At 42.0% G+C, this 68,971-nt stretch overlaps 1 protein-coding gene and 2 pseudogenes across 3 annotated transcripts; 2 read left to right on the top strand and 1 right to left on the bottom strand.

Annotated features, from left to right (window-relative positions):
- Window positions 1–11,872: 11,872 nt before the first annotated feature.
- Window positions 11,873–12,501, bottom strand: LOC308233576 (mitochondrial inner membrane protease subunit 1-like; annotated as a pseudogene). Its single transcript has one exon. The product of its transcript is annotated as a mitochondrial inner membrane protease subunit 1-like (transcript).
- Window positions 12,502–30,401: 17,900 nt separating this feature from the next.
- On the top strand, window positions 30,402–32,877 carry LOC308233575 (lymphoid-specific helicase-like; the record flags this gene model as incomplete). Its single annotated transcript, XM_080640584.1, is given in 5 exon segments — window positions 30,402–30,772; window positions 30,774–30,833; window positions 30,835–31,540; window positions 31,544–31,729; window positions 31,780–32,877. Coding segments are annotated over 5 exon segments (2,421 nt in total).
- Window positions 32,878–52,081: 19,204 nt separating this feature from the next.
- On the top strand, window positions 52,082–52,755 carry LOC308233574 (hypoxanthine-guanine phosphoribosyltransferase-like; annotated as a pseudogene). Its single transcript has one exon. The product of its transcript is annotated as a hypoxanthine-guanine phosphoribosyltransferase-like (transcript).
- The last annotated feature ends 16,216 nt before the right edge of the window (window positions 52,756–68,971 follow it).

Here is a 68,971-nt window from a genome sequence, read left to right as displayed (position 1 = left end):
CCAGAACCTGTGGATCCTGAAATAGCTGTAGCCTGCAGTTATGGAACTCCTTACAACTGAATGGAGATCTGGAGATCTGAGCAGCATGCTCCTGTGACTGGCACACCCTCCCTCTGAACTGTGTCCTAAATTCATTCAGTGCATGGCCTCTGGAGTCAAAGAGTGTAGGTTTGAATTCCAGCGACAACACTTGCTCATGTGTGACCTTAGAAAAAATGTAAAGCTCTCTTTGCCTCATACTCCTCATCTTTAAATTGGAGATGAAATCAGTAATAACCTTACAGAATTATTGGAAAGCACTTAGAAAAATGCTTGACACAGTAAATATCTTACCTAATAATAGAGAAACATGTAAATTGACCGTACCTCTGCTACGCCCACAGCCAATCAGAGTGAGTATGCAAATTAACCCAACAAAGATGGCGGTTAATTTGCATGCATACCTGGGTCCCGGGAACCTCCTCGGCACCCAGGTCACTCCCAGCAGGCCATCGGAGGGGTGGGGGGGTCCCTTCCCAAGCCTGTGATCAGAGGGGCGGGGGGGTCCCCCTTCCCAAGCCTAAAGCCTGGGGCGGAGGCTTTAGGCTTGGGCCGGGGCTGAGCCTGGGATCAGAGGGAAGGGGAAAAAAATCAATGAAAACATATCCTCAGGGGAGGATAAAAAGAAAAATAAAGAAAGAAATGTCGCCGAAACCGGTTTGGCTCAGTGGTAGAGCGTCAGCCTGAGGACTGAAAGGTCCCAGGTTCGATTCCGGTCAAGGGCATGTACTTTGGTTGCGGGCATGTCCCCAGTAGGGGGTGTGCAGGAGGCAGCTGATCGATGTTTCTCTCTCATCGATGTTTCTAACTCTCTATCCCTCTCCCTTCCTCTCTGTAAAAAATCAATAAAATATATTAAGAAAAAAAAAAGAAAAAAAGAAAGAAATGTCATATCCTATGACAGACACATCTTGAAAATGCCTAAAGAAAGTTATCATTTTTTCATCATGAAGGGACTGGAGTCCGTGTTGATGAAAATACCTTGGCAGCTGCAGCAGCAGGGTGATGGGGCTGGCGCCTTCCCCTGATCAGCCCGGTCGCCTCCCGCAAAGGGAGGCCAGACTGTGGCTTAGGTCCACTCCCAACGGGGAGTGGGCCTAAGCCATCAGTAGGACATCCGCTGAGGGCTCCCAGTATGTGAGAGGGGGCAGGCTGGGCTGAGGGACCTCTCCCCAGTGTACGAATTTCGTGCCCCTAGTTGGATATAATTATATAAGTGTACAATGCTCAGACAATATATATTTGCTATTTTTTTATTTGTTCATTGAATGTCAACTATGTGCCAATTCCCACTGACCTATCATGTAGGGGCATTCAGATGACCTTCTCTGATGGAGCTCCATCAATCAGCTGTCTCTTGCACGCCCCCTACTGGGGACGTGCCCGCAACCAAGGCACATGCCCTTGAATGGAATCGAACCTGGAACCCTCCAGTCTGCATACCGACACTCTACCCACTGAGCCAAACCGGTTAGGGCTAAAAAACTTCTTAAGAGATTTGCTTTGGCCTTGGAGGCTAACTGCGTGCAGCAGTATTTCAGCTTTAAATGTCAAGCTTCCATTTGTTTGTGTGTTGAGGTGGTACAAAGCGCGCTCTTCCCAAACTACCACACCAGTGTGAGTAAATAGGACTACAGGCTATGCTTCTGGAACTAGTAAGACAAAGAACTTCCTTTATAAAAAAGTCCCCTAAATGCTGTCGGGGAGATCATTTTATTTATTTATCAAACACAGGCATAGTAATTATTGGTCCCTGGTATGACACTAATGCTTTAAAGTATCAATTAATTTAATCCTTAATACTATGATTAAGTGCTTGATTTAAGTACTATCAATACTTCCATTTTACAGCCTTGGCCATTGAAGCGCAGGGAAGTTAAATGACTTGTGCATGGAGAGAGGCTAATGAGAAGCAGAGTTTAACTCTGAACCCAGGTAGAGTTTGTGTTTCTGGGATTTATGCTCTTAATCACCAGACATCCTACCCCAGTGAGTGCTCATCTTAACATGCATTCTTTGCTCCTGTCACCTGATTGTGAGGACTCTTTGGAGCCTACATCTCTAAAAGGAAGGTCCTCATTTACTCTGGGGCTGAGCATCCCTCTATCTAGCTTTTGAGAAGAGCTCCTAATTTGTGCGTTTCTGAGTGTATGTTACTTTGGGACTTTCAATTAGGAACTTGACATTGGGGGCCACCTGAGCTGTTTCTTGGATCCCAGGGGTCAGTCCTCTGGCTAAACACACAGGACCAGTTCCCAAGACTTAAGCCACACTGAGGGCAATAAAAATAATGCCAGTTAAGAAGGTTGACCCATCTCTAGGGCTGATGGAAAATTTTGGATTTACAAACACCACTTTACCTTGGATTTATTATTACTTTAAAGTGTATGTTCAAAGCAACATTTTTTTTCTAGCTATGATTCCTGGTTTGATGTGTATATTTGTGTATGTGTTTTCTGTGCTTCATCTTTCAGTCATAGATGGAATACGCTGGCAAATGACAGAGAAGCATTAGATTTTCATATTAGGCTATCATGATTTTTAGCAGATTTTCAGAAAGCAAAACCTCCTTCTAAAAAGAAAGAGGACATGTAGAAATCCTTACAAAGAGAGAATGGAAGAACTGGGCAGCAGACCATCTGAATTTTAACCCTAGCTCTTCCATAAATTTATTGTAGGACATTGGGCAAGAAAATATTTAATTTATCTGGGCCTTAGTTTGTTCACCAGCGACTTCTATTATAATTTCAACCTCAGTAGTCCGTAGAATTTTGAGGAAAGGGTAATGGCATAGCATTCTGGAGGGGAAACAAAAACAGTATTTATTTCATTGATTCACTCCCCTCACCCCACTCAATGCAAAACTGTATTTGTGCTACGGTCTGTGGGGTTCTTTTGCCCTGGTCTCTCTATAAAGTCAGTGTGAGACAAATTACCCTGTAGTGCCTTTACAGTGGGATGTAAAGTAGAGGTAAATCACTGAATGAATTGATAAAAGCAAATGATTCTTATAATATTATTTCCAATGACATCCTTAATTCCGTTCTGGAGATAGGTTAGACAAGTGAAGTCGAGGAGGGTGGGCATTTATTATGTTGACTAAGCATGTTTATTTGATCATCTTTTTTTTTTTTTAAATAGATTTTTATTGATTTCAGAGTGGAAGGGAGAGGGAGAGAGAGACAGAAACAACAATGATGAAAATCATTGATTGGCTGCCTCCTGCACGACCCCTACTGGGGATTGAGCCTGCAACCCAAGCATGTGCCCTTGACCGGAATCAAATCTGGGACCCTTCAGTCTGCAGGCCAACACTCTTTCCACTGAGCCAAACCAGCTAGGGCTTGATCATCTTTTTAAATAGAGATCTGGTAGCCACAGTAAGAGTGGCTTATTTTATTCATTTTTCCGCATCTTCCTTTCTCCCACTGTTTTTTTTGTTTGTTTGTTGTTTTTTTTGCTCACTGTTACCAATAGAAGAGATCTATACTTAATCTAAGCTTTCTGTTGCTCATTTTAAAAAGAAAGTCAGGGCAATATGAAAAAGAATACTGTTGTAAATTTTATAAACACTATAGCAGAGGGCAATTAGATTTTACTTTCACAGTGTAATATTTAATTAAATAATTCTTGCAGCCAACTAATATTTCTTGGGCACCTACTATATGCCTAGGCATGGGCCAGGTGATGGGGAGAGACTGATGAATGAAAATACATCTTACATGGGGAGTCAGACCATAAGAAAACAATTCACAAGGATCTAAGCGGCGGTACATGTACAGACAGTTCTGAGAATGTGTGCCTTCACCTGGGCAAGAGGTCAGGGAAAGTTTTCCTGAGGAATTGACTTTGAGCTCAAAGATTAAACAATAGCACAGTCTGTTCTGCCACTAGGACCCATATTTCTGTAAGTCAAAGTGGCTCATGCATGATTGGTAAACCGGAGAACAGTATAAAGTGAAAGTCACACTCTTTGCTGGTGTAGATTTCCCCCAGCATGTTAACTGTAAACAACTAATGCAGTTGAAGGCAAAATCCACTCACAGGGCTGAACATAGCACAGTATGGGAGGATCCAGTACGGTTCATGCTACCCGTTCACCTTGTTACTCCTCCCAGTCTGAACATACGCTTTATCTTAGAAGTACTCATTGTGGGGTTCTTTTGCCCTGGTCTCTCTATAAAGTCAGAAACTCCAAGCCCTCTTCACCTCCTTTCATCATAAAAACTTCACCTTTTAGGGAAATTCCCATATTTACCAGGTATAATAGCATTTCTTTATTTATTTAGAATGTAATGTATTTTTAATGGGACTAGGATTTTCTATTGAGGTTATTATTGTTTGTTTTTTGTTGCTTGTATCAGGACATTGCATAGATTTTTAATTGTTTGAACCTCAAAAGGTCCCCACATGTTCCTTCCCAGTCAGTCCTCCATACCCCATTCCCAAGCAACCATTGATCTCCTTTGGATCACTGTAGATCAGATTTTTCTTCTCTACAGTTTATGTTAAGCAGTTCTTAAGCAGCAGCATCCACTGAAGGGCTTGTCTGGATGACTAGTCCTGCATAGACTTGCCACTAGGGAGACATGAACAGAAATGGATCCAGACTCACAGCACAGTCAGTAGCATGAGCGTTGTGTTTGCATTGATTCCCCGTGGCCCCCAAGACCTGTGGGGTGATGTGGAGGAGGGCCCAGGAGCTTATGCACACAGGGTATCTGTGTCTCGGCTGAGGAACACTGAGCCCAAGAATCCCCTAGTGCAGTGGTCGGCAAACTGCGGCTCGCGAGCCACATGCGGCTCTTTGGCCCCTTGAGTGTGGCTCTCCCACAAAATACCACGTGTGGGCGTGCACGTCCAGTGCGATTGAAACTTCGTGGCCCATGTGCAGAAGTCGGTTTTCGGCTCTCAAAAGAAATTTCAATAGTTGTACTGTTGATATTTGGCTCTGTTGACTAATAAGTTTGCCGACCACTGCCCTAGTGTTAAAAAGGGATGGCGGACACACAAACCTGTCTATGCTCGATTATGAACATAGCGAATTTTATATTTTGGGTGCTAAGTTTCATTGTATTTCTTTAAACAGTGTTGGACTTTGTTTTAGCATGCAATTAAGTTATATGCAGATTTGACCAAGGCTTGCTTTTAAACCTGTAAAGTAGCTTTATTTTTCTGTGATTAATATTGTTCCCCTACAAGGTATGACCTCTCTGGCATCTTGACCAAATGCTCTTTGTATCCATCAGAAGTCTTTACTTGGCTGTTGGGAATGTGAGAGATTCCCAGTTCTGCGTGAACTCTGGTACTTGTCTTGCTTCATAGTTGCCAGGTAATTACTCTTTCCCCAGAAGTTAATTTTTCCTGGCCGTGTGGAGTTTTCATCCTGTGCACATGAAGATGGGTATTCATTAGGAAATGGCGAGCCTGTGTATGCACTGAAGTTTGTTCGGAGTAATCTGTTTTCAGAGCTAAAACTGTTTGAATAATAAAACCTCGTTTTATTTCATCACTAACCTGGAGACCCATGAAGAAGCCTCCTGCAGATTGACATGATCAGTTCTTTCATGCTAAAAAAATTCCTCCTGTAATTTGAATTTCACTTTAGTTACATTTTCCCCACTTTTTTTCTTTTCTTGGCATAGTCCTTCAAACAGAAAAAAGACAGCAAGACATTCAAGACGAATAAAGAAAGAAAATGACAAGAAGAGAAGGGACCTGGTAAGTAAGAAAAGTAAGGTTATGTACATTTTTTCTCTCTGAGAACTGACTTAGAATTATATTGCCTAAGTTTTCATATACCATGTTCCGTTATAATTAGTATCCAAATAGCTTTTATTTCCTCTTTGAGTTAAGAGCTCCTAAACAAATGTTTTTCTTCTCCCTCCTCTATCCCACCTTTCTTCCTTTTTGTTTTTCTTTATAATATTTCCAACTAATTGGAATCTTAGTGTTTTGTTTTTTTTAATGATTAATTCTAATTTCGTTTTGCATTGTGGTCAGATAAGGTCTGTACCATTTCAACAGTTTGAAATTGTTGAGACTTATGTTGTTACCTAATATATGGTTAGATTTTAAAAGTATTCCACAGAAGCTTAAAAAGGAGGCACACTCCCTGTATATTTGGCATTTATAAAGATATTAAAATAATTTTATTATTTTTGATTATTTATTTTTATTTACCTAATCTTTTTGAAATGCAATAATTATGTTAATTTATTCACAACTAAAGTAATTTAATTTTAAACTTGTAAACTATATAATGGCATGTTATTTGGCACATGACATTTATGATAGACTAGGGGCCCGGTGCACGAAATCTGTGCACCGGGGCGGGGGGTCCCTCAGCCCAGCCTGCCCCCTCTCACATACTGGGAGCCCTCAGGGGATGTCCTACTGATGGCTTAGGCCCGCTCCCTGTTGGAGCAGTCTGGCCTTCCTTTGTGGGAGGCGACTGGGCTGATCAGGAGAAGGCGCCAGCCCCATCACCCTGCTTCTGCAGCCACTGCCAGTCACTGCAGCCACCAAGGTATTTTCATCAACATGGACTCCAGTCCCTTCACCATGAAAAAATGCCAACTTTCTTTAGGCATTTTCAAGATGTGCCTTTCATAAGATATGACATTTCTTTCTTTCTTTTTCTTTTTATCCTCACCTGAGGATGTTTCCATTGATTTTTTTCCCCTTCCCTCCGATTCCAGGCTCTGTCACTTCCCAAGCCTACAGCCTCCGCCCCAGGCTTTAGGCTTGGGAAGCGGGCACTCCCCGTCCCTCCGATCCCAGGCTCGGCCCTTCCCAAGCCTACATCCTCCACAACAGGCTGTAGGCTTGGGAAGTGGGCACTCCCTGCCCCTCTGATGGCAGGCTTGGCCCCTTCCCAAGCCTACAGCCTCCACCCCAGGCTTTAGGCTTGGGAAGCAGGCACCTCTGTCCCCAAGCCTAAAGCCTCCATGAGATGGCCGGCTGGGAGTGACCTGGGTGCCGAGGAGGTTCCCGGGACCCAGGTATGTATGCAAATTAACCGCCATCTTTATTGGGTTAATTTGCATACTCACGGTGATTGGCTGTGGGCATAGTGGAGGTACGGTCAATTTACATGTTTCTCTATTATTAGGAAAGATAATATTCATTGTGAATTTTCACTTCTTAACAAAGTGACTGTTATTTTCATGCTTTTTTTCTTTGATTTCTACTTTGATGTTGTAACTCATTTTTTTGTTTTAGTTTTTGCAGTGAATATTAGCATAACATATCTTTATTCTGCCTTTTAACTTTTCTGAGCCACTTTATTTTGAGCATATTGCTATAGATAATATAGAGTTGGATTTTGTTGTTGTTGTTGTTTTTTTTTTTTTTTTTTGGACCCAATTAAGAGTCTTTCCTTTTAATAGCTGAGATAATGTCCTCAATATTTATTTATTTATTTATTTATTTATTTATTTATTTATACATTTTTATTGATCTTAGAGAGAGAGGAAATGGAGAGGGAGAGACAGAAACATCAATCTATGCACCCCAACTGGGGATCAAATTTGAAACCTGGGTATGTGTCCTGACCAGGGGTTGAACAGCCACCTTTTAGTGTACTGGATGACACTCAACCAAATGAGGCACACTTGCCAGGTGATTATCATTTATTTTATCTCATTTCATGTTTTCTGTCTTGTCTTTTTCATTTATTCTCTATCTTGCTATAGCATCTGTGGTTTTCCTTCTTTCAATTTCCTCCTTACTTTGTGTATTAAAGACATATTTAGTTTTACTAATTATTCCTTTTAAGTCTTTAGGTCCAAACTTTCTCAAGTTGTTAATATGAAATAGTATTTAATGACTGCCACCTATTAAGAAGAATAATTTTTCAGGGATATTATCTTTCCATTTCTCAAGCTTTTGTTTGTATACTGTGGGAATTTTTCCTAGATAATTATTAGATTGTTAAAACATGATTCTTTTTAAATTTATTATCTTTTCTTTCAAGAATTACATATGCACCTTGTTTTATAATCTTATTTGCCAAGTCATTTTGATTTGGTTATGTGTCTTAATTCATGTGTCTGGGCCTTTCATACCATGCATCTCCATCTGTGACACTTACATTTGCACCTCCTCCTTGCCGCTGGTACATATCTTCAAGTTATTTCTCTAAGTAGAGTGTATGGGTTGTACACTTCCTGAAGATTTTGCAAATTTGATAAGATTTTTTTGTTACTTCTAGATGAAAAGGACACTTTACTGAATTACGGAACTCATGAATCATGGCTATTTCTCTTAAAAATTAATATGACTCCCTCTTCTTTTGGCATTTAATGTTGCAGGGAAGATGTCTGATTCCAGCCCGTTTCTTAAAAATTTTTTTCATAGATTACCTGAAGTGTTGGTTGTTGTTGGATAATGTTATAAGTTCCATCATTCAGCAGCCTGAATAAGGTAGGAAGGGAACTGGGGTCACATGTGAGTAGGTTGGGGTGTGTCTATACATTTTCACAGAAGTTGTGTTTCTACTCTTTGTTGAAATAGTTGCACCAGAAGCAGGATTCTTTTACAGTTAGTTTTTTGTTCAGCCTGTGCTCTACTCCAAGTACACAGGATAGGTAGAGCTTTCTCTGGAATCTTCCCTGGGGCTTTTACCCACCAAACTGCAACAGTTACTTGTCATTGTGGAGAACTATCCCTCTACAATGTCCCAAATGATCTCTAATTTGGGCATGCATTTTCATATATCAGGAAGAAGTAGCCATTTTGGATGAGAGGAACCTTGGAGCAAGCCGAGTCTAGTTCTACTAGAAAAAGTGCCTCCAGGAGGAGTGGTTTTTGTCTTTCTCATGGTTTTTCCAGCTTTAGAGAGGGGCTGAGGGTCCAGACTCCTTCCCCATGTTAAGAAAGTGCTTCTCCACCTCAGAATGAGTCTGTGCTGCTTTTGAGACAATGGGTAGGCAGCAAGCTGAGTTGCTGGAAGGTTTTTTGTTATGCCCACAGGTTTGTATTTTCTGCCCCGCCCCTGCAGCCTCTGAATCTGTCCCGTCCATTGTCCACCCTCACCTCTTCCCTCATTCCTCATTATTAGTGACTAGAGGCCCGGTGCATGAAATTCGGGGGGCGGGGGGTGTCCCTCAGCCCAGCCTGCACCCTCTCCAATCTGGGACCCTTTGAGGGATGTCTGACTGCCCGTTTAGGCCCGATTCCAGTAGGATCGGGCCTAAACGGGCAGTCGGACATCCCTCTCACAATCCAGGACTGCTGGCTCCCAACTGCTCGCCTGCCTGCCTTCCTGATTGCCCCTAACCGCTTCTGCTTGCCAGCCTGATCACCCCATAACCACTCTCCTGCCAGCCTGATTGATGCCTAACTGCTCCCCTGCCAGCCTGTTTGCCCATAACTGCCCTCCCCTGCAGGCCTGGTCCTCCCCCTACTGCTCTCCCTTGCAGGCCTGCCCCCCCCCCCAACTGCCCTCCTCTGCAGGCCAGGTTGCCCCCAACTTCCCTCCTCTGCCAGCCTGGTCACTCCTAACTGTCCTTCCCTGCAGGATTGATCACCCCCAACTGTCCTCCCTTGCAGGCCTGGTCTCTCTCAACCGCCCTCCCCTGCTGGCCTGATTGCCCACAAGTGCCCTTCCTTGCAGGCCTGGTCCCTCCCAACTGCCCTCCCCTGCTAGCCATCTTGTGGCAGCCATCTTGTGTCCACATGGGGGCAGGATCTTTGACTACATGGGGGCAGCCACCTTGTGTGTTGGAGTAATGGTCAATTTGCATATTACTCTTTTTTTTAAATATATTTTATTGATTTTTTACAGAGAGGAAGGGAGAGGAATAGAGAGTTAGAAACATTGATGAGAGAGAAACATCGATCAGCTGCCTCCTGCACACCCGCCACTGGGGATGTGCCCGCAACCAAGGTACATGCCCTTGACTGGAATCAAACCCGGGACCCTTGAGTCCCCAGGCCGACGCTCTATCCACTGAGCCAAACCGGTTAGGGCACATATTACTCTTTTATTAGATAGGATTATAGGTGAAATTTGTCAAGATTCCCTTTAACTTTCTTCCCACAGCACTGGAAACATTTCTAGGGTGGGAACCAGAGTTGGTGCTTGGTGAGATCTTTTGATCTTGTTTCACCTTTACTTTACAGATTAGATCATCTTCCCTGTTTGTCAACAACATGCCTGACTTTCAGCATTCAGGAAGTGTTTCTGGTATTTTACTTTTATGATTTTGTCTGTTTCTGGGAGGATGATTTGTTACAGAATAGAAATAATTTGTCCACCTGAGGCTAGCAGAGCCAAACACTAGACACAAAGAATGGCAATTGAGAAGTATTGGTTATTTTAATATGGAGGGTGCCACCCAGGAGAACACCAAGCTAATGCCAAAAAGCCCAAACTTCTCAAAGGTCTGTAGATTACAGACTACAAAGTGCAAAATAATGAGACATGGGTTAAGGGTTTGCGGTCGTGCTGAGAGCTGATTGGTTGGAGGTGAGGTAAGGGTGATGAATCATTTACTTAGGTCTGGAGGACAGCTCTGAGGTCTGTTCCAGTGTCCCTCTGGGGTTTAGTTTCATGAGAAAGTAGCCAGGGGGTCATTCCATGTTAGGACTCAGGAACTTAAATAACTTAGGTCAAGATGTTCTTTAGCCTCCTGGAGGTCTTGTGCTGACTTGAGTGTTCATTGATTCTTAGGGTTAAGGCTATGTCTCTGAGGGATATATATATATATATTAGAGGCCTGGTGCATGAAATTCGTGCATGGGGGGCTCCCCTCAGCCCAGCCTGCACCCTCTCCAATCCGGGACCCCTCAGGGATGTCCGACTGCCGGTAGTCGGGGATACACACACACACACACACACACACACACACACTAGATGCCTGGTGAATGAAATTCGTGCATGGGGGTGGGATCCCCTCAGCCCAGCCTGCACCCTTCCCAATCTGGGACATCCCTCTCACAATCCTGGACCACTGGCTCCTAATCGCTCACCTGCCTGCTGGCCTGATCGCCCCTAACTGCCCCCCTTGCTGGCCTGGTCACACCTAACTGCCCCCCCCACCCTGCCGGCCTGGTTGCCCTCAACTGCCCCCCCCCTCACCAGCCTAGTTGCCCCTCACTGTCCTGCTTGCCAGCCTAATCTCCCCCAACATCCCCCCCTGCCGGCCAGGTTGCCCCTAACTGCATGCACCCCTCCCTTGCTGGCCTGGTTGCCTCTTCTGGCCCCCCACTGGCCTGGTCGCCCCACGCAGCCTACTGTTCAGTCGTTTGGTCTTCCCTCACTAACCCCACTGCTAGCCTGGTCGCCCCACGCAGCCTGCTTGTTCAGTCGTTTGGGCATCCCTCACTAACCCCCCTGCTGGCCTGGTCGTAAGCAGCCATCTTGTGAGGGAATGATGGTCAATTTGCATATTACCTCTTTATTATATAGGATATGGTTGGGGGAGAAAGAGAGAGAGAGAGAGAGAGAGAGAGAGAGAGAGAGAGAGAGAGAGAGAGAATGAGAGAGATGATGTCCAGAGATAGGGTTTCAAACAAAATTTAATCAAGGTCTTAAGGACCCTCAGCTTTAGATTTGAAACTAGTTGTTCCTTCCCTAGAATTTAATATTACAGAGAAATTTTAATAAATTGTAATTCATCTTCTTCTTAGGAATTGGAAGGATTACTTTGCAAATTGTGTCTTTCTTTGGGTCACTCTCAGCATGTGGCTTAGCTCATTCATCTTTCAATTGATCTATATTAACTTTCTTTGTACTTGTCCACCAAATTGTAGGTGCTTCTTTTTTATTGAATAGTAATTGTTGTTTTCTTGGTAAATATATGTTTTCAGTGGCAATAATACAGTCTCATGAATAGGAGATAATAATTAAATCAAAAGAATAATAATCAGAAAATCTGTGGCCATTAGAGTTGTCATGTAGAAATTCAAAATCATTCTAAAGCCAAATCTCAAAGAAGTATGTCCTCTTATTTATTAGTCTATGTGGAATAGGTACATAGTACCTGGAATTGTAGAATTCTGTAAGTTGTTACCTTCTAACCAAACATGATCTGTTGACACATAAGTATGACTTTTAAAGAAATCTGATGGACTATAATGATAAGAATTTTGTCTCTTTCCAAACGATTTACTCTTTTACAAATATTTGATTTTGGATCACTTGGGCTTTTTGCAATCATAATGTCACCTCTTTGGACACCTTAAAAATGTCAACTAAGATTTTCTGCAAAGACAATACTACCTGAATTTTGAATTTCAGGCTCCATTGATGGTCCAGAACACATAATAGACAATGTTACCAATGTATTCAAAAGCACATACATCCTATTGTCTAGAATAGCCAATAAGTTGAAAGGTTTTTCCCAGAACACCATGAAGCAGAGTTCTGCATAGACTCTGCCACCAGTGGCCATAATTCTGTTCTACAATACATTCAGTTTTGAGGGTAGTTGCAGGGCTTCCAGAAAAAAGCATCCAAAGCATGTGCCAAAGCATATATTGGTGATTTCTGGCTTCAGGATTTCTCTGGACTGAAAGAAGCCCAGGAGGCTCTCACCCAGGACTCTCTGGCTTGGGCTCTCAGAAGAGGCACTACTTTTTTGAGGCCTGTCATCCATACACTCTACCTACAATAGTGTGAATTGTGGGTATTTGCCTGAGGGAAAGGAGAATAAATGCAGCCAGTAGGGAGTTTGCAACCCTGATTATCCCTGAAGGATGGCCTGCAGAGCAGTCAAGTATTGTGATTGGCCTCCCGTCATGCCCTTAGCATTCCAGGACTCACTTCCTACTCACTTACTGACACAATTTATTTTGTAAATATCTCTGGAAAAGTATTATCTCTCTGACTTCCCTGTGCTCTTGAGGGTGCTACTGGGTATCTCCCTCCATCCATCAGGAATGAATACCCAACTCTTAAATATGGTGGGAAGATAAATCTATTGCAAATAATAATATGTTTAATACAAGAGCAAATATAAAATATTTTTGGGTTATCCTTGCTATTGTATTTATTGTTAGCACAGATGATGAGTTGACCCTAACAATGTTGATTTGTGCATTATATCAATAACTAGAGGTCCAGTGCATGGATTCATGCACTGGTGGGGTCCCTTGGCCTGGCCTGTAGGGATTGGGCCAAAACCAGCTCTCCAACATTCCCCAAGGGGTCCTGGATTGTGATTGGGTGCAAGCTAGGCACGATCAGGGCTGGGAAGGGCCGCAGGAGGTTGGCTGGCCAGGGAGGGACTGCTAGACCCCAGCAGCAAGCTAACCTACTGATTGGAGCATCTGCCCCCCCCCCGGTGGTCAGTGCATGTCATAGCTACTGGTCAAATGGTCAAACAAATGGTCGGACACTTAGCATATTAGGCTTTTATTATATAGGATTCCTCACCCCCTGATCCTTCACTAACTCTCTTGCTGAAACGATTTCATGTACCAGCAGTCACATTTCACCTGCTTTCAACTTGGCATCTTAGCTGTCTTCTTGAGTGTTATTCAACCATTGTTACCAAATGACATTTAGATTTTGAATTATATATTTACATTATCTTTTTAAAGCATTAAATAAAAAAATGTAAATAAAATATATTGGGGTAACATTGGATGATAATCCTATATAATAAAAGCCTAATATGCTAAGTGTCTGGTCAACTCGTCGGCTGTTCAACCAATCGAAGCATAATATGCTAATGATATGCTAAGGCTGCTCAACCACTTGCTATGACGTGCACTGACCACCAGGGTGCAGACAGTTGACTGATTGACCAGTCGCTATGATGTGCACTGATCACCAGGGAGCAGATGTTCTGACCAGTAGGTTAGCTTGCTGCTGGGGTCTGGTTGATTAGGACTGAGCAAGACGGGCCAGACATACCCTGGAGCATTCCCACGGTCCCTCCCTGGCTGGCCAACCTCCTACGTCCTTCCCCAACTCTGATCATGTACCGGTGGGGTCCCTCAGCCTGGCCTGCTCCCTCTTGCAATCTGGGACCCCTGGGGGGATGTTGGAAAGCCAGTTTTGGCCCACTCCCCACAGACCAGGCCGAGAAACCCCACAGGTGCATGAATTCATGCACTGGGCCTCTAGTATTATATTAGTTTCAAGTGTACACTTTATAATACATTAGCTGTATATTGCATTGTGTGCTTACCACAGGCTACTTCTGTCACAATTTATTTGACCCCATTTAATCTCTTCATCCCCCAACCCACATTTTTTTTCTATAAAAATGTGTGCATTCTAATTTATCTTTAAGAAATTAAGAGTGGTGTCCTAGTTTAGAACATTTCATTTTGTTCTGACATTTAGTAAGCTGTTAGAGAAAACTGATGACTGTAGCTTACAGTCTTCAAGTTACATCAGTTATTTAGAGAATTGAATGAGCATACATTAAGCTTATTTTTAGAATGTTCCTTCTTATAAATGTATTATGTATATCATAGAGACATAGCAGCCCCACTAGTGTGGTAAGTGAACTTGTCACATATCATTCCCTTTGTAGGGTCAGGTCTAATAGAAACTTAGAGCAGGAAGTAGGGACCACTGAAGAAAACGTCAAGTGATTAAAGCAGCAGTATTTATAAACCTCTGAGTCAGTCATGACTCAGCACTAAAGCACAGTGTGAAGGACACTGGTTGAAGCAACAGTGGTGTGAAATTAAAGCTGAGACCACTTGGGGTTTATATCTGTGCATATTTGGCATCATGAGTAGGCAAAACATTTAGCACACCCTTTTCATTCCAGGTTTATTTGTAAACAAATTAAGAATCTTCCTTCCAACTTTTTTTTTTAATAATACAAACAGAAAAAAAGGTATCTTATCTAAGTTAATTTGAAATGAAAATGTAAAGTCTAATTCGATTTTTAAAAAACAGGACTAGCTTTCATGAGTACTGAATTCCAGACGCATTAAAACCATGAGCTGTGCCCTGACCAGTTTGGCTCAGTGGATAGAGCGTCAGCCTGCGGACTCAAGGGTCCCAGGTTTGATTCCAGTCAAGGGCATGTACCTTGGTTGCAGGCACATCCCCAGTAGGAGGTGTGCAGGAGGCAGCTGATCGATGTTTCTAACTCTCTATTCCTCTCCCTTCCTCTCTGTAAAAAATCAATAAAATATATTTTAAAAAAACAAAGACAACAACAACAAAAAAAACATGAGTAGCTGTTCTTACAATATTCATCTTACAAATGATGAAACTGAGGTTCAGAGAAGTTAAAACTTGCTGAAAGTAACACAGCTAATAAGTAATTTTCAGTCAAGATTCCAACTCTGATCTTTGCTGTCAGACAGACCAAAATCCCTTACCCCACTCTGTCTACTGTGTGGAAAGAAGTGAAGTGCTATGTCAAAGAAGCCCAACTTCCAAACAACCTGGGTTCATAGTACACTGCCTAAAATTTTTATCCCTAAATGGAGATGACAACATCAGAAATCACTTGAAAATTTTGGATGATAGAAGCATAATGTAAATGAAGATAATACTGGTCTATTTTTGGGTTGACATTGGTAAAATTAAAACCTCCACTATTCATTCTTTTTTCTTTTGAATTTTGAAGACAGATTCAGGGCCACTTTGTGACATTTGCTATACATGTATCTGAGAATTTTTCTTTTAGAATGACATTCTGACGAGTTTTCCAGTAGAATATGTGGGGGACCAAGTATTCAGGTTCATGACATCAGTTGGCAATGTGGGGACAGACTCTGTCAGGGTTAGGAGGGTTGAGAATCACCAGGCTCAGCAGCACTTTGCAAGGCAGCACGTTCTGGCCTCCTGGGGCAGGACTCTGTTTTATGCAGCTGCATCTCTTTGAAGTAAATATGGCTCCTTGAATGACCAGACCAATTGCATTACTGGTCAAGATACATTTGCAAAGAGTGGGAGGTGACTGCAGAAGCATTGTATTATATGCTTCATCATGGATAATCCCTGGAGCTGCAGAAAGAAAACCCTAGAGAACTGGGGTCCCCACACACTTGAATTAACAGAGTAATACATCATATAGCCATATCTCCATTAATTCATTTGGGGGCCATAGGTTTGCCAACATTTTATTTTTTAGGTAATAACATTGAAAAGAACCAACCCTGCCATCTACTATTATTTCATAAAAGAAAGGCCACTTTTATACTAAAAAGAGGAAGAACTTAGTATGTATCAGGACAAAGAACAACATTCTGAATGGAATGAATTTAGCTTCAGTGGAAAATCACCCTATTACACATATCTCTAATTTTTGCCTCAGCCTGATGGAAACTAGACCATGGGTCAGCACTGCCTAATGACTATTGCAGACAGTCTCTGAATGTGAAGCCTTTAAAAGTCGAAGTCCTAGAACTTTGGTTCACTCACCGGACCTGAGGGAAATCTTGAATAAAATGTGTCCCCCAAAAGAAGGTCTTGTTTATAATGTGCTCAAAAAATTTTTGTTGAAACTAAAGGGAGATGGAAGTTTACCAACTACCAGGACTGAATCTAGGGAGTGGACAGCGGTGGGGATAGAGAGTCTCCAGGTCCCCCATCAGGATGCCTAGCCCTCATTATCCCACTGGTGTAAAGCACTGGGTGGGAGAGGCTGCAGCATGAGGGTCAAAGCCTTCTATTCAGAAACCAGACAGTCTCTATTGGAGGTCCGTGTTGGAAGGACCAACCTGGGGCCGTGCTGCATCAGCAGTGATGGAACATACCTTCAGAGAGGTCCCCAGTGGCCCTCTGTGCCTCTTTCTGCCTCAGTGGCGCTCGGATCCTCTTGCTGGGCTCACATTGGCTCAAGGGCCAGGGCACATTGTGGTGAGATCACCACATTTCAAGACTGGCAGACCTGGTTGAAATGTTTATAATTAAACTTAATATCTACAGACACTTTTCTCCTAAGATTAACTGCATCTGAGGGTCCATATCAAAACATAAACATGGCCAACTACCCTGAACACAAGCATAAACAAAAACATAAAATTTATTCAATGAAAGCAATACTCAAAATAAGCCACTATAAAATCAAAGCTCATATCTTATTTTTTTTTAAAGTATTCTAATGATATTTGTCACAGGATAGGTCTCTGGACCCCTGGGTTTATGAGAGACTTAGGCCAAAATTACAGAGGTCCTCATTTAGTGTGGCAAACCACAGTGGCATTTTGGGTTCTCAGTAATGAGTGTCAACTCAGAGCCAGTTTTCCGTAATCCCCCAAAATTTTGGGTATTTACATTCCTGTAGTGCACAGTCACCCTGGTAAATGAGCACATTTCCTTGAGGAAAGACAGGGAGGAAAGATTTATGGTGCTTGTAGCACTGGGTCCTTCCTCAAAGAAACCCATGGCATTTTGCTAGGGCCTCTCTATATTTGGGAAAAGACAAAACATCTGAGGAAATTGGACACTAATTCTGAGATTTTTGGTTTGAACTAGTGAAAGGATGGATAGTATTGACTGAGATGGAAAGTGATCTAAATTTGAGGAAGATCAGGTGTTTAATTATGAGCCCATTCATTTTGAGGTACTGTTTGTCTAAACAGCATCTCAAATGGAATTGCTGAGTAGATGGTTGGATGGATGAGCCAAGATTTCAGGGGATAGGTCCAGTGTGGAAGTATAGTCTGGCAGTCATCAACACATAGATAGTATTTAAAGCCATGAGATCCCAAGTGACAGCGCGGAGAAATAGGAGAGGTCCAAGAACCAAGTGCTGGGTTTGGAGAAGATGATAAGCCAGTAAAGGAGGCAGCCAGTGTGTAACTCTGCATGCCAAGTGAAGAAAGCGTTTCCAAGAAGTTGAATGTGATCAACTGTATCAAATGTTGCTGGTACATCAAGTGGGAGGTGGATTGAGCTTTGACCATTGAACTCAGCAACACAGAGATTAATAACCTTGGAAAAGCAGTTTGGGGGTGGTGGTGGTGGTGGCAAAAATCTGATTAGAATGTGGTGACAGATAATTGAAGAAAAAACAGTGAATCCTGAATAGTCAAATCTTTCAAGGAGCTTTGCTGCAGAGGAGAACAGAGAAATGGGCAATAGCTGAAGGGGGAAGTGGAGTGCAGAGAAGACATTTTTTATAAGATGAGGTGATGAAGATGAAACTATGCTTGTATATGCTGGAAACCACCCAACTCATAGACAAGGCAAAACCGAGGGTGTAGGACAGAGATGAGAACATTCCTGGAATGATGCGTTTGAATAGGTGATGGACTGCTTAGTCACACATGTGAATCAAACCACAGGGATTTACTCTAATTTGCCATTCTTCTTCTTCTTTTTTTTTTTTTTTTTTGTCTTTGCTGCTTTTATATAGTTGATCATCATTGCCAAATCTTAGTAAGAGTAACATGTTCTTATGAACCACTATGGAAAGGAACTTCCACATAGTCTTATGTTGACATCACTGCAGCCCCACTTTATACTGGGACTTTACAGAATGAACTCTGGGAGTGCCAGTTACCACGTCCTCAGACAGGGAGAGGTGGCTAGAAGGGGACAATCATTGAATTTTAAGACCTAGAGGAAATTTGGTTCCATTTCTCATGGCCCATTGCAGCTGGCCTCCTTCCATGTGCACCTATCTTGCCAGCTGATATGCACAAAAGCTTTCTTGAGGAGAGACAGAGTCCTATCTTCCATTTGAAGCACCACTCTGGAGCCTTCAACCAGCAGTCCTGCCCTTGCTGTGCTCATTTGCCTTTTGGGCCCTTGATGTTCATTCATTTTCTGATTTATTTTATCAGATAATTCATTTGCTTTAATTAATATTATATTTTTGACAATTATTTAATCCTCTAGTTACTCCACTTGGAAATCAAGACCCTGACAGGTAGCTTTTAGTTTAAGAAAATTAAAAAATGAAAATCTTTAAACACCAATAATTGTAAGGTTTAATGCTCTTTTTCTTTTTTTTTTCCAAAGCAAACATATTTTTCAATATTATCTATAATATAATGTAAAGGTAGATTCTCATTGGACATACAGTTGAAATATTATAATTGTTGCACAATAGGCCCCACAGAACAGTCATCTGAGGCTTAATGAAAAAGTATATTAAATTCTGAAAAATCATCTCCCACTGGCTTTTGTCTGCTGTTATTCTGATTACTCAATCTCCTTATGAATCTAATTTTTAGTTCAGTAACTTCTAAATTCAAATCCCAGTGTGTTTTTTGCATTGTGCTAAAGAAACTGTTGGAGGCAACCCCCTGTGCCCCAGCGTGAATCACCTGAGGGTGTGAGAACCGTCCTGCCCTGCACCTGTGCTGCTGTCTGCTTGCTGTGCACACCTTATGGGTGCTACATGTTGAGGTGTCAATCTCCTCCTCCAGATGATGCCTTTGGTGAGGGAGGCTTCATGCCTTCTTCACCTCCTTCTCTGCAGTGCCCAGGACAGTGTTTGCCACTTAGAAGCACCCAAGAAATATTTGTCAAATAAATGAATACACTAAGTAATTAATAAACCACACAATCTGGTCATCAGTTTCTGCCTGAAAGTAGCTTGCAGTTTAGAAAGATAGAAAGTTAATATATTTAGTTTTCAGCTTCACTGTAAACTAACTCTATTGATCACCTACTCCAATTCCTACCCAACACTTTTACCAGAATTATCTTTTTTGTATGTTTAGTGTTTGGGGCCCACTTTATTTTTTCCTATGATTCTCAGTTTGAGACAGGTTGCAAGGTATAAGATCTAGTTTAGAGTATCTCTCTGTAATACAAAAAGCTTTTAGCAGAAACTATAATAGTTTTGTACTCTCCATCAGGCTCTACTTTATATGAATGGGACTGCTGTCCCTCACTTCAAAGCCTTTGTAAACAAGCCCTCTGCCTGGGCTGTCTTCCCTCCACCAGTCCACCTGACACGCCCTTGGGCAGGGAGGCTGAGTATTAGTATAGAAAGCTATTGTTAGAACCACAAATTTTGGGTTAACCAGAAGTGTTGGTAGGTGGTTTTGATTCTACTTACCTCTTGTGCAACATTAGGTAAAATTCCTAACTTCCTAGATCTCAGTTATTTCCTTGGTAAATGTGGGTAAAGCTGTTGTGAGAATGCAGTGAGATAATATATAAACACTAGAGGCCTGGTGCACAAATTTGTGCACGTTGAAAGGAAATTAATTAGAAGAAATATTTTAGAGGCCAGGGAGGAACCACAGGAAGTTGGCTCCAGGGCATGTCCAGCCCGTGTCCCCCAGTCCAATGGGGGCCCATCAGGGCCAGGGAGGGACTATGGGAGGGCTCCAGAGTGTGTCCGGCTCGTCTCGCCCAGTCCCAATTGGCTGGACCCCAGCAGCAAGCTAACCTATCGGTCAGAGCATCTACCCCCTGGTGGTCAGTGCACGTCATAGAGACTGGTTGAGCAGTCAACCAAATGGTTGACCGATCAGTCGGACACTTAGCATATTATGCTTTTATATATACAGACTAGAGGCCCGATGCATGAAAATTCATGCAAGAGTACACCTTCCTTCCCCGGGCTGCTGGCACCAGCTTCCCTCCGACACCTGGGACCTGGGCTTCCATCTGGCTGCCAGCAGGCACCCAGGACCCGGGCTTCGCTCCGGCCCCAGCTTTGTCTGGAATGACATCCAGAAGGATGTCTGGTCTAATTAGTATATTGCCCTTTTATTATTATAGATGGCACAGTAAAGATAGCTGCTACCACCACCACTATCACCACTATCATCATCATTACCATCATCACCATCCTTCAATCATCAGTTCATATACGGTGTCCTCTGTGAAGCTTTTCTATACACTCAGCACTAACTGCACTATATTGTTTTTCTTCCTTTTCATGTAGGCTCTCTATATGGCTGAGCCACTTGATGGCAGTGGCCTTTTTTATAAATTATTAAATCTCTAGTATCTAGCATCTAACACTAGACCTTCCAGCCAAGATGGGCTCATTAAATGTGCTTTGAATGAATACAGAATTATAATCAACTTTTTACTTAGGCATAAAGTTAGCTTTTACCATATATCAAAAAAGTAACATGCAAATGACAGACCCAAGTCTGGGAGATTGAATACAATCATAAATGTTCAGATTCAGTAGGATTATATTGTTTGTAAGCTCTACATGCAATTATAGTAAATTGGGACAGCTTTAAACATCCATATAAAAAGCAAATTTATGCTCATTTATAGCACTTGAAATATTATTTTAATTAATTGTAAACTTTAGCTGTATTTTTGTTTTTTGATATGTTGTGGGACAGTATTTTTTCTGAGATGGCTTTTTGATCAAGAATGCAATCCCTAATCAAAATATTGTCTGAAACACTGCAACTGCTTTAGACTTGTTTTATTATAAGGTTTTTAAGGCATTCATTTTTTCTTTTAAGAAAAATGGAGTCTTCCATTATTTTCAGGGTTATTATTCAGTAGAGGACACTCTGCAAAACTTGAGGACAAGGAGGCAAATATGAGTGCTGCCATTTTGGATCTCTGTCTCCTTGTGGCACTGCCTGATCACTCACAGCAACCTCTTCTTTTCCCTCTCCCCTGTGAAAGGCTGAAAGCTGATAACTGGAGTCAGGGCTGAGGGGATGGTCTCCCAGATGCTGTTTAGGCAATTGCTGTTGCTTTTGTGGGAATTATACAGTTCCTGAACATTCCAAAACTTCTCAGTGGTATCAAGGTTTGATGTTCTTTCCTGCATCCAATAGAGAAACCCAGATTTCTGGGATGCTTGGATAGCATTTCAAAATTAAACACAGGTCCTCTTGGGCTTTGGAGGTCAAGTACGCGGTGACTTGGGAGGCCTTTGGAGTCAAGTAGGTCTGCAGACTTAAACTCAGATCTGCCATTGCAGTGTATTCATTTTTCTAAGCCTTCATTTCCTGATCTTGTATCTAGGTAAATATAGTATCTACTTGTGAGAGGTCCTGATGATGAATAAATAGGGAAGTATCCATTAAGAATCTAGCATAGTTCCTGGCCCATTGTTCAATTTCAACATAAAAAGAGGCTGGGGGAAAAGGAAGTTGAAAAGGGAATCTATAGACTGAAAGAGACTTAGAGAGCACAACAATCAACTGCAATAGGTGGAGCTTATCTGAGACCTCATTCAAACTTCTGGAAAATATATTGGGAAGGTCAAATGCTGAGTGGACATTTGATGATCTTAAGGAATTATTAAATTTTTAGGTGTGATAATGATATTGCTTTATGCCCAATCATAGAGTCACTGATTTTTCCTGTCATTCAGATTTTGCTCAGAGAGGTCCTTTTTAGCTACGAGTAGCCATTAGACTCTCTTATGTCATCTTATTTTCATTTTGGCACTGTACTTAACACTATTTTCTATTTTTCTTGCTTATCTAGTCACTTGCCTGGTTATTATCTACTAGAGGCCTGGTGCATGAAATTCGTGCACAGGGGGTGTGTGTGTCCCTCAGCCCAGCCTGCACCCTCTCCAATCTGGGTCCCCCCACAACTGCCCTTCCCTGCAGGCCCGGTCGCCCCCAACTTCCCTCCTCTGCCAGCCTGGTCACCCCTAACTGCCCTCCCTATAGGCTTGATTGCAGGCCTGGTCCCTCCCAACTGCCCTCCCCTGCTGGCCTGATCACCCACAACTGCCTTCCCTTGCAGGCCTGTTCCCTCCCAGCTGTCCTCCCCTGTTGGCCATCTTGTGGTGGCCACCTTGTGTCCACATGGGGGCAGCCATCTTGTGTGTTGGAGTTGATGGTCAATTTGCATATTACTTTTATTAGATAGAATCTGTCTCTGCCAGGATGCTGTGAGAGCAGAGATCTTGTCTCCTTGGCTCATTGCTGTATTCCTAGAACTTAGGGAATTATCTGGCACTTAAAAGGTACTTTAAAATGTTTGAATAAATGAATAAAATGTATCTAGGCCCCAAGATGTCTAATTTAAGCTGTAGACCACTCCTACCTAGAGTGAACTCTCAAATACATGTATCTCACCAAGTCACACCCTACTCAAAACACTACAGAGATGCCACATTACCAAGAGAATATAATCCAAACTGCTCAGCATAGCACACAAGAAACCACAATCTAGTCTCAGCTTGCCTCTCCAGCCTCACTTCTCACCTAATGCCTAATAATCTGCCAGATGCCTAATGACTACATGTTCCCCAAGCAATGCTGTTTCATGCCTCTGGGTCTCTCTTTCCATTACTCCTCCCACTCCAACCTCCCTTTACTCAGTTTTTAAGGTACAATTCAAGTCAGGAAGGTCTTCTCACCATCCTATCACCTCACACTCCAACCTTTTCCTCTATAAATTATACTTGCCACCATCATAGCTGCTGTAACTCTTTACTATTGCTGTTTGCTTTCATGTCTGCCTCTCCACTTGGACTATAAACTCCATGGTATTATTCATCTTCATAGTGATATATATCATTTTATTCCCAGATGTGATTCATAGTTGACATTTGCTCAAGTTTTGGCTGGCTGACTCATCAAATGTGTGGATGAATTTATTGTACTTGAGTAAAGATGCAAGGAACTTGAGAATGCTTGACAGGAATTGGCATGGGGTTGGCCAGTACCAGTCATTATTGTGGCTTGGCTCCACTGCACAATAACTAGGATTAATGCAGATGAATGCTTTCATACTCTTAGGAAAAATGTGCTTTGGGAGAATGAGCATAGTCAATATATCACCTAAAATCAATTCTTAGATCTCACAGGGCACATAAATGGGCCTGCTAAGAATATGAACATTTGAAGGAAAAGTTTATTAAAGAAGGCTTCATGAATGATCTTATATAATAAAAGGCTAATATGCAAATAGACTGAACGGCAGAACAACTGAACAACTGAACAACCGGTCGCTATGATGTGTGCTGACCACCAGGGGGCGTGTGAGGAACATGACGGGCATTGGCTATCGCGCGATGGTGGAGCAGGTGAGTGGGGGCACCAGACCAAGTTGGGCCGCCGGTCACTATCATCGGGGTGAGCCTCTGGTTGTTACAGAAAATTCTTTACTTCCCTGCGAAGCGGTACCGCCCAGCACTCGCACCCGCTGCCAGTGCCAGAGCCGCTGCTTGCACCCACTGCCAGTGCCAGCCATGCTCACACCTACAGCCAGCACCAGAGCTGCCACTCACACCTGCTGCTGGTGCCTGGCACCAGTCCTGATTGCTCAGCACCATCAGTGTGGGAGTGGCAGCTGCTGGCTCTGATGGCCCCTGAGGGCTTCTCCACCTCCCCCTGCTCCTGAGGGGCGATCGGGGCAGCTGCTGCCACTCTTACCCACTGATGGCGCTGGCCCCGCTTGTACTCACTGCTGGTGCTGGCCCCAGTCGCTCCACATCATCAGCGGTGTGAGTGGGGCCAGTGCCATCAGCATGTGGGAGCGGCAGTGGGAGTGGGGCTGCTGGCAGACAGGGGACCGGGGGTCGCGGTGGGAGGGGCCAGGTGGGGGTGCAAAGGATGGGCCAAGACCTACCCTTGTGCCTACCATAACCTTGCGGCCCACAGTTCTTTTCAAGGTGCATGAATTTGTGCACTGGGTCCCTAGTTGATTATAAAATTTAATATCTGTGGGAGAGATATTAAATTACTGATATTTAAATAAATGCCAACAAAACAAGCTGCAATTAAGCATTTGCCATAGCAAATAAAGCACCATCAAGATACGTGTTCTGCATCACAATTATATAAATACTAGAGGCCTGGTGCACAAAATTTGTGCATGGGTGGGTCCTTAAGCCTGGCTGGTGATCAGGGCCGATTGGGGCCTTCTGCTGCCAGCTGGGGCCTTCCTTCCAGCTGCTGGCTGCTGGCTGGGGCCTTCGTGCTGGCTGCCGACTTCCGGCCAGGGCCTGCCGGATTGCGGGGGAGGGACCACAGGAGGTTGGCTGGCTGTGGGAAGTTGGCTGTGGGAGCATACTGACCACCAGGGGGCAGCTTCTGCATTGGGCATCTGCCCCCTGGTGGTCAGTGTGTGTCATAGAGACTGGTCGTTCTGGTCATTCTGGCTGTTCCAGTTTTCTGGCATTCTGGTTGCTTAGACTTTTATATATATAGATGGTATGTGCAACTCTGAAATAAATGTTCATGTTAGGTGTGACTTGATGACTGGAATCTTGCATTTGGATGCTCTTGTTTTTACCATGGTGACTGCAAGTCCTGCTCCATAAAGGTGAATGTGCTATGCCTCCTTTTCCTTGACCCCAGCCCTTCAGTCTGCTGCTTTCTGGTTTCCAGTTATGTCTGCTTTTACTTAAACCTTTTCATAAACTCTCCGGTGACTTTCTGGTGAACATATCCAATGGCCCCAGTTTATTTGACTTTTTGGGATATTTAATTGATTGATTCAGTGGAAATTTACTTATCATCCACTAACGGTTAGAAGTAGGCATTGATTGGGTGCACTTAATTTTTTTTTTAAAAAGGAAAACCCTTCCCCCACCAACACCCAAAAACCAAAACCAAATCAACAAAAACTTCAAACAAACAAGCAACACCAAAGCAAACTAAACAACAAGAACCAGACTTGATTCCTGATATCAAAAATCTTATCACCTTGTAGGAAAATAGATATTTGATAAGCACAGAGATAAACATTTAATTAAATTGTGATGCATGCTATGAACAGAAAAAAAGCACATGATGTTCTGAAAAACATTAATAAGGAACCCAATCCAAATCAGGGATCAAGGCAGCATCTCTAGGAAGGAGACCTTAGAATAAGGGAGAAAAAAAAGTCCAAATGGGGAGAGAAAATGGTTGCTTGGAAGGTATGTTTGTATCACAACACATGAAGGATGTGAATCCTGTTTGGAGATCATTTCCTTAGGCAGCAGACAAATTGTCAACTGTCACAAAGAAACCCAACACTCGTGGTGATAAACATGTCACAGCCAAAAACAAAGTGTTTGCAGGGCCATATTTTAAAGGAGATAAGAGAGACACTGGCTTGCAATATTTTCTTCATTTTGAGATGGTTAAGAAGAAAAAACCAAATTACTTGAACACACATCTAAGGAATGTGAAATTTATGGCATAGGCATTCCAGCAGAAGAAAGAGAAAAGTTGACTCCTGTCAAGACACCGATTCTGCTACATCCCATCCAACACACCAGAGAATTTCTGGGAAGTTGGTTTTCCTTTTGACATACAGCTGGTATTCCCCTTAATCCTTCATGGTACATAGATGTAGGGTATATCCTTGCCCTCAGCAAAGGGGAAGATTAAATAAATCAATGGCCCAAATTGCTTTGTGTCTAGGACTGCAAGCATTAAGTATGAAAGAGAAACTGATAGTTTTGCAGAAATGAAACTTCCTTTGTGTGGTTAGCATATGTGATTCAAACAAAAACTGCAACGTATATTTACTACCCTGTGTGGGCTTTTCTGGATCATAGGTACTTCATTCCTTGTATAGAAATAGGGAAAAGGTCTTTTTCTTTCTCTCTCTTTCAAAAAAAAAAAAAAATAAGGCAGTATTTCCCAACCTTGTCTACACATCAAAATTACCTGGGCGCCCTGTGAATGCCATGTGCGTTGGAACTTCTGCAGGAGGTCCTGTGGGTCTGGGACAGACTTAGGGATCAGTGGTTTCAAGAACTTCCCAAGTGATTCTATGTGCTGCCAAATTTGAGAACTACTGTAGTAAGTCTTTACCGCTTGTCTCTCTCTCTTTTTTTTTTAAAAAAAAATAATCTTTTTTTCCCTTGAAAATTAAATGAATGTTGAAAAAAAATAAATTTATCATAATTCTTAAAATAAAAGTGAGGAGCTAGGAAAACTTCCAGTAGTATGTTTGTGGTCTTATTGTTCTGCTGGTATTGTAGGCGAGGCTGAGTGCTCATCTCCAGCAGGCAAGTCAGGATTTCCCCAATCCTCACCTACCGGGGACTTCTACCTGACTCCACCTGTGTACAGCACAGTTACGTATCAACTATTCTCTCCAGCTGACCGCATGTTTCGATTAGGCCTTCTCAAAATTGGGGCCCTGGGACCACGCAAGTGTCTCCCATATGCCGTTACTTTCCCTCACTTTGCTCTCACGTTCCTCTCACAGAGGCCAGTATAGAGAGACAGCCCTTTCTTTATCTGAGCTGAAACCCTGGGGGCCACGTGTGCTTTGGGATTCAGAATGTCTTAGATTTTGGAAAGGCAGATTCTGTATCCCATGTGGCATAGGCATTTATTCAGTGGATATTTACTTATCATCTGTGTGGCTGGAGGAGCACGCTGTAATCAGGGATTTTCATGTTTCTGCAGGAAACACAGGACTCCGTCCATGAAGTGGGATGAGTTAAGACTACAAGCAGCCTCACGTCTATGCAGTTCAGGTTTTGCCACTAAATGACATGGCTGGAAACTTTATGAATAAACACCTTTGGAATTCCAGAGCGTTTTCGATTTTGGAAATGGGAATAAGGGATTAAGGACCTGTGGTAGCAACATTATTTAAACTTGTTTTGCTAAACTGCTTTTTCACTGACTTTATTAGTTTTTCTCATTGCTTGTAATAGAAACATAGTAACATGAAGTTAAATGGATTTCCATGTCAGTTGATTTCTGAGTGTTAATACTTTCCATTTGGTCAGATAGGGAAACCCCAGAAAACCCTAGATGTGAGGTGGTGGTGGTGGAGAGTAAAACTAAAATAGATTAGCCACGCAGACATTGAACACTGGTGACTCAAGTCCAGAAACCTAAACAGCTGACTTAACCTCAGGTGGGCCATTTTTTTGCTTATGGTTATCTTAGTAACTCTCTTTTTCTTCAGCCTTAAGACATCTTTTCTCCCTCTAATTGTAAGTTACATAGTTTTCATAGTTGCATTGACTGCATTTCTGTTGTATTGGCCTTCCTCATATCTGTCAGGACACGAGGCCAGGGGATCCTGCGGGTAAGGGAGGATGTTGTAGAGACTAAACTATTAAATATCACGTGATTTCATTATTTTCAAAGGCTGGTGAGGACAGAGAGAAATTTGAGTTGTATTCATTTATTTCCCTATTAGATTAGCTACTATTTAAGAGCAGCTTTTCTTCCTGTATATTCCTTAGAACATATGACATAGTTGGTGGGTAGTAAAAAAAATCCTACTGTTTTCTTAATAGTTGATAGTAGAATTTCCTTTGAGAATAGGTGGTCTGAAAAAAAGGAAGTACCTTGGAGAATTTGGGTATAAACATAGACTCACCATAGGATTCAGAAGTCTGGGGGAAGAACAAATGGATTAAAAATACTTGGTGGTGGTGGGAGGGGACAGAAAGGAGAGAGAACAGCTGAGCAACATGGGAAATCAACCACATGTCTTTATAGAACAGTATGACTAGAATCCAATTCTAACTGCTGTGGGTCAGCAGTGCAAACACCACTTATATCTTAATTTCTAGGAACTTTCTGTAAAATCTACTATACAAAGGTTTTGTGTGCATATTTTTTGTTTGTTTTAACAGTGTGGTGGTGAACAGGAATAGTCTTGTCCAGCTTTTAAAAGGCAGGGTGATCCTGGATGTCTCAACAAGGATATAAATGACATTAAAAATGATAAACACTAGACTAGTATAATGTTACAATCATCTGCTTAATGGAAAGAGTCGGAGAGGGGCTTAGAAGTCCTAGGTTTGAAATCTATTTTATCCCCTTCAACTTCCAGTATCTTTGCTGTTCCCGGCCCCTCCCCCCCGCCCCAAATATTGATACAATGGAGTCTATCAGAGCAGTCCTCACTATATTTAAGGCTCACATTTAGTATTTGCAATATTTGCAAATGTGAGAATGTACATTCCAATAACCAGGAAACTATAATTTGAGGTTATACTAACAAATTTACTCGATATTGATGTAACTACATAAAATTATACATGCAACATATAGATTTTAACATTATGGAATTTGGCCTTATTGTAAGTAACTGACCTATAAACAAGGATACTCTTTGCTTGTAAGTCCTAACTTATGAAGTAGTGCAACCAACAGACCCCCTCCGATAGCTTTTCACTATGTTCTTAAAGACATAGGTAATTCTTCCTCTTAGACAAGGTGAAAAACCAGAATTCCCACCCAGAAAGAAATGTTAACCCAGAATTATCAAATTTTGAAGTTTCAGCAGATGAAATACCAGAAATAGATTATAAGCAACTCTAACTTAACTATTTTACCTAAGTAGTAATATAGAAATTTACAGTGTTGACCAAAAGAAGACACATGTTTCTCTCAATAAACTGTGTTTTAGTGGGTCTCAAAATTGTGTGGCAAATGGTTGGTCAAGTGGTTTTCATTAAAAAGTATTAATTTTAAAAACTAGTAATTTAAAGCCCCCCACCCCAGAACAAATGGTCCACAAACATTTTCCCTTCCTTCTGAAGGTTTTCAATGCATTATCATTAACCATTTTTTTAAACAATTAAACATGCATGGCCAATAGAGACAACAGTTCTGAGACTGTTCTTCCTTCCAATGCTGGTTAAGACTGGGTGTTAGTTATTAGTGGCAATATTCATGTAGCCTTCTGAGATCCTGAGATCTCTGGCAGACGTGGTGACTTTGCCAGCTCCAGCAGCCTTCTTGCCCACTGCTCTGATGACACCCACAGCAACCGTCTGTCTCATATCATGAACAGCAAAATGACCCAGAGGAGGAGCTCTCAACACACCTGGGCTTGCCAGAAACCACAGCAATGATGACAGTATCAACAGATTTCTAGAATTTGGGGTGATCTTCCAGCTCCTTCCCAGAATGACAATCAATCTTCTTCTCACAGGTTTAATCAGCAAACTTGCAAACAGTCAGCACAGGTGCTTAACCAGCACTGATTTGGCCTGGGTGGTTCAGGATAATCACCTGAGCTGTGAAGCCAGCTGCTTCATGGGTCATTTTGGCTGTCCCCAACCACTGTGCATGATGAGCATCTTGGATAGACATGTCATTGACATTGAAGCCCACTTTGTCCCTAGGAAGAGCTTCACTCAAGTTTTATAGTGCATTTCAACAGACTTCATTCAGTTGTAACACTGACTAGAGCAAAGATAACCATTAGTTATACTGGGTTTGGGAATACCAGTCTCCACAGGGACAGTACCAATGCCACCAATTTTGTAGACATCCTGGAGGGGCAGGTGCAAGGGCCTGAAATCCTAAATTCTCCTGTGCAAAGCATGAGTGGAAAGCATGTGTAATTATACAGGACCATACAAATGTATTTTTCTTAATTTTGGTTTACATTTTTATCTGTTAACTTAATGGGACAAGTATCTACACTAATAAAAGAGAAAGATGCAAATTGACCATACCTCTGTGACACCCACCAGCGAATCAGGAGTGACTATGCAAATTAACCTAACAAAGATGGTGGGTTAATTTGCATACGCAGGCACGGAGCAAAGACTGAAGGCTCTCCCTAAGCGAAGACTGAAGACTGAAGACTGAAGACCCTGGCCATGCTGGAGGAGAAAGAGCAGCTGGAGGCTGTGGGGCTGGAGAGGGAGCGGCAAATGCTGGAAAAGGCTCACAAGTCTTGGGATAGAGAGTCTGTGGACATTCGGTACCGTAGACTTCAACATTTGCTTGAAAAAAGCAATATCTACTCTAAATTTTTATTGACTAAAATGGAACAACAATTAGAGGAACTGAAGAAGAAAGAGAAATTAGAGAGGAAAAAGGCACCTTCCAAAGTTACTATGGGTAAAAGTTCCATTGGTGCAAGTGAAGAGAATCCAGTTGTGAGAAAGAAAAGGGGAAGAGAAGATGAATCATACAATATTTCAGGGGTCATGTCAAAAGAGGAAATTTTGTCTGTGGCTAAAAAAAAATAAAAAGAATGAGGATGAAAGCTCCTCTTCTAATCTCTGTGTAGAAGATCTTCAGAAAAACAGACTCAAATAGTATAATTAAAGATAGATTGTCGCAAACGGTTAGGCAGAATACTAAACTCTTTTTTGATCCATTTCGGAAATATAATGGACAGCCAGTACCCTTTCAGCAACCAAAACATTTTACAAGCGGTGTGATGCGTTGGTACCAAGTAGAAGGCATGGAATGGCTCAGGATGCTTTGGGAAAATGGAATTAATGGCATTTTAGCAGATGAAATGGGATTGGGAAAGACAGTTCAGTGCATTGCTACAAGCGCCTTGATGATTGAGAGAGGAGTACCTGGACATTTTCTTGACTGTGGCCCATTATCTACACTTCCTAACTGGATAGCTGAATTCCAAAGATTTACACCAGAAATACCTACTATGTTATATCACGGGACCCAGCAGGAACGTCGAAAATTGGTAAAGATTCACCAATGGAAAAGAACACTGCAGATTCATCCTGTGGTGATCACTTCATTTGAAATAGCCATGAGAGACAGCAATGCATTACAGCATTACTACTGGAAATACTTAATAGTAGATGAAGGACACAGGATTAAGAACATGAAGTGGCATCTAATCAGGGAATTAAAACGATTTAATGCGGATAAAAAACTTCTTTTGACTGGGACTCCCTTGCAAAACAATTTATCAGAACTTTGGTCACTGCTAAACTTTTTGTTGCCAGATGTATTTGATGACTTGAAAAGCTTTGATTATTAGTTTGATATCACTAGTCTTTCTGAAACCGCTGAAGATATTATTGTTAAAGAAAGAGAACAGAATGTATTGCATATGCTGCACCAGATTCTAAAACCATTCTTACTGAGAAGACTAAAATCTGATGTTGCTCTTGAAGTTCCTCCTAAACGAGAAGTAGTTGTTTATGCACCGCTTTCAAGAGAAAAGGTCATCAGCGATGAAGATCTAGAATTGTTGTTAGATCGAAGTAATCAAAGAAACAAGAGACCTTTTATACAGCTATTGTGAACCGTACAATTGCAAACATGTTTGGATCCAGTGAGAAAGAAACAGTTCAGTTAAGTTCCACTGGACGACCAAAACGGCGAGCTAGGAAATTAATAAATTACAGCGAAATAGACAATGATTCCCCTAATGAATTGGACAACTTGATCAGTCAGATACAGCCAGAGCTAGACCAAGAAAGAGCTGTTGTGGAAGTGAATATTCCTGTAGAACCTGAAGTTGATCTGAAGCTGCAGAATATAATGATGCTACTTCGTAAATGCTGTAACCATCCATATTTGATTGAGTATCCTATAGACCCAGTCACACAGGAGTTTAAGGTTGATGAAGAATTAATAACAAATTCTGGGAAATTCTTAATTTTGGATCGAATGCTGCCAGATCTAAAAACCAGAGGTCACAAGGTGCTGCTTTTTTCACAAATGACAAGAATGTTGGACATTTTGATCGATTACTGCCACTTTAGAAATTTCAACTTTAGCAGGCTTGATGGATCCATGACTTATTCAGAGAGGGAGAGAAATATGCACAACTTTAACACAGATTCAGAGGTGTTTATCTTTTTAGTGAGTACACGAGCTGGTGGCCTGGGCATTAATTTGACTGCAGCAGATACAGTTATCATTTATGATAGTGATTGGAACCCCCAGTCTGATCTTCAGGCCCAGGATAGATGTCATAGAATTGGTCAGGCAAAGCCAGTTGTTGTATATCATCTTGTTACAGCAAACACTGTTGATCAGAAAATTGTGGAAAGAGCAGCTGCTAAAAGAAAATTGGAGAAGTTGGTCATCCACAAAAATCATTTCAAAGGTGGTCGATCTGGATTAAATCCATCTAAGGGTTTCCTAGACCCTAAGGAATTAATGGAATTGTTAAAATCTAGAGATTATGAAAGGGAAGTAAAAGAATCAAGAGAAAAGGTCATCAGCGATGAAGATCTAGAATTGTTGTTAGATCGAAGTGATCTCATTGATCAAATGAAAGCCTCAGGACCAATTAAAGAGAAGATAGGAATTTTCAAGATATTAGAAAACTCTGAAGATTCCAGTTCTGAATGTTTGTTTTAAATTGGAGCTAAAGAATGTCTTTTTAAATTCTTATTTACATCTACAGATTTACCTGTATTGGTGTTAAAATCCAGAATGCCTACTTAACTTTTTTATTTATATCATTATATCAGTTTACATAATGTAACATTGCATAACTGATAGGTGGTAATTTTCTGAGCCTTATTAAGAACAAGGAAGTATTGCCAAAACTGGTTTGTCTCAGTGGATAGAGCATCAGCCTGCGAACTGAAAGGTCCCAGGTTCGATTCCGGTCAAGGGCACGTAACTTGGTTGCAGGCACATCCCCAATAGGAGGTGTGCAAGAGGCAGCTGATTGATGTTTCTAACTCTCTATCCCTCTTCCTTTCTCTCTGTAAAAAATCAATAAAATATATTAAAAAAGAAAAAGAACAAGGAAGTATTAAGTTTAGATTTCCAGTTAATTTTTCAGACTCAGTAGTGCCCTTGGGTACAGCCTGATGTGTACTTAGCCACTGCCAGAGATGTACAGTCTTCCTATGGAAGTTTAATGTCTTTCTCCCTCATTTCCCCTCTTTAACAGTACAGTTTCTTGGTTTTTGGTACTTCATTTATGGAGTAGGCTTTTAATGGGGGAAAGATTGGGATTGTGCTTTCTGTTTAAATAAGAAATTGTTTGATTTTAGGGTCTATTTCTATAAAATGTTTACCAAATAAATATTCATTTTCAGATGAATAAAACAAACAAGTTTCATAATCCTGTCTAATAAAGAGAGAATATGCAAATTGACCATCACACCATCACAAAGATGGTGGCACCCATAGCCACAAGATGGTGGTGCCCAGTCCCCTCAACCCTGCCGGAGTCCCCCAGTCCTTTCAGCCCCACCTGGGAGTGTGGTAGGTGCGCTGTGAGGCCAGACCTGCCCTCAGCCCCCCCAGCCGACTAGGGCCAGCCCAAGGCACAGGCAAGCCTCAGATGGGGGCTGCCCAGCTGATGCCTGAGGTGCAGGCAAGCCTCGGATGGTGGCTGCCCAGCTGCCCAGCTGCCCAGGGCCGCCCGAGGCTCAGGTAACTAGGGCCAGCTGAGGCTTGCGCTGCTGGCAGTGGCAGCAGCAGAGGTGTGATGCAGGCATCGCCTTCCCCTGATTGCCTGGTCACCTCCCACCCCTGAGGGCTCCCAGACTGTGAGAGGGGGCAGGCTGGGCTGAGGGACCCCCCCCACTCCAGTGCATGAATTTTCATGCACCGGGCCTCTAGTATATTATAATATGTTTTAGTTTATAAATATTTGTGGGCTGCCACTTAAGTCCTTGGAGCTAATGTTTTATTTTATAGTAGTTCAAATTATAGTTCAAACGTGAGTTGTAGCTTAATCATTTCTAGCAGGGTAAAGAAACTGTAACAAAAACATTTAAGCTCTATTCATCGCTATTGTAAGGTAGGCAGATCCTGTCCCCTAACAAGTTATTTCAGTGAAAAGGAGATCTTAATTCATTTGGCCGGTTAATTGACATTGCAGTAAATAGTTATTAATAACATAAGTCTAATGTTTAATATTATTCAGATTATATTCAGAGGTCATTAACTAGTGATCTGTAGGTCAGAACCACCTATAAATATGTTTTGTTTAGCCTATACAGTATTAAAAAAACATTTGAAGCAGTTGTTGAAATTTGGGAGAATGAAAATAATTTAGGCTTCTAGCTTCCTTTACTTGGAGATTCTGATGCCCTGAGATTCATATTCCCCTCCTGGCAGCAAGCAGCTGGAGTGAAGTTGAAGGTGTCCATTATAGGGAGAGCAGTGGTTCTCACACCTGAGCAGGCATTAGAACCTGAGCAGGCATTAGAACCTGAGCAGGCATTAGAACCACCTGGAGGCCTTGTTAAGCTGTTGCAGGCCCCACCCACAGGATTTTTGATTCAGTAGGTCAGTGTCTCTGCACTTCTAACAAGCTCCCAGGTGATGCGGATGCCAAAGGTGAGGGGTCCACACTGAATACTACTGAAGTGGGTAGGAAATGTGTGTTTTGGCAAACCATGGTCCTCCCACTTCTTGTTGATTCTCTTAACTTGGGTATCCACTGACATTTATCACCAAGCTCACATTGCTACCTTTGGTATATTTAAAGAAATATTTTTTTTCTATGTATCTCTCCTGAAAGTGGAAAAATTAAGAAAAATAGAAATATTTGTCTTTGTGGAAGCAAAGAAATCTCCAACAGATTTACCACGCAAACAACTGGCCCTTTTTATTCGTACGCATTTCCTGCATGGTTTCGAGAGTCTTTTTGAGTTTGTGAGCCAGTTCCAAGGAAGGCAGCTTTCACATACAAAAAGAACCTGCCATTAAATATTGGCTTTTAGACCTGGGTTTGAGCTCCTGGCTGTGCTGTTTACCAGCTCTGTGACCTTGGAAATCATTTGAATCTCATTAAGCCTCATTTCCTCATCTATATAATGTAGGGGTTTTAATGATACGAACACCACTGGGATATTGTCAAATTAAAAGATTGAATATGAGTCACCTATTATACAATAAATGCTCAATAACTGCTATCTGCCAATGTTATTGGCAACATTTTAATACATATTTAAAAATAATACAACAATAATCTGGAAGGAGAGGAAAGAAACTAAGCAGGAAGGGGAAGTGTCAGAAAGATTAGATCAGGAAGGCTAAAACCAAGAATGAGTGGATACTGGCAATGCAAGGATACTGGCCCCAGATCAGGCAAAGAGTTTGGGAGACATAAGGAAGAATATCTATTCTTAAGGAAAAGTGTGTAATGTTAACAGACAAGAGAAAGAAATCAGATCTGTCATAGTAGTTTTTAAATTTTATCTTCTTGGTCAAAGAGAAGTATTTTCAGTCAGAAAGGGAAGAATAAACATTGATGAGAAGAATCTAAATTTTTAGAGAAAGAAAGAGAATTATCTGAATGATTTCATATGCACCATGTCATAGGTTTCTGGGGGAAAGGGCAGATAGATTGTGGAACCACAGACGGCTATCTCAGAGGAAGCACAGAGCATGGACACGTGTCTAGATGAGGACATAGAGACGGGTGGCATCCAGATATTCAAACAGGAGAAGAGGAAGAGTCTCTTTACTCTAAAATTTTGTCAACAGTAAACCAAAAAAGCTTGATGTTTACCCCAAGCGAAATATTAAATGGATGGTTTGTGCTGGTTTAGGAAAGTGAAAGAATGATCATGAAGAGTTGGCACTGGTTCCTAAGTATAAGTTTTGTCAGCGTATTAATTTTCTTTTCTGAGAAGATTATTAAGCCAGTAGATCATGGAAATGATTCCCCAATCCAGCAAATATTTATTAAATACTAACTAGGGGCATGTGCATTGTCTGTACATTTTTCTTGGAGAAATAGGGAATAGGTTCATTTATTAATGGACATGGGATAGAAACAAATGTTCTAGGAAGAAATTGTACAGAGATCTGGCCTTGTGTACAAAAAAGAATGGTGGTAGTTTTTACTGAAATTGGAAATACAGGTGTTACTGAAGTGGGGGTAATAGAAAACAAGTCAATTTCTGAACTTGTTTTTAAAATGTGTTCATGATGTAGGTGAGATGTTTATTAACATACAGACATGAAGCTCAGAAGACCTGAGACACAGACCTGGGGACCATTATCTTGTGTGTTTATTAAAGTTTTTACAGCTGAGATTTCTCAGAGAGGCGTATTAAGTGAGAACAGGGATAAGGCTAGAATGAAAGTCTCACTAATATTGAAGGAAAGAAGCTTATAAAGAGGACTGAGAAAGAAAGGTCTGGATGCACAGCAGAAGAATGTGGTGTTACCGTGGCTGAGAGAGGAGAGAAACTCCTGCACAGTGCTGTGGACTCAGATGGATTTGGTGGGGATGGTTTTTAAAAATGTAACTAATGAGAAAATAACCCTGACCCCTCTATACACTCATTTTGATGAATCAACGTGTTGAAGGACACACTTGGAAAGCTAATGTATATTCTGCTAAGACCCTCCCTGAGATCTCCCCTAGGATTCCTGCCAGCCAAAGAGAGAGAAAAGCCTCAAGACAAAGGGGCCACGACTCACCCTTGCAAGAGCATGCCCATGCCTTGTATCTCTGCTGCTTTTCTCCTAAACTCTAAGGGACCCCATAAGACTTGCAACCAGGGGAGAGTGGGCAGTGGCAGCTCAACCCAGGCTAACCCCCCGAACCTGTCTCCAAAGCCTCATTTTCTCTGATTTCCCAGTCAGTGAGCTTATTTTTATTGTGACTTCTATTTCTTAGAGAGCGAAACAGCCCCATCTAGGCTGTCTCCTGTTGCTTCTTCTACCCTAAACCCTCCCGTTGTTTCACTTTCCCCAGCTTTAATAAACATACTTTCAAAATCACCTGGACTTGTATTGTCAGATCTTTCCTACATGATGTCAGGAACCCATACACTATTGGCCAGCCTTAGGCAAACCCGCTGCATGCCTAGACCCCATCCGGCAACATATTCACCCTCTCTCCTCTTCTCTTTCCTCTGAAATAAAAACAGACCTTTAATTAACATTTTTCTTTTTTAAGAATGAATTTTAAAAGAGTAATGAACTGTATCAACGTTTTTCCATCTGGACATAAGAACTGCGTGAAGGTCAATTGACAATGAAAAATACCTTTCAGATTCTGTAGTTGACTTTGAATTCCTCCTCATCATTATTATTAATTACTAGATGCCTGGTGCACGAATTCATGCACAGGTGGGGTCTGGTCAGCCCACCCCGAAGGGGGCCCATTGGGCCAGGCTGGCGGGGGGGAGGGGTCACAGGCAGTTGGCTGGCTGGCCCCGCCCCCCGATTGGGATGTTGGGGGTGGATCAGGGCCCAGATCAGGCTGGTTGGCTGCCGCAGTGTGCATCATAGCCACCAGTCATTCTGGTTGTTCTGGTTGTTCCACCATTCTGGTTGCTGGGCTTTTATATATATAGATTATTATAGTTGTTGATATTTATTGAACATGCAAAGAGAGAAAGGGAGGTTATTGACGCTCCTATTGCTATTAAGATAAATGAAAAGGAAGGGATGAGGTTGAATTCATTATTAATATTAATATAGATGACATTTTGAGCACTTATTATGTGTTAGTTATAGATGTTTTATATGCGTAGTAGACATATGAATCGCAGTCCACAGACTCAGTTTATCTAGAAAAATAACTTAAACATTTCTTGTAACTCAATTTAATTCTAACCCTCCCTCCACTAAGCTAAGAGTAACATCTCAGGTAGTTTTTGGTTTCTCCTTTCTTCCATGAGGTGGAAACAAAGGCCCAGGAGGGGTTCACAGTGCCCTGGCCAGTAAATTGGGGGCATGAGGAGCCTTCTGGTTGGGGTAATCTGTTCACACTGAGTTCTCCTGAGACAGCATTTGGACTGCAGCATGGCTCACACAGTTGATTTGCTGCATCGCGTAGGAGCAGGGGAACTTTTAAGAGGTAATAGACAACTGTGTCTGGACTCAGCATGAAGCCATTTCCTCTTTAGGGTATTGCTACCTCCCCAGGGTCTCAGCCTAGGAAATAGAGAACTTGCCTCTTGGAGCCATGATTCTGTCTGTTCTCATTGCCTCCTCTTCACTCTCCTTCCCTCAGTCCACAGAGAATCCTATTCTAGGCAGGGAGTGGAAGAAATGGCTCTCTGACCCCTGCTTCTCCCAAACATTCATCATCCCCAAGCTCCAAGTTCCCTGCTTTAAAGCACAGAGAAAAACAGTGCCCATTGGCTATTTCTACTTCCTGACCAGTCCAGCTGCATCTTTTCTTGGAGACAGTGAGCTCAGGGTTGCCCATATGCTTGGAAAATGGGAAATGCCAAAATAACTGTATCATCACACCCACATTAAATTCTTTATTCTTTTTTACTGTTGTTGTTAATCCTCACCCTAGGATATTTTTCCATTAGTTTTCAGAGAGAGTGGAAAGGATGGAGAGAGACAGAGAGAGAGAAACATCGATGTGTCTCCATCGACTGGCTGCCTCCTGCACCCGCCCTGACCAGGGCCAGGGATTGAGCCTAAAACCAAGGCATGTGCCCTTGACCAGAATCAAACCAGACATCCTTCTGTCTGAGGGCCAATGCTCTATCCACTGAGCCAAACCGGCTAGGGCTAAATTCTTAATTCTTGCAAAAACAAAATTAGAAAATTAGGCAGGGTCTTAGATATTCGCATGAAAGGGATTTCCCAAATCTAAGACTATAATTCTTCAAATGTGAGATGAAGTCAGTGATTTGTGCTGACAGAAAGGACAGTAATGGCCATGGGCAGCTTTTGAGGCAGACAGCAGCAACAGGGGGTTAGACACTGGGAGCAAGGACTCTGGCCCTTTAGATTTGACTGTGCTTGGCAAGATTCTTAAGAAATAACAGTGACCAAAACTGAAAACTTCTATTTGATGCCTAAATGTGAACTCTGCCTCCTCTCCCCAAACCTCTAGCCATTACATGGCAGCTTTTACTTCTCTGCCAGGCTAACACAGGCCATTTCTCAACACCAATTTCTCCTCTGACTGTGGCTTCACATGAGGTTTCAGTCTTGCTGACCCTCAGTCTATGGCATTGGGGTCAGGAATGTGATGCATCATGGTGAAACGAAATTTTTGGACTGGAAACTGGATTCTTTGTCAGCCAGAGTCAAAGAATGAATCCACGGACAGAGGGTAGTATAGCAAAGGTAGAGATTTATTGAGGAACAACTATAGACTCCCACATGGGGAGAGGGAAAGAGTCCCACAGAACTGACTCCCACGTGGGATGAGGGAAAGGCTCCCACTGAGTTCCTTTTCCCTATGGCTTATAAAGGCTGCATATCCTGGTGCCTTGATATCCCCTCTGATTGGTCACTATTCCCTTAGACTGGTTACTATAGTGACTCCTGAGGCCCTCCTCTCTCACTGTCCTCCTATTCCTTCTGGGCTTTCTTCCTTCTTCTTTATTTTGTAAATATAGACCTTTTTTGGCTACTTCTAACTCCCTTGTCTTATGTAAATGCAACTGTTGCTGCTCCCTGTACCTGGCTTCCTTGTGTTATGGAGATGTACCTTCTCCCAGTCTGTAGCCCTGTGTTTTTCCATGGACCCCAATTCTAAAAATTCCCTAAGCCTGCCTATATTCCCCTAAAATTCCTGTTTCAATGGTGGCCTGTCAAATTGCACAGAACCTCATTATCAATGAACATTGATTGAAGTGGGTTGTTCAATGCCTTGCGATAAGGTTTCATAGGTTATAAACCTCAAGGGGCTTACAGTCACAATAGAGAGGTGGGGTATGTTCATAATCCAGCATAGCATGTCCCAAACACCCTCCGTGATCTTGATCCATGAAGCACAGCTTTCAGTTGCGGAGTCAAAAGGCATCCACTTGTGACTTGTTTGCAGCTGCTTTTTGGAACCCCACCTAAAAATAGTGCTAGCTTAATCTGCAGAAGTTCTGACCTGGATGGATATGCCCAAGTTCAAGATCAATGAGTTATTTTTAGACCTTTCTAAGCAACTGGGAAGGAAGTCACCACTTCAGCAACATCAGCATTTAAGAATAATAATATCAGCCCTGACCAGTTTGGCTCAGTGGATGGAGCGTTGGCCTGCGGACTCAGGGGTCCCAGGTTCGATTCCGGTCAGGGGCATGTGCTTTGGTTGCAGGCGCGTCCCCAGTGGGGCGTGCGCAGGAGGCAGCTGATGCATGTTCTCTCTCATCAATGTTTCTGGCTCTCTCTCCCTCTCCCTTCCTCTCTGTAAAAAATCAATTTTATATATATATATATATATATATATATATGTATATGTATATATATATATATATATATATATATATATATATATATATATTTAAAAAAGAATAATATCAGTCTCCCAGACACAAGCTTTGAAGATTAAACAAAAGTATCCTAACTAATAAAGAGGTAATATGCTAATTGACTGTCACACCCTCAAAAAGATGGAGGTGCCCACAGCCAATAAGGATGGAATATGCTAATTGACTGCCATGCCCTCAGAGATGGTGGTACCCACAGCCACAAGATGGTGGCACCCAGTCCCCTTAGCCCCGCTGGGGTGGCAGGTGCACAGCATGTCCGGGTCCGCCCCCAGGCGGGTCCAGATGCTCTGCACGCCTGCCTCTGGAGTCCCCCAGTCCCCTCAGCCCCCCAGCCACCCAGGGATGGCCTGAGGTGCAAGCAAGCCTCGGATGGCAGCTGCCCAGATGCCCAGGGCTGGCCTGAGGGACGACCAAACAACTGAACAAGCAGGCTGCATGGGGCAACCAGGCCGGCAGGAGGGTTAGTAAGGGATGACCAAACAACTGAATAAGCAGGCTGTGTGGGGTGACCAGGCTGGCAGGAGGGCTAGTGAGGGACGACCAAACAACTGAACAGCAGGCTGCGTGGGACAACCAGGCTGGTGGGGGTGGGGGGCCGTGAGGGGCAACCAGGCTGGCAGGGGGGCAGTTGGGGGCAACCAGGCTGGCAGGGGTGGCAGTTGGGGGCTATTAGGCTGGCAGGGGGGCAGTGAGGAGTGACTAGGCCAGCGGGGGGGGGGGGCAGTTAGGGGCAACCAGGCTGGCAGAGGGGGTAGTTGGGGGCAACCAGGCTGGTGGGGGGGGCATTTATGAGCAACCAGGCCAACAGGGAGGGGACAGTTGGGGGTAATCTGGCCGGCAGTGGGGGGCAGTTAGGGATGATCAGGCCAGCACGCAGAGGCAGTGACAGGCGATCAGGCCAGCAGGGGAGGGCAGTTAGGGGTGACCAGGCAGGCAGGCAGGTGAGCGATTAGGAGCCAGCGGTCTAGGATTGTGAGAGGGATGTCCAACTGCCAGTCTAGACCGCCAGTTGGACATCCCCCGAGGGGTCCTGGATTGGAGAGGGTGCAGGCTGGGCTGAGGGGAGCCCCCCCCTGTACACAAATTTCATGCACTGGGCCTCTAGTGTATATATAATACTGATTGCCATTCAGATATTCACTGGTATTGTTTGTCATTATTATATATCCAAAAGGCACAGCAGGTGTTTTCACATTTCAGTTTGACTATTAAATCCAGAGTGAGACCCTTCCCTCCAACTGATCACTCTGGTGTTTAGATCAGATTTTGGAAGCCTCAGAATACCAAAGTGCCCATTTAAAAACTGCTATGTAAGATGACTGTATACCTTTTATGTTGCAATTTTAAACGGATGCAATCGGAGAAGTACTTTGATGTTGTAAATACCTACATGTCAGCTCATCGACTTTTAACTTAATCAAAATATTTATGCATCTTCACAGAAGTGTCTCATATTCATAAAACAAGGCAATAGTTATTTACTTCCATGTACTATAATATGCTTTGGGAAATCTCTACGTGACTTGTATAAAAGGAATAAAAGCCAGTTTCATGGAACTCCACTCTCAGCCTAATGAATGCTTTAAAAACACATTGATTGAAAGCCCGCCCAACTCTTTCCCTGTGGCTGCGGAGAGTGTGTCCTCAAAGGTCTTAGAAGGAAGGACATTTCCTTTGCCCACCTCCTGTAATGTCTTTGAGGCTGGGCTCTGGGAGTGCTAGGAAAGAATGGCTATACTGTTAAAAGGTTAACAGCCAACATGGTGTTGTCAGCATCTCTCAAAGGCACTTCGGAAACTAGTTGCAGGGAGCAGAGGAGCAGCCAGACAGCACCCCAGAGAGTACAGTTGAGTATGTTATTCCACACGATTACATATTCAAATTGGTTTGAATTCTCTGGGCACCCATGGGGATGTCAGGGAAGATGGAAAAGACACATGCTGGGAATGGGCAGGAGCAGTGGAGGTAGCTGGCCTAGCATTAAAAACGTGCTACAGATATTTCCCTAAGGTATTAAAGCATCCCAATCATAAAGATTCGGGCAACCAGGAAAGAACTGTGCATCTAAAAATATGAGGCTGAATTTCCAAGTGACATATGGTAAGCCCTTTCAATACATTAAAAATTCGACCTTGCACTAGCAAGAACTTCTTTTTCTTGAATCCTTCATAAATGGCTTTTTAAAATTCTCCTGCTATAGCCAGGTAGGTCGACACATACTCACCCTGCTCTCTAGACTAAAAATCCCCAGGAATTATGAATAAATGTCTGACATTTTGGCTAATTGGAGTTGGTGTTGGGGGAACTTTTGAGCATAGTGGCTACAGGCATAACCTTTGGCTGTCTTCACTAATGTGGTTTGAGAGGATTCACAGTGGTGCTGGACAGTGTGGGCAGAGGCAGGGGAATTTGGAAAGCATATGAAATAGTTTATTAGCCTCATACGTTTGTGACATTTCAATGGCAAAATATAAAGAAAACTTTGCAAAATCATATGTTTCAATGAACAGAAATAGAATAAATAGAATATTGAGAAGGCTAACCCCTATTTTGTCAAACTACTGTTTGGAATTCTCTGCTATTTTTTCAGATGGCCTCTTAATCTAAAAAAATAACTTTGCTTTCTAGCCTGCTTTAGCCTGCTTGAATAATGAGGAAGATAAACTTAGCTGTCTGACCTTGTAAGCCAGAGACTAGATATGCCCATACTCTCAATGCCATGCCAGGTGTATTTTTTAATTGGATAGAACTGTGTTGTTTTCAAGGCCAACAGCGAGATAACCACTAAGCACACATAGGCCTGGCTCTTTAATAAAAAGGGAAGTTCTGCTTATAGCCTTGCTTAGAATTTGAATTTATTTTCTCTGAGCCCACTGCGGTGAATAAAGTGTGACTCCAGACTCTCCGAGCATTGCTTGATTTATTCAGGTTCTCTGTAACAATATGAGCATGTAGATAATAGCAATGCAATCTGTTTAAGACACATGGTAGGGTTGAAAGTTCTTATCAAGTTTTCCATTTCACCCAGGAATATGTAAGAGAGCCACTGAGGTGGGACCAGGGGAATAATAAGGAGCAGAAACTTGCAGGTGAGAAATGTAGATTCAGTACAGCTTTATTTAGAAGGTCTGACAATAGAACACAGGCAATGGACTGTGCAATCAGCAGGAGCCCCACATGAAAATGGGGGCAATGGGTTTTTGACCAGAGAATTTCAGAGCAAGCAATATTCAAAGGTCTAACTAACCAGCACTACTCAATAGAAATTTGTAATTGGACACTTTCTAGTAGCTACATTTTAAAAAACAAAAAGAAGCAGGTAAAATTAATCCTAGTAATACATTTTATTGAATCCAGAATATTCCAAATATTATCCTATCAACATGTGGCACTGTACTTCAAGTGCCCAGTAGCCACGTAGGACTATGGACAGCACAGAAATCGGCCAGGCTTTCAGCACCAGAGAAGTCTAGCAGACCAGAGGAGGACTAGCTTCCCAAACACTGATGGAAACTGGTATGCTAACTGATCATCCACAGAAAATACAATGTGAGTGTTTAGAAAATTCATTAAAAAATGTCCACTTCATGCCCTAGCTGGTTTGGCTCAGTAGATAGAGCATCAGTCTGCGGACTGAAGGGTCCCAGGTTCCATTCTGGTCAAGGGCACATGACCAGGTTGTGGGCTTGATCCCCAGTGGGGGTGTGCAGGAGGCAGCCGATCAATGATTCTCTCTCATCGTTGATGTTTCTATCTCTCTCTCCCTCTTCCTTCCTCTCTGAAATCAATAAAAAAATATATATTTTTTAAAAAGAAGGTTCATAGCTCATTTTGTTATCAAAGTTATATAAACTGAAATACCAGTGAAATACTATTTCTTACCTGTCAAAATAGCCAAGGTTTTAAAAAAATTGCAGTTGTTGAAGATGTGCCAAAATTCATAGGCTGCTATTAGCAGTATAAATTAGAATAACATTTTTTGAAAAATAGTTTGCATTTCATGTCAAGAGCTTTGAATAATTTTTTTTCAAATTCTGAGACTCTACAGCCAAAAAGAAAAGCAATAATGTGTTGAGTGTTTATTATGTAACAGATAATATGCTTAGCACTTCATATATTTTGTCTTTTCATCCTCACAACAACCCTATGAAGTATTTATTATTATCCAGTTTTAACCCTATAAAAAAAAAAAACAAGTATGAAAAATTTAGGGTAAGTATGTTATAGTAGTGAAACTGAAGTTTTGGACTGGAACCTGGATTCTTTGTCTGCCAGAGTCAAATCCATGGACAGAGACTAGTATAGCAAAGGTGGAGATTTATTGAAGAACAAGTACAGACTCCCAGGTAGGGAGGAGGAAAAGGGTCCCATTGAGTTCTTTTTCCCTGTGGCTTATAAAGACTGCAGATCCTGGTGCCTTGATATCCCTCCACTATTCCCTTACACTGGTTACTATAGTAACTCCTGAACTCAAAGGTCAAACACCACATGGGACATGTGATGCCCTCCTCCCTCATTGTTCTTTCCTTTTGGCTTTCTTCCTTCTTCTTTATTTTGTAAATATAGACATTTTTGGCTATTTCCAGCTCCCTTGTCTTATGTAAATGTATATCCTACCTGAGCCTGCAACCCAAGCCAGCTTACCTGAGGCCAAAAAGCAGAGCCATATTCCTGTGAACCTGAAATACATGTTTATTGTTATACGTTATCCGGATTCGGTGCTTGTTTGTTAATATGGCTTAATTGAAGCGCAGCAGATTAAGACATGCATTTTTCCATGACGATATATATTATTTACGTACCTGGCTTCCTTGTGTTATGGAGATGTACCTGTTGCTGCTTCCTTGTCTTATGGAAATGTAGCTGCACCTGGCTTCCTTGTGTTATGGAGATGTACCAATCTGTAGCCCTGTGTTTTTCCATAGACCCCAATTCTAAAAAATTCCCTAAGCCTGCCTATATTCTCCTAAAAATTCCTGTTTCAGTAGCATTATTCAAAGAATTAAAAGGAAGCAAAGAAAAACTGGGAAAAACCTAAATATCTCATCATCAGGGAATTATTACTGAAGTGAACACACTTAATGGAGTTGCTTTGTTTACTAAAGCATTCTTAAATAATATGTAATGTCATGGAAAAATGCATGTCTTAATCTGCTGTTGCTTCAATTAAGCCATATTAACAAATAAGTACCGAATCCGGATAACATACAACAATAAACATGTATTTCAGGTTCGCAGGAATGTGGCTCTGCTTTTTGGCCTCAGGTAAAATGGCTTGGGTTGCAGGCTCAGGTAGGATGCACTGTATTTATTTTGGAGCCCAGGTTGAAGGGGCATCTGCTACCAGAAGGAAGTTCTTTTCATGGCTGACTCCTGGCGTGCAAGAGGGCAGGAGGGCACAGCGCATGTAAAGCATCTGCCTGCTGGCTTCATGTTTGCTAACTTCTCATTGGCCAAGGCAAGACACATGGCTGAGCCTAGAGCCTAAGGGTGGGGAGGTATCCTCTGTCTGCCTTGAGAATGTGGCAAGAACACGGCTGTATAATTCTATTACAGGGGAATAAAGAATTGGTACCAATAATTCAGTGGACTACAGTCTGGTTTCTATCATTGTCCTTCACATCCCTCCCATTCGAACATCCCCAAAATCTCCCACAGTGATGGCATCAGGCTAGATAGCATCGCAGGATCTACATCAACTCCAGATGTGATTCCTCTCAAGCTAGTGACCTTTTAACTAAAAAGACAAGTTATCTTACCCCCTCCCACATCAACATACAAAAGTGGAACAGAAACAAGATGACCACAATAAACACTGCCATTTTAATTGGGGAAGAACGAGGAGCATCTAGCAGTCATGGGTTTATAGCAACTATGAAATCCCTGTAGGCAAAATTTGGTGGCTTCCTTTACCTTGGGGAAAGGGAATGTTCTTGGATTAGACCCATTACTGTTCCCTGGGAGTAAGTCCCCAGACCCCAGTCTGATTTTTCCCCAGACTCTTGGTCCCACTCTTTGGCAAGTCCATCTTCGCCCACCCTCCTCCTATAGACAGCATGGGGTAGTATGCCCAATTTAGTGGCTGAACAACTTTCTCAGCCTGCTTCCTGCCTGAAGGAAGTTGGGGGAAGGGGAGACATTGGCATTTTTATATCTCAAAGAGTCACAATTACTTTTGGTTCAAGCTGACACAAGTTTCCTCAATACAATTTTCACCCTGCAAATCCTAGGGTTTCTGGGCTCTGTTTATTCACGCCCAGTTCTGTGTGTGAATGAGTTTTTCCCTGAACTCTTCTCTTAAAGTAGCTTTTCAAATGCAATGAGCAACAACCCCCTTGCTCTACCAACATTGTGCCTTTAAACTAGCTTGCTCCTTATCCCACGTTATTGGGTCCATTTTCTGTCTTTTGGTTTATTGCAAGTAACTGTTATAACAAAGTTTCACTGCAAATAACATGGATTAACATTTTCAATCCTCCTTTAACAATTTCTTCCTTGCCTGCTTCTGGGTCCCAGAGCCAATGGCACATATGTTGGGGTTTGTTGTGGCAGCACCCCACTTCCAGTCTTATTCAGATATTGCCACAATACTGCTATGCAACAAACAAAATCTCACAGACATGCAGCATTAAAATGTGTTCCTCATTAATGGGTTGATGGGTTTGGCTCAGCTTCCAGCTGAGTACCAGTTGGCTGAGCTCTTGGTTTACTGCACTTGTGCGAGTTTTGAAACTGGCTGTGAGAACTATTCTCGCTATAGGCAACCACATCAGCACATCCTAAGCTCTGCTTGCATCATGTTGTATTAATTATGCTTTTTAAAATATATTTTATTGATTTTAGAGAGGAAGGGAGAGGGAGAGAGAGATAGAAACATCAATGATGAGAGAGAATCATTGATTGGCTGCCTCCTGCATCCCCCCTATTGGGGATTGAGCCCGCAACCCAGGCATGTGCCCTTGGCCAGAATCGCACCTGGGACTCTTCAGTCCGCAGGCCGACGCTCTATCCATTGAGCCAAACCAGGGCTAATTATGCTTTTTATGTTGTAGTTTTGATGCTTTGACATCTTGGGGCCTTGCTGCTGGAGGGACTGTCCCTCCCAGGACCAGCTAATTCCTAGAGGTAGCAAACCACTAGCCTTCCAAGAGTGCACCTTTCATATGCAAACTAATTCAGAGGCTATCCCTCCAACCATCACCGTTATATCAATATATAAATATTCATTCCAGGCCAATATTCCCCTGATCTGGTCAGCCCAGAGGCAGTACCAGACAGCTAGGGACAGCCCCTATACAACAGAGCCCATTGAAATGATTCAGTAGCTTATCCTGTTTACCCTGCCTCACCCATTCCTTCCCAGGCAAACCACAATAAAGCTCTTACCCACATTTCCCCTCCCTCCCTCTGTCTCTTGACCCACCCTGGTGCTTCCCTGTGTGGTCTGTGGTATGGCATGTCTCTTCTCTTGCCATCTGTAAGTATAACAAAATTTCTTTTCAAAAGCCCTTGTGTCCTGATCTGTTGGCCTTTTCATACCTAAATAATGAAACTACTTTTTTAAATTAAAAATTTTTAGTATTGACATAATTGCGTGTCCCCCTTTTCCCCACCCTTAGCCCAGCTCCACCCCTTCTCCCCCTCCCTTGGCCTTCACCAAACTATTGTCTGTGTCCATGGGGTATACATATATGTTCTTTAGCTAATCCCCAAATATCTCCCTACTAATATTCTTTTGACCAACTTAAGTCATGTAAGCTCAGTGTTGACGTGTGGGGAAGTACTTTTTGACCACCAGCTTGGCAAGTGTGAATGCATATTTCCATGAGAAAGCAGAGAAGGATTGGACACTGTTCACTGGAGTGGTGAGAGTGTGGATGTAACATTCTGTAACTGTGGATATATAACTCTATTGGAGGGGAGTGGAGATTTGGGACCGATAATTTAATATGCCACATTGTATGTATATATGTATACGACGTTAGCTAAAAAAAAAAAAAAAAAAAAAAAAAAAAAAAGGAGATCTGAATATGATTTCAAATATGTCAAACAGCCAAAACCGGTTTGGCTCAGTGGATAGAGTGTCAGCCTGCGGACTGAAAGGTCCCAGGTTCGATTCCGGTCAAGGGCACGTAACTTGGTTGCGGGCACATCCCCGGTAGGAGGTGTGCAAGAGGCAGCTGATGGATGTTTCTCTCTCATCGATGTTTCTAACTCTCTATCCCTCTTCCTTCCTCTCTGTAAAAAATCAATAAAATATATAAAAAAAATATGTCAAACAGAATCTATGCAGAGAAAGAAATCTTGAAGGAAAGACATTGAAATGTTAATAGGATATATCTTTGGGTGCTAGGACTGTGAAAGATTAAAAGTATTCCTTCTTCTATTTTACAAACTCTGTTTCATGAGAATATACTCATTTCATAATTTAAAACAGGCTCTATTAACTTGAAGTGGAGTCTTCTAAGTATTAAACTAAAATTGTTGGAATATCAACAATAGGATCAGTAGTGGTCCTAAAAGCATGTGCAAGGAGGATTCGTTCCTGATCCTGTGAGGATAGAAAGATTTCCAGAGTATGGAACCCCAGGAATTGACATGGCTTGTCCTCTTTTTCTTTGTTATTAAAAGTATGGTGCACAGGTCGCCAACATTGGCATCACCTGGGTACTTATTAGAAATACACTGTCCAATCTTCATCCCAGAATTACTTAATCTGATCTGCATTTTAAGAGAATTATCCAGGTGGTTTGTATGCACATTAAAATTTGAGATGCACTAATCTATTATACACTATAATAACATCATTTAAAGTAAACACTTTTTTTTCTTCATGATTCAAAAGGAATTATTATTTTAAAATGAAAAAATGGACAGATAGTGGAACAGACAGGCAAACAGATTGGCTGGTCCAGTGACAAAGAACCAACAATATTTGCACAGGAAAAATGAATTATTCAGTCTGGAATAGTTATTGATTGCCCATTTGATGTGGAACACTGTTCCAGGTGGAATAGCATTTCCTCTCCCCAATTATAAGACAGAACTGTAATTCTGGGATGTGTTAGTAGAATGTTAACAGGTGTCATACTGTATTAGTTTCCCTTGGCTGCTGTAACATATAGGCACAAACTGGGTTCCTGAACACAACACAATTGATTATTTTACTGTTCTGGTGGCGGAAAGTCTGAAATGGGTCTCGCTGGGCTAACATCAAAGTGTCAGCAGCAGGGCGGGGTCCCTTGGAGAAGCTGTTTCCTTCCCTCTTCCAGCTTCTCCTGGCTGCTTGCATTTCTTTGCCTGATTCCATCTTCAAATCCAGCAGTGGTCAGTAGTGCTTCTCTTGCTGCATCACTCATAAGTCAGCTCTCTTCTGCCTCCAATTCCATTTCTAATAACCTTTGTAATTGCACTGGGCCCACCCAGCTAATCCAGGATCACCTCCCTATTTTAAAATCGGCTGATTAGCGACCTTAAGTCCACCTGCCATGTAAGGTTCCAGGATAAGAATGTGAGCATCTTTGGGAGGCTATTATCCTGCCCACCACACCCATGAACTAGAGACTTAGTGGGCACATGAATCTGCAAATAACATGTCCTTCTGGGAGCTTTGCAATGTACATTCGCATAGTAAAGGCTCTGAGAAATGAAGCAAAGAAGCCCATTTAACTTGGCCCAACCCAGGAACTCTTCTTTTATGTGCCCATTTCATGAAGCTGAGCCAGAGAAATACGGAGAAATTCAGAGTAAATGAAAGAACTGGTTTCTGCCCTAGAGGAGTTGAAGAAAGCTTTTCATTTTTTAAATCGTGTATTGCAACTTAATCCTGGCTTCATTCGTGCTGAGGGCATGTAGGGCAGAGAGTGAGAACATCTGTGGAAACTAGAGGCCCCACTTCCCAGGCTTCTGTTCCATTATAAGGCAACCTCGAGTGCAGCAGTGGTGGTGGGAGTCTATGCCGATTTCCATTTTTACCAGGGACATATTGTGGTATTATGAATAATAATAAAAAATCTGTCCAGGCCACTTTCCTAATCTCTATAACTCTGTTTCTCATTTGTAAAATTGGGTTAATGGTATCCCTTTCATCCAATACCACTGTGGGGTTTTAATTAATGTTAAAATGCTTTTTGGCATCTACATGCAGAAAGAGTTATTACAATTCAGTGCCAGATATTATGATGGTAATGAGGACTAGCTCACCAATGTTTCATTACATGTGCAGCTTTTTTCATTAATTTACTACATAAGCCATCATACAGTATTATCTCTAGAGCCAGACCAGCCAGCTTCTTTCATCTTTTAGATAGCTCCTGTGGAAACCAAGAAATATAAACTGGAGAAAGCTGTGTCTTGTAAAAATAAAAATAAAAATCCCGGAAGGCATTTGTTTTATGTGGTGAGCACAATGATTACTTCCAATAAAGAAGCCTTGGAAGGCCTCACTTGTTCTAAGATTATTCATGCAGCAATTATGCTATTGATGGCAACCTGTTTTTATGATAATATATTATAAGCTATTCTGAACCCACTCAACAAAGCATAGTATAGCGCTTGCAATCTTACTCAGGACCTCTTTTACTAAGATACCTATTCACATCCTTGATTAGAAAAAGCTAAAGAATATAGGCATTTTAAAAAAGAGATAAATTACAAATCAGTAGTAATCTTCAATGAATTGGGACTTGTAATTTTAAAGTGAAGTATCACAAAAGAGAGAAATTATTGGGTACCCTGACTTACATTTTTTATAATCTTATTTATCTTAGTACAAATGCTTTCCATGAGTCCCTAAATTGTGTACATGAGACAAAGGAAGGGGACTTATTTAGTTTACAATTGGACAAGAACAAAGGGTTTTCTTAAATTTGTTTTGCTACGGGTTTTCAAGTTGACCCTTGAACAACATGGGTTTGAACTGCACAGGTCCACAAATAGGCAGATTTTTTGGATAAATAGTCATCATTCTTTTATATTCTTGGGTTTTGCATTTGCAGCTTCAACCAACCACATATCAAAAACAGTATTTTTGAACTTCCGACAGTAGTTTCCCAACTGCAGATTCCTAGCTTTGGATCAAAAATACTGTTTTCAATCCACAGTTGGTTGAATCCTTGGATGTGAAGGGGCTGACTGTAGAGTCAAAAGTTAAACCCAAAGTATTTTTACTGCAGGAGGTCAAAGCTACAAATCCCAATGTTGATCAAGGCTCAACTGTATTCTTATTTCCAGTGTGTATTGTTAAGTTCTTTTAGGTTTTTGGTTTTGCAGGGTTCGTAACACATTAGTGCATTTTCATTTAAAATAGTTATTATCATTGTTTTGCTGAGGTGAATCTCTATGAAAAGAAAGTCAAGCTCTTCAGGCTGTCTTGCGCTGGTGCGTTTGCCGACTCCATTATGGCGACCGGCAGTCCCAGCATTGTGATTACTGATGATGAACCAGGTTATGACCTAGATTTACTTTGTATACCTAATCATTACGTGGAGGATTTGGAAAAGGTGTTTATTCCTCATGAACTAATTATGGACAGGACTGAGCAGCTTGCTTGAGATGTGATGAAGGAGATGGGAGGCCATCATATTGTAGCCCTCTGTGTGCTCAAGGGAGGCTATAAATTCTTTGCTGACCTGCTGGATTACATCAAAGCACTGAACAGAAATAGTGATAGATCCATTCCTATGACTGTAGATTTTATCAGACTGAAGAGTTACTGTAATGACCAATCAACAGGGGACATAAAAGTAATTGGTGGAGATGATCTCTCAACTTTTACTGGAAAGAATGTCTTGATTGTTGCAGATATAATTGACACTGGCAAAACAATGCAAACCTTGCTTTCCTTGGTCAAGCAGCATAATCCAAAGATGGTCAAGGTCGCAAGCTTGCTGGTAAAAAGGACCCCTCGAAGTGTTGGATATAGACCAGACTTTGTTGGATTTGAAATTCCAGACAAGTTTTTGTAGGATATGCCCTTGACTACAATGAATACTTCAGGGATTCGAACCATGTTTGTGTTATTAGTGAAACTGGAAAAGCAAAATACAAAGCCCAAGATGAGAGTTCAAGTTGAGTTTGGAAACATCTGGAGTCCTATTGAAATCAGCAATAAAGTTATCAGATGTTCTAGTTCTGTGGCCAGAGCTTATTGCATGTATCTTCTAAGGATTTTATCTGTTTTGTAATTTAGAAATGTCAGTTGCTGCATTCCTGAATTCTTTATTTGCACTATGAGCCTAAGACTATCAGTTTCCTTTGGGTGGATTGTTATTTGACTTCTGAATAAAGAATCTCTTAAACCACACCACTATTGAATGGAAATATTGAAATTGTATTTGTAAGAAACATTTAAAGAGAAGATATATTAGTTTTTAATTGGTATTTTAATTTTTATATATTCAGGAAAGTACAGAAGTGATTGAATATTGTTAATTATACCACCGTGTGTTTAGAAAAGTAAAAAGCAGTCAGGTTTTATATCTAAGACAGCACCTAAGAGATATTGTTATATTAGACTAGAGGCCTGGTGCACGAAATTTGTGCACGGGGGTGTGTCCCTCAGCCCAGCCTGCACCCTCTCCAATCTGGGACCCCTCGAGGAATGTCCGACTGCCCTCTCACAATCCAGGACTGCTGGCACCCAACTGCTCGCCTGCCTGCCTTCCTGATTGCCCCTAACCGCTTCTGCCTACCAGCCTGATCACCTCCTAACCACTCCCCTGCCAGTCTGATTGATGCCTAACTGCCCTCCCCTGCAAGTCTGTTTGCCCCTAAATGCCCTCCCCTGCAGGCCTGGTCCCCCCAACTGCTCTCCCCTGCAGGCCTGGGTCCCCCCCAACTGCTCTCCCCTGCAGGCCTGGGTCCCCCCCAACTGCCCTCCCCTGCTGGCCATCTTGTGTCAGCCATCTTGTGTCCACATGGGGGCAGCCATCTTGTGTGTTGGAGTGATGGTCAATCTGCATGTTACTCTTTTATTAGATAGGATAGAGGTCTGGTGCATGGGTGGGGGCCAGCTGGTTTGCCCTGAAGTGTGTCCCGGATCAGGGTGGGGGTTCCCTTGGGGTGTGGGGCGGCCTAGGCGAGGGGTCTGTGGTGGTTTGCAGGCTGGCCACGCCCCCTGGTGACCCAAGCAGAGGCCCTGGTATCTGGGATTTATTTATCTTCTATAATTGAAACTTTGTAGCCTTGAGTGGAGGCCTGGGCCAGCCAGGGTGTGCGAAAAGCTCGACTTCCTCCATTGCCGGGGAAACCCAAGCCTTCTGCTCTCTCCGTGGCCGCAGCTATCTTGGTTGGGCTAATTTGAATACTCACTCCTGATTGGCTGGTGGGCATGGCTTGTGGGTGTAGCAGAGTGATGGTCAATTTGCATATTACTCTTTTATAAGTTAGGGTAAACCATATGTCCTGGAATTCTTTAAGTAGTGTTTCAGTATTATTGACTGTATTTTCCTGCTTGTTCACATTATTTTTGGTGAATCTTTGTCGACAATTCCTTTTAAATACAAATCAATAAATTCCAAAATAACATTACCACTTATTTATTTATTTATTTATTTATTTATTTATTTATTTATTTATTTAAAATAAATCTTTATTGTTCAGAGTATTACAGGTGTTCCTCTTTTTTCCCCCCTATAGCTCCCCTCCACCTGATTCCCCACCCCACCCCTTGCCCTTATCCCTGCCACTGTCTTCATCCATAGGTGTAAGATTTTTGTCCAATCTCTTCCCACACCCCTCACACACCCTTCCCCCTGAGAATTGTCAGTCCACTCCCTTTCTATGTTCCTGATTCTATTATATTCACCAGTCCATTCTGTTCTTCAGATTTTTTATTCACTTGATTTTTAGATTCATTTGTTGGTAGGTATGTATTTGATGTCATTTTGTTTTTCATAATTTTTATCTTTACCATTTTCATCTTCTTCCTCTTCTTAAAGAATACCCTTCAGCATTTCCTGTAATCCTGGTTTAGTGGTGATGAGCTCCTTTAGCTTTTTCTTGTCTGTGAAGCTCTTTATCTGACCTTCAACTCTGAATGATAGCTTTGCTGGGTAGAGTAATCTTGGTTGTAGGTTCTTGCTGTTCATCACTTTGAATATTTCTTGCCACTCTTTTTTGGCCTGCATAGTTTCTGTTGAGAAATCAGCTGACAGTCGTATGGGTACTCCCTTGTAGGTAACTAACCATTTTTCTCTTGCTGCTTTCAAGATTCTCTCTTTGTTTTTTGCCCTTGGCATTTTATTTATTTATTTATTTATTTATTTATTTATTTATTTATTTATTTATTTATTAAATAAATCTTTATTCAGATTATTACAATTGTTTCTCCTTTTTCTCCCCATAGCTCCCCTCCACCCGGTTCCCACCCCCACCTTCTGCCCTTACCTCCCCCTCACTGTCCTCATCCATGGGTGTATGATTTTTGTCCAGTCTCTTCATGAACTCCCCCATACCCCTTTCCCCCTGAGAATTATCAGTCCACTCCCTTTCTATGCTCCTGATTCTATTATATTCACCAGATTATTCTGTTCCTTAGGTTTTTAATTCACTTGATTTTTAGGTTCACTTGTTGATAGATATGTATTTGTTGTTCATAATTTTTATCTTTACTTTTTTCTTCTTCCTCTTCTTTAAGAATACCTTTCAGCATTTCATATAATACTGGTTTGGTGGTGATGAACTCCTTTAGCTTTTTCTTATCTATGAAGCTCTTTATCTGCCCTTCAATTCTGAATGATAGCTTGGCTGGGTAGAGTAATTTTGGTTGTAGGTTCTTGCTATTCATCACTTTGAATATTTCTTGCCACTCCCGTCTGGCCTGCATAGTTTCTGTTGAGAAATCAGCTGACAATCGTATGGGTGCTCCCTTGTAGGTAATTAACTGTTTTTCTCTTGCTGCTTTTAATATTCTCTCTTTGTCTTTTGCTCTTGGCATTTTAATTATGATGTGTCTTGGTGTGGTCCTCTTTGGGTTCCTTTTGTTTGGGGTTCTGTGCGCTTCCTGGACTTGTAAGTCTATTTCTTTCACCAGGTGGGGGAAGTTTTCTGTCATTAATTCTTCTAATAGGTTTTCAATATTTTGCTCTCTCTCTCCTTCTGGCACCCAAAAATTCGGATGTTGGTACGCTTAAAGTTGTCCCAGAGGCTCCTTACATTATCTTCATATTTTTGGATTCTTTTTTCTTTTTGTTTTTCTGGTTGGGTGTTTTTTGTTTCCTCATATTTCAGATCTTTAGTTTGATTCTTGGGGTCCTTTGATCTACAGTTGAATTTCTGTATATTCTTTTTTTTTTTTAAATTTTTATTAAGGTATTATATGTGTACATATCTTACCATTGCCCCCCACCTCCACCCCACTCCCATACATGCCCTCACCCCCCCAATGTTTTGCATCCGTTGGTTACTCTTATATGCATGCATACAAGTTCTTCAGTTGATCTCTTATTTCCCCCACCTCTCCCTAACCTTACCGCTGTAATTTGAGAGTCTGTTTGATGCTTTACTGCCTCTGTAACTATCTTTTTGTTAATCAGTTTATAATGTTTTTCATTATCCCCAAATGAGTGGGATCATGTGGTATTTTTCTTTCATTGACTGGCTTATTTCACTTAGCATAATGTTCTCTAATTCCATCCAGGTGCCTACAAATGGTAGTAATTCCTTCTTTTTTATGGCAGCATAGTATTCCATTGTGTAGATGTACCATAGTTTTCTGATCCAGTCATCTGCTGATGGGCACCTAGGCTGTTTCCAAATCTTAGCTATTGTAAATTGTGCTGCTATGAACATAGGGGTGCATATATCCTTTCTGATTGGTGTTTCTGGTTTCTTAGGATATATTCCTAGGAGTGGGATTACTGGGTCAAATGGGAGTTCCATTTTCAGTTTTTTGAGGAAACTCCATACTGTTCTCCACAGTGGCTGCACCAGTCTGCATTCCCACCAGCAGTGCACGAGGGTTCCTTTTTCTCCGCATCCTCGCCAACACTTGTCGTTTGTTGATTTGTGGATGATAGCCATTCTGACAGGTGTGAGATGGTATCGCATTGTCGTTTTGATTTGCATCTCTCGGATAATTAGTGACTTTGAGCATGTTTTCATGTGTCTCTTGACCTTCCTTCTGTCTTCTTTCGAAAAGATTCTATTTAGGTCCGTTGCCGATTTTTTTATTGGATCCTTTAACTTCCTTTTATTAAGTTGTATAAGCTGCCTGTAGATGTTGGAAATTAAACCTTTATCAGTGATACCATTTGCAAATATGTTCTCCCATACAGTGGGGTTTCTTGTTGTTTTGTTGATGGTTTCTTTTGCTGTGCAAAAGCTTTTTATTTTGATGTAGTCCCATTTGTTTATTTTATCTTTGGCTTCCATTGCCCTAGGGGCAGTATCAGTGAAAAAGTTCTTTTGGCATATGTCTGAGATTTTGCTGCCTGTGGATTCCTCTAGTATTTTTATGGTTTCCCGTCTTATATTTAAGTCCTGTATCCATTTTGAGTTTATTTTTGTGTATGGTGTAAGTTGGTGATCTAGTTTCATTTTTTTGCATGTATCTGTCCAATTTTCCCAACACGATTTATTGAAGAGACTGTCTTGACTCCATTGTATGCTCATGCCTCCTTTGTCAAATATTAATTGCGCATATTGGTTTGGGTCGATATCTGGATTCTCTATTCTATTCCATTGATCTATATGTCTGTTCTTGTGCCAGTACCAGGCTGTTTTGAGGACAGTGGCTTTGTAATACAGCTTGAAATCTGGTATTGAGATCCCTCCTACTTTATTCTTCTTTCTCAGGATTGCTGTGGCTATTCGGGGTATTTTTTATTCCAGATGAATTTTTGGAGAGTTCTTTCTAGGTCTGTGAAATATGCTGTTGGTATTATAATGGGGAGTGCATTGAATCTATAGATTGCTTTGGGTAGTATGGACATTTTAATGATGTTTATTCTACCAATCCATGAACATGGTATGTTCTTCCATCTGTTTACATCTTCCTCTATCACTTTTTTCAGTGTCCTGTAGTTTTCCGCATTTAGGTCTTTTATCTCCTTGGTAGGTTTATTCCTAAGTATCTTAATTTTTTTGGTGCGATGGAAAATGGGATTGCTTTTTTAGTCTCTCTTTCTGTAAGTTCACTGTTGGTGTATAGAAATGCCATAGATTTCTTGGCGTTAATTTTGTATCCTGCTACATTGCCGAATTCATTTATTAAGTCTGTTAGTTTTTTGATGGAGTCTTTTGGTTTTTTTATGTACAATATCATGTCATCTGCAAATAAGGACAGCTTTACTTCTTCTTTTCCAATTTGGATGCCTTTTATTTCTTCTTCTTGTCTAATTGCAATGGCTAATACTTCCAGTACTATGTCAAACAGGAGTGGTGAGAGTGGGCATCCTTGTCTTGTTCCTGTTCTTAAGGGAAATGGTTTTAGTTTTTGCCCATTGAGTATGATGTTAGCTGTGGGTTTATCATATATAGCTTTTATTATGTTGAGGTATGATCCCTCTATTCCCACCTTGTTGAGAGTTTTTATCAAGAAAGGGTGTTGGATTTTGTCAAATGCTTTTTCTGCATCAATTGATATGACTATGTGATTTTTATCTTTCAATATGTTTATGTGATGTATCACATTTATTGATTTTCGGATATTGTACCATCCTTGCATTCCTGGGATTAACCCTACTTGGTCATGGTGTATGATCTTTCTGATGTACTGCTGGATCCGATTTGCTAGAATTTTGTTGAGGATTTTGGCATCTACATTCATGAGGGATATTGGCCTGTAATTCTCCTTCATTGTGTTGTCTTTATCTGGTTTTGGTATTAGGGTGATGCTGGCTTCATAGAATGAGCTTGGAAGTGTTCCTTCCTCTTGAATTTTTTGGAATAGTCTGAGGAGGATAGGTTTTAGTTCTTCCTTGAATGTTTGGTAAAACTCTCCTGTGAAGCCATCTGGCCCCGGGCTTTTGTTTGCCGGAAGCTCTTTGATGACTGCTTCAATTTCTTCCATAGTTACTGGCATATTGAGCTGTTTAGATTCTTCTTGATTGAGTTTTGGAAGGTTATATTTTTCTAGGAATCTGTCCATTTCCTCCAGGTTGTCCAGTTTGTTGGAATAGAGTTGTTCGTAGTATTTTTTAACAATCCTTTGTATTTCGGCGGGATCTGTTGTTATTTCACCTCTTTCATTTCTGATCTTGTTTATTTGGGTCCTCTCTCTTTGCTTCTTGGTGAGCCTGGCTAGAGGTTCATCAATCTTGTTTATCCTTTCAAAGAACCAGCTCTTGGTTTTGTTGATCTTTTGTATTGTTTCTTTGGTCTCTATGTCGTTTATCTGTGCTCTGATCTTTATTATTTCCTTCCTTCTGCTTACACTGGGATTTTTTTGTTGCTCTTTTTCTAACTCTTTGAGTTGTTGGGTTAGGTAATTTATTACCATTGTTTCTTGTTTTTTGCAGTAGGCTTGTAGAGCTATGAACTTCCCTCTCAAGACTGCTTTCGCTGTGTCCCATAGATTTTGGATTGTAGTGTTTTCATTGTCATTTGTTGTCATGATGTTTTTTATTTATTCTTTGATCTCTCTGGTAACCCAGTCATGATTTAATAGCATGCTGTTTAGTCTCCATGTGTTTGATTTCTTTGGGTTGTTTTTATTGTAGTTGATTTCAAGTTTTATGCTGCTGTGGTCTGAGAAGATGCTTGATATGATTTCTATCTTCTTGAATTTGAAGAGACTTGCCTATGTCCCAACATATGGACTGTCTTTGAAAATGACCCATGTGCACTTGAGAAGAATGTATATTCTGTGGCTTTGGGGTGAAATGTTCTGAAGATGTCAATTAATTCCATCTGGTCTAGTGAGTCATTTAGGATTGATGTTTCTTTGCTGATTTTTTGTTTAGAGGATTTGTCCAATGGTGATAGTGGGGTATTAAAGTCTCCTACTATGATTGTATTGCTGTCAATCTCTCCCTTGATATCCTCCAGGAGTTTATTTATGTATTTGGGTGCTCCTGTATTGGGTGCATATATGTTTACCAGAGTTATTTCTTCTTGTTGGATTGCTCCCTTTAGTATTATGAAGTGGCCTTCCTTATCTCTTGTTATGTCCTTCAGTTTGAGATCTAATTTGTCAGATATAAGTATTGCTACCCCAGCTTTTTTTTCAGTTCCATTTGCCTGGAAAACCTTTTTCCATCCCTTCACCCTCAGTCTGTGTGCGTCTTTTTTTCTGAGGTGGGTTTCTTGTAGACAGCAGATATATGGGTCATGTTTTCTTATCCAATCCGTTACCCTATGTCTTTTGATTGGGGCATTTAATCCATTTACATTTAAAGTTATTATTGATATGTGCTTATTTGTCGCCATTCCTATTCTTTACACCTGTGTTCCTTCTTTGCTTCCTATTTCTTCTTTTTACAGCAGACCTTGTAGCATTTCTTGCATTGCTGGTTTGGTGGTAATAAATTCCCTTAGTTCTTTTTTGTCTGTGAAGCTCCTGCTCCTGATTTCACCTTCAATTTTGATTGATAGCCATGCTGGGTACAGTATTCTTGGATTCAGACCCTTCCTTTGCATGACTTTGTATATTTCATTTCATTCCCTTCTGGCCTGATGAGTTTCTGTTGAGAAATCAGTTGCTAGTCTGATGGGGGTTCCTTTGTATGTAACTTTCTGTCTCTCTCTTGCCGTTTTTAAGAGTCTTACTTTGTCGTTGGTGTTTGCCAATTTAATTATAATGTGCCTTGGTGTCGGTCTTTTGGGGTTCATTTTGCTTGGGACTCTGTGAGCTTCTTGGATTTGTGTGGGTTTTTTCTTCTCTATATCAGGGAAATTTTCTGTCATTATTTCTTCAAAGAGGTTTTCTATTCCTTGCTCAGCTTCCTTTCCTTCTGGAACCCCTATTATGCGGATGTTGTTTTGTTTTGTGTTGTCCCAAAGTTCCCTTAGGCTCTCCTCCTGCCTTTTAATTTTTTTTTTCTAGAAGTTGCTCTACTTGTGTATTTTTTCCCATCTTGTCTTCTAGCTCACTGATGCGGTCCTCTGCTTCTTCTAGTCTACTCTTGATGCTTTCTATTGAGTTCTTTACAGCAGCGATGTCATTTTTCTTTTCTTCTTGGTTCTTCTTCATTTTATCTTGGTTCTTGCTCATATTGTCGAATTTGTCTTCCATTCTTTTCAGCCACCTTATGACCATTTCTCTGAATTCTTTTTCTGGAAGGTTTCTTGCCTCCATTTCATTTACTTCCTTTTCTGGTGATGCCTGCTTTCCTTCATATGCGGGCTGTGTCTTTGTCTCCCCATGGTCTCTCTTCTCTGGGTGTCTGGTTATGTAGTCTCTCTCTCCTGCGTTGATTTAAAGGCATAAAATACAGCACTACCAGGTACAACACACAAGGCACTGAACAGAAATGTATTCACGATATTAATAACCTCCAATAAAGGTGACCACCAGAGAAAGGCAAATTAGGGGATAGGAGAGAAAGAGGAAGAGGAAAAAGAAAGAAAGAAGAAGAAGAAAAAAAGGAGTGTCAAAATGAAATTGGGAAAAGGGAATAAAAGAAGAAAAAAAAGTAAGAGAGACAAGAAAGAGACTAAGAGAGAAAGGGAAACATACTATATATATTGGGGATAAAACTCCTATAGAACAATCACTTATCCCAGCAAATGCCAGCAACAAGTACCTGGGGATTAATACAAACTACAACACCAACTAATATTGAGTGAGGCAAGGGAAAACAGAAGCACTAAACAAACAAAAAAATAAACAAAAGAAGAATAAGCAAAACAATCTCACAAAAAAGCATAAAAATTCAATATAATCTACATTCAAGCAAACAACAATAAAAGGACAGAGAGAAAAACAATTTTTTGGATAGTTAAGACAGCGAAGAGAGAGGTGTGTATGGACTTGGAGTAGGGGATTGGAGATTAGATATATAAGTAGGGTGAAATTTTAACAGGGGGTAAACAGAAAGAATAGGGAAAATCTAAAGCAGGAAAGGGGTAAGATAAACAGGACACCGAAAAGGGAAAAGTGAGAAAGAGAGTGATGGCATAAAGGTAGAGTTGAGATAGAGTAAAATGATGCTAAAGGAAATATAAAAATAGAATGTAGAACATTAATCCCAAAACAAAATGAAGAGAAAATAAAATGACACTTAAAAAAAAAAAGATAAAATAGCAGTAGTAATAATACGGATTGAAAATAAAAATGTAATAATTAAAAAGGTAAAATCAAGTGAGGAAAAAAGAAAAAAAATAGTTTCTTGAGTAAAAGATGCAAAAAATGAAAATTAAAAAATAAAAAATAAAAATAAAATGTGGAGTAGTGAAGGTCATTCAGTTCCTCTGTTGTTCTGTTTGGCACGCCTGTTTCTCAGTCCGGACAGTATTGCAGTTCCCTGCGTTCCACTGCTCTTCAGTGATGTAAGCCAGTCCTGATTTTAAGCAGGCGGTGTGTCTTAATTCGTGTTCCTTTATTTTTGATTACACAAGAGTCAATTTGTGATTCAACCCCTGGGTGGTAGTGTTTCTGGATTGACTTCCGGGTTTATCTATGGCCTCTCTAGGGAGTGTTAGAGCCTTCTTTCCCTGTGGCACTCACTACCGGTTTGTGGGAGTGGGCTGCCTCAGAGCTGGCTCTCTGATGGTCACTCCTTGCTCCAGTCCCAGGTTCCAGAAAAACAACTTTCCCCTGCAGTCTCCCAGGGTGTCCCCAACTGTGTGATCCTATGTATTGGGCTTAGTAATCAGAAGCAAGAATTTCAAGAGGAAAAAGCCCAAGTGTGCGCACTCCATGGCTGCGCGTAAGTCTAGCACACCCCTGAAATTCTTAGGGTGTCCCTGCACTTCAGATCAAAATGGGTTGCTTTTTAGAGAGCCTTTCTGTTAGCAGCTCTGAGGACCCCCTTCCACATTCACAGTTCACGCCAGCCCCAACAGCCACGGATTTTTCTAGGCACAGACTTCCCTGGTCCTCCAGCTCCCGCAAAACGCGCGTTCCTTTCTCCCACCGGGACCAGAGACCTCACCTTATCCCAGGCGAAATCTGACCTTTCCGTGGTGGAGTGTAGAGCTCCTCTGAACCCGTGTGTTTGCGCCAATTGGGGAGCGTTGTTCTGGGGCTCGCAGCTGTTCCATGGGTGCCACAGTTGTTGATTCTCAGGCTTCCGATAAGCTCCACTTTCCGGTTCCAGATGGCGGAGACTCCGCGTCCAAGCCGGCAGCTCCGGGAGGGGACCCAGCCGCAGTGGGAGCTTCCAGGTCAGGGGAACCCCGTCTAGCAGTCTCCCACCTTCTTCTGGAGTTCAGCTGTCCCCCAACTTGCCAACAAACACTCCTCGTGCAACCCTCAGCTGTTCTTTCTTTCTGCTCCGGGACAAGGCTCGGAACACGTCTGTCTATTCCGCCGCCATTTTTTTTTTTGACCAATTTCTGTATATTCTTTATTTCAGAAAGTGTATGCTTAATTTCTGACTGGTCCTTTTCCATTTTTTTGGCATTCTCATTAAGGTCCTTGAAGGTCTCACTAAGCTTCTTGGAGGTCTCATCAAGTTTCTCCGCGGTTTTTAGAAGATTCTTGAGTAACCTTATAAATATGGTTCTGAACTCTATGTTGTCCAGTAGTTTGCTTTCCTCCATTTCTTTCATTTGTGACATGTTTCTTTGTCTCCGCATTTTGCTGCTTCCCTGTGTTGATGGAGTGGCTTTGTGTGGTAGGTGACCTATAGGGGCCAGTAGCTCAGCCTCCCCAATCACCTGAGGTGGACACCTTTGGTACACCCCTTTGTGGGCTGAGTGCAAAGTCTTGGTGTAGTTAAGCCTTGATTGCTGTTGGTACACTTGGAGAAATTGACCTCCAGGCCAATTGGCTGTGAGGACCCGCTGTGTCTATAATGGAAGAACTGCTGCGCTAGAGACACACTTATGGTGCAGGACTTATTTCAGTGGGGCTTTGATGCTGAGTCTGCCTCTTGAATGTGTCACTTATGGATGTGAGTAGTTGAAATCTGGTGTTGTCTCACACTGACCACTAGATACGCCAGCTTCTGGATCTCCAATGGGGTGCAGGTCAGCTACTCTCTGAGGCCACCCAGCAGGAGCTTCAGCGAGAACTACAGTTTTCTCCTCTTTGCTTGGGGTTTGGAGGTTTTGGAGCTGTCTGACTCAGGCTGCAAGTTTGCTAGGTTAAGCTGTGATAGGGCAGGCCATTCATATGCTAAAGCCGCTGCTTGGAGCTTGGATGGGTTTGTAGATTGTGCGGGGCGGGGTCTCAGGGCGTCACTAGGCTAGAGCCTGGCAAACAGCGATGGCTGCCAGTTAGCCGGCTCTGCGTCTCTGACCGCATCCCCTCGTCCTGCGCCCAGCACAGTAAACAATTATTCCTGTGCACAGTCCTGCAAGCAAGCCTCCCTCACTTTCTGACCCGATGGTAGATAGTCCAGCTCCTCCCCATAGGAGTTTGGGTCCCCCGCATCTCCCCAGAAACTGGAGTTTGGAGTAATCGGGAGCTTGTCTCCCTTCGGGTTGAAAAAAAGCAGTGCTCCCAGTCGCCCGCCACCAGCCCGATTCGCGCGCCTCCGTACCTCAGCTTTTCAGCGCTTGTGCACCTCTCAATGCTGTTTTCTTTTTCCTTCTAGTTGTAGAACTTTCACTCAGCCAGCTTTCCCATGGTTCTGGGTGATAGACGTTTTGTCTTTTAGTTGTAGTTTTGAAATTGTTTTGCGAGGCAGCAGTTTAGGTATTTACCTATGCCGCCATCTTGGATCCTACCCATTACCACTTTTTTAATTCATCAGTGTAAAAATCCTTAAAATAAGGGCTGTCTCTTTAAAAGAAAAAAAAAAGAAAGTCAAAATAAATATTAAAAGAAGATGTGTGCCCTGATCTTAAAGAGGTTGCTTAAATCTCACACTTGTTTCACTCAAGTTTTGTTACAACTTTATTTATTTATTTTTTAAAATATGTTTTTATTAATTTCAGAGAGAGGAAGGGAGAAGGAGAGAGAGATAGAAACATCAATGATAAAAAAGAATCACAGATCAGCTGCCTACTGCATTCCCCCTACTGGGGATAGAGTCCACAACCTGAGCATGTGCCCTGACTGGGAATCAAACTGTGACCTCCTGGTTCATAGGTCAATACTTAACAACTGAGTCACATTGGCCAGGCTTGTTACAACCTTAAATTGAGTTTATATCCAAATGGACAGAGTGAAAAATGTCTCAATGAAGCATCTGTTTCATATTGTCATCTATTTTCACAATTTGCAAAACTGAATATAAAATTTATTATACAAAAGATGCCTTTTATTTCCAATAGGAGGATTCCCCCCCTCCCCGTATTTGTTTTCTCCCCATTTCATTTTGCTTTGTAGATATAATTTTGGTAAGTGATTTGAAGATGGGTAAAGAAAATGTTGGCTGAAGCTGATGAGAGCAAGCAAATTGATTGATTAAGATCTTGGTCTTCTTTATAAGCTGGGTTGCAAAAATAATTATGTAAAATAAAATTTAAAAATATGTGTATACATTTTTCTAATATGTATAGAGAAAAGTAAAATGAAACCTAGTGTGAGGTCACACTTAAAATGCACCTTACTCTTGTAACACACACTCTCAAGCTAACTGGTATACACATGTTTGTTTCTATATTTTTTAGCAGCCCATGAAATCAGGGAAAATCACTTCTAATGAAAATCTCTTGAAGATAAAGGAAAGTCCATTATTTAGTTGGAGTCTATTTCCAATGATGAGGCTAGAGGAGAAAATGAAACTCTGTATCTTTCTTTATCTGTCTGTCTGTCTCTCTTATGTCTCTCTCTGCCTCACTGTCTTTGTCTCTCTCTCATTCGGGATTGAGGATAATGAGTTGAATTCTCTGATATTAAAGGTGCCTCTGATACAACTCTATTGCTCTCTGAATTGGGCTGTTCAAAGAACAGAATTTTAAAATCCACGCACCTCTGTTATTTTCAGAAAGGTGGGGAGTGATGTGGCTGATCATCTGAAAATATCAGATGATACAACATACTTTTATTTTTAGCTCAGAAATGCAACTGTGGGACTTTTAAATAAAATCCAACACATTTTGTTGGAGAGGTTAAACCAGTCACGACCAGCTGGCACTGCACAAAACTGAAAGTCACCACAGAGGGAATTATCAGTGAGGGCAAAGAGCGAAGGGAAAGTCCTCAAACAGTCACTCGGGGCTGACTGGTTTGCCCAGTGGTAGAAGGCTGTGTGTGTGCTTATATAATAAATCCAGGAATTTCCACCATCAATTACTATGGGTGAAAGCCACTCTTGATTTTGAACACTCACATGTCCTGGTGCCTCAGAGATGTGAAATCTTGTCCTGGCTCTGTCACGAACTCTCTCTGTAATCCTGAGCTAGCTACTTCCCCATTTCTCAGTCTGTTCCCTCTCAATGCAATGTGAATTGGACTAGATACCCTTCCAAGTCCATTTCAGGACCCAAAGTTTAAGCAGAGTAGTTAATATCCCCCGTAAACCTCACGTGTGTAAACATGTAATTCTTTTTTACTTCTCTATAGCCAAACTAATTGCTCATAGCCCCTATTTTAATGATGAGAGAGGGAGGGAGGGAGAAGAGACAGAGAGAGAAAAAGAGAGAGAGAAAAAAAAACACAAAAAACTAAGCAAATCAAGCAAACAAATTTCAATTTTGCCACTTCAAGCTCTCTTACTTTCTTCTGGTTTAGAAGTTAGTCTTTTGGTGTAATGACTCAGGATTTAAATTCAGTTGATTCAGAACTCAGGCTCTGTTAGGGCTGCCTTTCCCTCTCAGGGGACCTACCAGGCGTCCTCAAACTACGGCCCGCGGGCCACATGCGGCCCGCCGAGGACATTTATCCAGCCCGCCGGGTGCCGCTGCCTGTCCTGCTTAGCAGCCGACTCATCCCGGGCCCGCAGTGCGCATAGGAATTTGTTCATAGTTTTTTTTTTTTTTAACTATAGTCCGGCCCTCCAATGGTCTGAGGGACAGTGAACTGGCCCCCTGTTTAAAAAGTTTGAGGACGCCTGCACCCTGTCCTCTTAGTCTCGCCGCTGTCCTCCGCTTTGCACTTCTTTTCCTTGCAATGGCTTCTGCTGCCAGGGGAAGTCGAGACAGTAGTGCAGTGAGAGGTGGGGTGTCTGGGCTGGGTGGCCTCCACCTGAGGCTCTCATCCCGCCATCCCTGCTTGTGCTGCTGACATGCACGGGCATCTGCTGCTGGCGCCCTGGGGGTGGCCATGCCCTCTGATATTCAGGTCCAAGTGGCCGGTGGACGAAACTCCTCTGTCATTTCAGGCAGCGAGGTTCTGGGGCACTGCTGAAAGAAGCATTTTCAGAAGCCCCCCTGGAAGGATGGGATGTGGGAAAAGGTTATTTGCATAAAGGTACATTTCTCGGATTCCAGTCCTGGAAAAGGTGCAACTGGGAGTTCAGCGAAGCCAGGAACAAGGCCAGTGTCCAGAGTCTCTGTTCGATGTTGTAGCCGGTGTGGCTCAGCATTCAGCCCAGAGTAAAGTCCTTTAGTCCGGTGGTCGGCAAACTGAGGCTCACGAGCCACATGCGGCTCTTTGGCCCCTTGAGTGTGGCTCTTCCACAAAATACCACGGCCTGGGAGAATCTATTTTGAAGAAGTGGCGTTAGAAGAAGTTTAAGTTTAAAAAATTTGGCTCTCAAAAGAAATTTCAATCGTTGTACTGTTGATATTTGGCTCTGTTGACTAATGAGTTTGCCGACCACTGCTTTAGTCCATGTGTGGAGCCCGCATGGCCATGCACCTGGCGGGCGGGCACAGTGGAGTGCAGCCCCTGCAGTAGGGGTCCCAAGAGGGCCCGGTGCCCTGGAGCCTAGGAAGTGTGGCTCCTTTGTCTAGAAATCTATGTATTTAGACTTCGTGAGCTTGCACAGGCTCCGTCCATCCTGGCCAGTTGCCTGTTTCCAGGTGTGACTGACGGGCAAGCAGGGTCCCAGGTCACTCAGACCTTACTGTGCATGTATCTAAACAGCATTTGTTCAGTCCCCTTCCCCATCAACGAGCAGGGAAACGACTTGTTAAATGAAGCCTTTTGGCAAAGCTGTCTAAATGGATGGCTCTATCCAGCCTTCCCCTTCCTCCTTCCCTGAGAAATAATAACCGGATTATGACCACGTATGACATGCACTTTGTGTCCTCCTTATGATGTCCCGGTTCCCCACCCCTCTTAGCTTCCCTCCCCCTGCAGTACTCAGGGGCTGTTGGACAGGAGCCAGCACTGAGAAGTCAGGGATTCAAAGCTCTCTACCTCCCTATGCTACGCCTCCATTTCTACCCCCTGAATCTAAACTAGGATGCAACTAAGAGGTCTTAAGGCACACAGTGAGGGTTTTTTTCTTTCTTTTGTTATAAAGCAGGCTCTTCGGTCCTGAGATCCTCAAGCCCACTTAGCGGTTTTCAGTTTGCACCAAGTGTCTCTCCATCTTGGAAGGGAGGACCCTGACCGATGTCTAACTGTCTCTCTTTCCTGCCTCCTGTCTGGGAGGATTGCTTCCTCTTGTTTGGTGGGATATCGCATCCATACCATATCACATATCATATCTTTCTATGGGTCATACTGCGCATTCTATTCTCAAGTCCTCTCAGTTTTCAGGCTTTGGAGTCTGCAAAGGAACCCCCCTCCTCCTCGATCCCACCCCACATGCTTAACAAAGTTCGGCTCTTGCAAATTAGAAATAAAAAAATCTGGATTTCTTGTCTTCAAAGTGTGCATGAAATCTGACTATTCTCTTTGTTGCTCCTAAGCAAGAGATTCTAAGACGTCTATGAGCAGAAGACAAAATTACCTAAAAATATTTAAAAATAGAATTCAGCCAAAACCGGTTTGGCTCAGTGGATAGAGCGTCGGCCTGCAGACTCAAGGGTCCCAGGTTCGATTCCGGTTAAGGGCATGTACCTTGGTTGCAGGCACATCCCCAGTAGGGGGCGTGCAAGAGGCAGCTGATCGATGTTTCTCTCTCATCGATGTTTCTAACTCTCTATCCCTCTCCCTTCCTCTCTTCCTCTGTGTAAAAAAAATCAATAAAATATATTTAAAAAAAAAAAGAAAAAAAATCCAAACATCTTTAAAAAAAATAAATAAAAAAAATAAAAATAGAATTCAGCTATGTAAAAAAAAAATCTATACCATGATTAAGTGGGGTTTATTCTAGGGATGCAAGGCTAGTTCAATATTTGAAAAATCAATCAATGTAAGCAAGTTGACAGGCTAAGGAAGAAAAAAATCACATGATTAT

This window comes from Plecotus auritus (assembly GCF_963455305.1).
Source record: "Plecotus auritus genome assembly, chromosome: 9".
NCBI classification, from domain to species: Eukaryota; Metazoa; Chordata; class Mammalia; order Chiroptera; family Vespertilionidae; genus Plecotus; species Plecotus auritus.
This window is presented reverse-complemented; position numbering and strand designations above follow the sequence as displayed.